Source organism: Contarinia nasturtii, unplaced genomic scaffold (assembly GCF_009176525.2).
Source record: "Contarinia nasturtii isolate CC-2019 unplaced genomic scaffold, AAFC_CNas_1.1 Cnas_scaffold_1037, whole genome shotgun sequence".
NCBI lineage: Eukaryota > Metazoa > Arthropoda > Insecta > Diptera > Cecidomyiidae > Contarinia > Contarinia nasturtii.
The window spans coordinates 6,393,734-6,465,822 of record NW_022198383.1 but is presented as its reverse complement, the minus strand read 5'-3'; the positions used below and the strand labels follow the sequence as shown (position 1 = coordinate 6,465,822).

Here is a 72,089-nt window from a genome sequence, read left to right as displayed (position 1 = left end):
CTCGAAAACATGAAGATTGAGGCATTTTTGATTGAATTTTACGCAATAAAACGGGGTTATCTACCGAATAAACATTCTATATTTATTCTGGATGTAATACTTACACATCATCACGTCTCCAGAGCTTTTGAATAATCGAAAGATCTATGACCTGGTAAACGAATGAATTAGCTATACAAACATGCATATGGACAGGGCTGTAATTTTCACTCTGTCAGTGCACGCACACAGTAGTGTGCACACTCACATTCTATGTGCGTCGCACACAATGCTTGTATTTTGCATGTGCGCGCACACTTAGTCACAAGTTTGACATTTTTGGCGGTTGGCAAATTTGTAACTAAGTGTGCGTGCACATTCAAAATACAAGCACTGTGTGCGACGCACATTGAGTGTGAGTGTGCACACTACTGTGTGCGTGCACTGACAGAGTGAAAATAACAGCCCTGCATATGGATGTAAAATTGAACATGTTTCACTTAATATATTTTATAAATAAAATGTAAAATACCAGCAAGCGCCAATGTAATAAAAGGCGGGATAAGAAGCACAGGGAATCGAAACAAAAAGAAAACCAACCTGATTTATCTCAGAGACCGTATCTGCTCAATATGAATGGTATATATGGGTGGTGAGTGTACGCGTGCCTAACTCATCGCCGATAAAACTGGCAAGCGAAATGAAAACAAGCAGCAATATCATTCGAGCAAGAAAAGGGAAAGAAAATGCTTCGCATTCTTATTTTCATAAAAATCCAAATCAATTGCCTAATCGAGAACCGTTTGCAGCACACTTTTAATCTTTTTATTCTTTGAACCGCCGTCACCGTCACTGCCGCGCCGCTTTTGTATTCAGACAATCGAAAAATCGATGTTATTTCCTATTTTCCAAGCAATGCACACACATTTTACGCAAGAATGAGTGATAAAGACACTGTTCTTGTTTATCTGGTTAAACATTTAATTGCATGTAGATAAATTTTATTTTATATTCAACAGCTATTGACACTTGCGACGATATGTCGTGAACAATAAAACATTATTGCTTAATTTCGTTGGATTGTTCGCCGAGTGTGACAGCAAATAAATTGATAGGGTAGATCGAACGACAGTTCTAGTATGCAGACATAGGAGAATTCCAGAAAAAGCAAGAATGAATAACATATTCACACGAAACTATATAGTCAAGCAAAAATCGATTAACATTTACATAAACAGCAATTCTATGGAAATATTCGAGACATTTTTCCAAAGTTTATTCCAGAAAATGAAACGGAACTATTGTAATTGATGCCCAAAGTGATCATCAAAACCAATTTATCCATTTAATTTATCCGCATCAAATTTATCTAAATTAACACTGAAAAACTTTTAAATTAAGTTTGAATCAGTAGAATGAATACGCACTGGTTAAAGAGTGAAATTGTCGTGTGTCGGTGGATGGCACATGCTCGTGATGAAGAACTGCATAAATATTGTCAATGTCACCGATGCACGCTTGATAGATGTTTATATGTTCAATGTTTGTTTGGTCAAAATGGTTACGTTATTCTAACCGAAATCGGAAGATAAATTCCCTGCACATATCCGGTCAAACACTCAGATTTTTCTCTTTCATTTGTCGTTGGAGCGTGTGTGTGCATGTGTTTGTTTTTGGTTTGGTTTACACAACTTGTTATTTGATTTGTGTCGTTTACTATTTCGCTCCGTATTACTTTGGTGTTGCAGGGCACGATGGCCGCATTCTTTTTGCTACTTTCTCTCTTTTATAGACTTCAGGGAGAGAGAGAGTTTCTGTAAACTACTTTTGTGGTTTTCACATTTTGCCTTTTGTGCATGCCGCTATACTGATCGTATTTAATATTGGTTATATCAGTTTCGGTTTCATATGTTATTCATGCGTTTCGAACATCGGAGCATCGGAAAAACCAAACAAAAGCCAAAATATTACAAAACCACAATGTATAGATTCCAATAATTTATATTATACGTGTTTATTTCGTATGCTCGATAAAGAAGTGAATCAAGTGGTATATAGAGTAGCTTCCATAATGATGTGCACACACACACATATTCGTTGGTGGCATGAGATATTCTTCTTTTTTCGTCTCGACACCACCATCACCACCACATTGTTTGTTGTGCCTCATTTACGAGTTAAGCGACTCTGAGAACTTATATGCGGTAATTTCCGAAACCAAAATAAAAGTGTCATTCATGATTGTCATTTTGTCACAAATAAATTGAATTTTCCAATAAGTATTTTTTTTCTTCCTTTTTTTGTCGATCGCTCTGCGTATCAATTCCAATGCGACAATGCCAGAGAAGATAAAAAGCGAGAAGGAAAGAAAATGAGAAGAAGTGGTGTCGTGTCTGTCTGCTCGTCTATCAAGATTGTTTGCGCAAGCAAAACGACCACTTCAACAACCTCTCCATAAGATGATTGGGTCATTGTTGGAAGTGGAATACAAAGGCACTAACTGGTTTGTGCTTTGAATGCCTTTGCGCGTTGTTCAGCTCATTGTACTTGAAAATTGTCACCAAATCAAACAAAAAAATAACAACACATTCCAAGGGAAAAGTGAACAACTCAACAAGACAGAAAAATATAACACGCAGTCAACTAAACATATAAGGTACTATCACTGCTGCTGGTGCTGGAAATAGATATTTGCCGAAACAAACAATTTTCACATTTTATCGTCATCGAAGGTTGTCTTTCATTTAACGCAACACTAGTTTTCATTTAAAACCATCACTGATCAATGAGAATTCTTTGACGTCAAATGAAGTCAATTTCCGTGCGAATGACAGTCATATTTTGCTTTTCAATTTGCTCGTTGAAAATATCGGTTTGAAAAAGTGCCATGAATAATTGCGGACATTTTTCATTTCGCAAAGGCCCCCTGAAAAATTCCAGAAAATTGAATGGCATGCCGAACGAAACAGGCTGAAAAACTTAAAATTCGCTTTGAATGAACTATTTTGGCAACCACTTTAACCAGTATAGTATGTTAACGATGATGTAAAGTAAAACATAAATTCACAACAGACTCGAGTAATTAAGTTTCTAGTGTTTCAACTTCTTAACCTCGGACGAAGATGTGATGATGTGAAAGAGATTAACTTTTGCCGTTTTCATAAAGAGTCTTAAAGTAAAGTTGCACGCAGCTGTAATGCTTTTCCTTATTTCGTCTTGTTTCTTTTCCGTTTCGAAAGTGCACACTCGCTCTCTATGAATCTTATTGCATTTTCCATTATCGCCGCTTTTCGCGACCAAAAATGGAACAAAGCAGGGAAAAAAGTGAAAAAGCGACCGCCTGCTGCTGCTGCTGCCAGTTTACCCAGCACGTGGTTTTTTTTCGTGTCCTGTTTCATCTTCTTGCCAGAGGCAATTTATTTTGCCCCATAGTTTTCATATATGCTAAAGCCAAAAGAGCGCATTGGAAAAGAACAACGACTAAAGTGCGATGGCATACCAAGAAATACGATGCGCTCATGTGGTTCGCAAATATGCGTATTGTGCGAATATCTGTAATACAAAGAGTGTGGAGAGAGAGAGAGTAATGGTGGGTTGGAACTAATAGAGGGACAAAGAGAAAACGAACATTTAAATGCATGCGATTCCATTATTATTATTTCCTATCGTGCATGTGTGTTTTAAAATACTGGGCCAAGTATGAAATTTATGTAACTGAAAGTTGGTTTTAATTTCTCATTCCCATAAATTCCACGGCGGCAATGTACTATTTGTCGAAAGCACAAGAGAAAATTGTGTACGTTTATATGAATGAATCGACCGAAAAACCGAAGCAAAAATAAAAAAAATTAACCGGCGCATAGCATGGAGCATTTATTCTGTTTTTCAGAACATTAGAGATGATTATGGTAGCAACACAAGATGCAATAGAACTGATATTGAAACAGGCAATGCACTCAGTTTCAGCACCAATACAAGCAAAAAAGATATAATACATTGGAAAGTACACTCGCATCAATGAAATTAATGGTCTTCACTTTGTTTGTACAAAAAACATAGATGAAATAGTTGGAAATCAAACATGTAACATTTATTTCAATGTTTTCAGTTTTCAGATGATTTTTTTTTATTTATAATGAGAATTGAATAGGTTATTCATCGTGTAATCTTCATTTGCATACAAGAAAAACGTCTTAACTAAAGTGTGTAAAACATCGAGAAAAGCTTTCACAAGTTGATTTAAATAATTCAGAAATTATATTGCTGCTTTCCAATCCACAACCAGCACTCTAAGAGTATTTGATGTGTATGAATTTGACCATGCATTAAATAACTTTTAAAAAATAGGAACAAAGACCTATCAAACTTCTCACTCTTTCGAGAGTATACGACCAAAAAAGCCAATTATAGAGAGAGGTTTATAGAGAAATTAGTGTTGATTGATGAAAATCTATTACCAAAAAATTTATTTATTGAAAATAATGAACAATATTCAGAATTCATAATTTTTCATATTTAAACTTAATTCTTAAAAACTAAATATTACAATAAATTATTGTTACTTAATTGCATCGTACTTATTATCGTGTTCCTTGTGATTATGCAGAGATCGATTTTGATTTTTTTTTACGTCCAAATACTGTGTAATGCTGAAACGCTTAACTTTTCCACAGTCGCTGATTTGTCTGCCGTATCAAAAATCAATTCAATGTTTTCGTATGGTTCGGTTGGGAAGAATAATGAAGTGAATACACTCAAACCATCATCGGCAAATACTTCAATCGACGCTGTGTCTAAAAGAATTTGTCCAGAAAGGCATTTGCTTGTACTAATACGTTTGGCTTTCGCAATTTGATCCGCAAATTTCGTGTTAAATGTTACATTTCCAGATTTCCGGCGATCAAATACATAAGTGTCACTGCTCACATTGTAATGGAATAAAACCGATTCGCCGAGATTGTTACCGAATTTTATGCCAATTTCACCATTTCTAATATTTTCAATGTTTATGGCATACTCCAATATTAGCATTGAACCCGTTTTGAATGGCATGAGTGATGATAAGTTGATGTTTTGATTGCCGAGTAAATGGTATGGTGTTGATAGTGACCATTGTCTTGATCCATCAATGAGGCTGTACAAATCATCAACCAAACGCTGCACAAGATAGAGACTGCCATCAACCGTTTTAAGTTTCAGTTCACGTGGAATTGTCATTTGTCCACGCCACGTTGATGTTGGTGTATCAAGTGAATAATTCCAATTGGACATCCAACTCACCATGATAATTCGTCCAAATGGATCATTGACATATGGAACGGCGGCAAAATTGTCATGACCAAAATCAAGTCTTAACGATCTTGACTTATTGTACGTATTGAATTTTACTCCATCGAATTTACCGATGAAGTATTCAATAGCACTGTTTGGTATGTTTTCCGAAACAACTAACACGTCATGTTCATTGTTTTGTTCATCTTTCAATGAAAATAGTGACGGACATTCCCAGACACCATCTTTACTGCCTTCCATCGGATCCACACCAAATTTACTGATTGGTTCCCAATTTATGAGATTTTTGCTTTTAAAAAATTCAATTCGATCAAACTCTGCCAAGACCATATAAAATGTTCCATTGCGTTCGAAAACATTTGGGTCGCGGAAATCTGGTATGCCAAGACTTGGAATGATTGGATTTGCATCGTAATAAGTCCATGTCATACCTTTATCAAGTGAATATGACAATCCTTGAGTTTCTTTGTGTGTTTCACCGTGTTGTTCATGAAGTGTGTATATGGCAATTAGTGGCTGTTCAGATTGTCCCGGCAAATGCGAACCAAAACCAGTAACGTTGTCTTTGTCGAGGACGCAGCATCCACTGAATATCCATTGTTCGTTGTATGGATATATTGCAATCGGTAAGTTCTCCCAGTGCACCAAATCGAGTGATTGTGCATGTCCCCAATGTGGTGGTCCGAATGTTGTGCTAGCGGGATTGTACTGATAAAATAGATGATAGTAACCGTCTTCATATATCAATCCATTTGGATCATTCATCCAACCCGATGGTACGGAATAATGAACTTGAAGACGATACTTTTCGTTGTAGTTCTGCCCGTTGATTGGTAACAGGAAAATAGTGCAACCGATCAACAATGAAATAATAGCCTTTGCCATTTTAATAAGTTTAAATGAAATGCGTTTAGAAAAAATAAAGCACAACGATGCTCGAGTTAGCTCAAATGAAATACTTGTCCAGAGTGTAAATTCGCGCTTTATTTATACACGGTATTATGAAAAAATGCAGGTACTTTTCTTATCAACAAACATTTCTTTAGTCATCGGTAAATTATCAGAAAATCTCAAGAGTACTTATTATTTTAAAAAACAATCAACTTCATAATTTACGTCACTCACAAACAAACCGGTACTCTTCCATTCGTGGTGGTGGTGACTCTTCAAATTCAATCATTTATCATCGAATCAAATACTCGAACTAGTTGAATACCTGTCAATCAAACGAATCAAAGTCGTTGGTTGCCTTATGTAATTTTGGGGGTTCGACAAAAGGCTTAATCTTATCTTTAACTGACCTATTTGATGATTGTTTCGGATGTAGCTTTTTATCAATTGCATTTTCGGTGAAAAACTTGGAATGACATACCTCTGTTTGGTGTTTGATTTTGCAAAAACAAATTAAATCTCTTGAAAAATATTTTTTTTTTACTTTTTGACATTGAACAGCCTTGAAAGAAATGTGTAATTATATAAATGCCTCGATTCGAGGCAATAACGTTATACATTGTTGTTGTTTGCTTGTTATTAAGCACGATTTAAAAAAACGAATAGATGATGACTTCAGAATTCTCGGTAACTTATTTGTTGATCGCATATTTGTTACGCAACATAATTTAAAAGTCAATTCAGAGCGAAATTGGACTTAATGTATGCATTCAGGTTTACAAGCTATTTCTACAAAGTGAGAACTAATATTCATTTTGAACCGTAAAAATAGTTTGAAAAGTTTGCAATATCTGTACATATCCACAGTTCATAAAGCACGTTAGTGAATTAGCGGCTTGATAGGATGAGTTTCAAGCGTTTTTGACAATTGATTCAACATTGTAGAAATACTATCTAACGAACGTGATGTAAATCGTTGATGACTAATAACTATAGTTGATTTACAATTGTTTACAATGTACGATGATTTTCAAATCTGATAATAGTTGAGAGATGGAATTTCTTTGAATTGATTTCAAGTCTGTATATTAATATTGGAAGTTTTACTATTGAAATTGTTTGAAATAATAGTGTTCAATATGATGCAGGCTTCGACTTCAAAAGTTTAGCTGGAGTAAATTGAACTCCCTCGCGATTTACAATCGTGCGTTGTCTTGTTACATTGAAATCAAAATAAGTAATTTTCTGCCAATTTTGTTGTATTCAACTCAAACAATAACAGAATTTTCAATCAAAACCGAAATTAAGGTGGATCTATTTTAAGTTTCTATAAATAGTTAAATTGTGAGTTTTATGCAAACGCTCTTAGTAACATTGAATTGCTTTCGATAAATGTATTTACATCGATTTTATCATTAAAAACTACAGTGCCGTGCAAAATTTTGAGGCCACCTATGTATTTTTCATACAAAATAATACTTTTTATTCTCAGAAATCAATGATTTTCGGCATATTGTTTCAATATCTTATGAAGAACAAAATAGTAAATATTTAGAAAAAAATATTCACTGGTTTTGAAATGGCAAGTCTTTGAATCCAATGATAGCTAAAAACAGCTATTATTTTTAAAACCTCAAAAAATGGTATTTTACGCCATTTTGTATGAAAAATACATAGGTGGTCTCAAACTTTTGCACGGCACTGTATTTAAAAATAGAACAACGAAAGATTATTTGATGTAAGTATCATATCTGGATGTAGTCGTTGCGTGATTTTCGTAAATAATGTTTTATTTTTATCCAATGTGGAAAACTGCCAGATAAACCAAATCAAGTAAAACAGAAGATGCGCTTCATAGCAAATCCATTTAAATTATTTATATTCAACATAGAATCTTCGTCGGTTGCACTTATTCTACATTTGTTTTCCTTTATAAATAACCCAGATATATCAGAAATATAGAAATATCGATAAAAAATCAAATTTCGTCTACAATACAACCGATACAAATATAATTCTGCTACTTTTATTTTTTTGAACAATAAGTTATGTAGTTCAACATAATCCATTCGAAACCAACATTGATATTAATGGAATCAACAATAATCTATTATAAATGTTCACACAACTTGATTTCGCCATTGGGAATAAATGAGTGAAGATTAGATTAATAAAGTTGTTGTCAACATATGCGGTTTATTGGACGTGGTTTTCCTTCGTTTGTGTCATTTTATGTTATCGTCAGTAGTGTGTGGTGTGTGTTGTATGCGATTTTTTTCTCTTTTGATTCTTTGCAGTTTGATGTAACTAACGATTGTGACAAAACGAATAAAACTGAAGAGAAAAAAATGTGATGTGACTTTGGTGGCTTTTTGTGCGTTGCCGAAGTGTGTGTGTGTGTGAAACAGCTTGAAAAACTATGCACCGCAGTTGTGGCTTGGAAAAAATTTGCAGGCGAAATTCTCGGCATGACCATCCGATTTCTTTTTTCAGTATGAAATTCATGCTATTTTTCGGAAGCATGATTTTATACTTTAGACTGATGTATTAAATCTTAAGCCAAACTATTGTTCGAACCATATGTTTCACATGTGCACGCAAACTGTGTAATGTACAAAAAGCGTCCCACAGATACAAAATCATGGTGGCGAAAACGATACAAATATGTGCAAAGTGGTTGGCTAACGACCAATAAAATATAACCTTAAATACATTTTCACAAAAGCCATTTCGTATCATCGTTGATGGTCAAGCACACAAGTGCAAATTGGTGACTTGCCACTTTCTATGTTCATGCACAATCATCATCAGACTGTCGTAATAAAATATACATACGTGTTTATATTTTGAACGTCTTGTATGCCATAAACAGAGCAGTTACGTTGACATTGAATCTTTTTTTTTTGGCAAAATGACGGAACGTCAGTTAAGAAAAGATGGTGGTAACATGTAGTGGACCTTGAGCTGAGTCTTCGATTCGGTCCGTTTTGATAGAATTTAAGGGAACGTTATTGAATTTTAATGAAAAAAAAATTAAACTTTATTCAAAATCAATGAAACTATCGATTTTTTCGATCTCCATTCATAGCTTTGGGCTCATTGAACTGCATTTAACCATCCCCTTTTTTCTTCCAAAATTGCCACTTGATATCTTGTAAACAAATGTAAAGAAAAGAAAATCCAAACACTTCTCTCTGTGTTATGGAAATTTTGCTGATTCGGTTGTCTGAAGATTACTTGTATCGTCTAAAAACCGAAGCCACAACATAGATCGAAACAGTTTTGCATGTAAATTAACTTTGTTTGCCTACTTGTCATTCTGGCCAAATGAGAGTTCTCGTTGATGTTTTTGGTGATGAAATGAAAATTTTCGGTGAAAATCAATGTCCAGAATGGATATATTCGTTAAATTGATGCTTCTTAAACAACAATCTTGCTCATACCCTTGATATGCTAATTATTTTCCATTCCCGATTAAATATTTACTTATCAAAGATAGCTGAAAACAATGCGAATCCCAATTCTATCCACTTGTCCGCAAACTGTCTTCGTCTCACTGTGCTGCAGAAAGAATAAATGGAATAATATGAAAATTGAAAATAAACGCTCCCAAGAAGAGAGTGGTTTATTTGTAAATGGTACATGATCAACGTTCGCAGCATTGACTTAACCAAAATAACACAAACAATTATCTGGCTAACGTATAAGGCACACAGCGTGTGTGTGTCTCTGTGCTTGTGAAGCTGCATCGTGTTTTGAGCGAGAAAAAGGGCGAACCAAGCAGAAAATGGAAATGAGTCAGAATTAAATTCACTGTTTTATCAATTCGTTTGCGACGAGGTCACCAAAATACATTTTGTGCAAAAGAATTCCCGACTCTAGAGCTGGCATTAAATTAACCGATTCAACATGTTTCTAAGCTAGTTGCTATGTTATTCATGCTCATATCACAATCACTCGTTCGATTTCACCAGTTTTCTGGTATTTTTTATTCTTTCGTTACGGTTCTGTTCGTCCATACGTTATACCTCGTATGTCGTCAGTTTCCACTTGTGCTGCTTTTCTCCCTTGATTTGTTTTCTGAAATGGGATAATTCGTTCGACATTTAACAACATTGCAGCGCCAAAACATTGTGAAGCACCAAAACGATATTAAACATCTATGAAGAGTGATCGCTGATGTAATTTCAATAAGTTTTTGTAGAAGGTTTGACTAAAGTAAATGTGAAACTGTTTAGGAGATTTTCACCAAAATTAGAATAGGTTTCATTGGAAAAGCACGATTTTTCTCTAATTTTATTTCAATTCCTCGAATCATAATATAATGAAGTATTAAAACACACATGTGATTATTTTTGTTTAGATAGGTTGTTTTTCTTTTGCAGTCTGTTTATTTATTCGAAGTAATACGACACAAATTTCCCCAATTTTGGACTTTACCGAATCAGAAATAAGATTTCAACAACTGTCCCAAAATCAGTACTGCGCAACTCCAATCCGAGTATGAATTGTGACACATTCGTGTCATTTGGATAGAAGTGCGGAGAAATTCCCCACAAACTGGAGAAGGCGTGCAAATCATATTTGTTATAAACGTTCCGTTTTGTTAAATAAAAATGCTTTACTTGGAATAATTTTAACGACACCAATGAAGCAGACAGGAAACCCGATTACAAGTTTGTTAATATTACAAGTCTTTCATGATAACGATTATTTCTAAAAAAGCCAATTTATTTCATTATTCCAATTTTTTTCTCGAAGAAACTATTATTATTAGACAGAAAAACAAATGAAAACAAATTTTGAAAAAAAAAAAAGAGAAAAAAGTCTTTGATAAAAAATGCAAAAGACAAAGCACGTGTACAAATTTGAATTATCCCCAAATCTCCTGTATCAATTCCGCTATTTAACAAAATTAAAAAGCTTTAAAATTTATTAAATGTTGAAATTAGCATATAAAATGTGAAAAAAAGTGATAATATTAATTGATGACGAAACAAAAACTTCAAAATTTAACGTAATTCTGAATGGGATTTATTAGTCTATGTAGCACGAATTGATGAGTTTGTCCTTATTTAAAAAAATGAATCAAATCAAGTGCGCTTTCGAATGAATAAAACAAATATAAGGTCGAGCCGCTTGCAATGCAATCATGAACAAATTTTTCCATCATTCTAAATTGATAAAATGAAAGAAGAAAAAAACGGATATGTTGTAAATACACAGACTCAATGAATGCTAGTCTCTGTGCTACGCCACTAAGCCCGTATGCTGCACATAGAATGATTGCCAAAAAGTCGAGTTCAAATTGAATGTAACGCGCGCATACAGCATGAAGCAAAACACGCCATCCAACTGAATGCGTATTTTCAATATTTAACTCAACGTTACGCTACTCCAAACTTCAGTACGTTATTTGCAATGGTAGCGTTTGTGTCGCGCATGGGGGTTTTATTGTGTCATGTGATTTAAAAATGGTTTTCTAAATAATACGTTGAACGCTTTTTGATATAATCGAAGTGTTTAGTGCAAGCGTTTTTTCCAAAAATATTTATAGATTTTGTGTTCGCATTAAATTTTCAATTGCATTGATGTAAAATTTACAACCAATAATACAATTTGTTTACAAAATCACAAAAATCGATCGTTCAATTAAGAGATACAGATTTAAATAATAATTCATTTGTACGACTTTTGTAAATTAACATCTGAGCCCAGTGAAATTTTTGGCCAAATTATAAATGTGCTGTTTTGGTGGAATTTTAATTATGAAAAATTAAATACAATTGATTAACAAAACAATATATTCTAACAATTTAAATATTGATACGAATTGATTTATGGAATTAACTGAATTGGATTTTGAATTGTCTTCGTATTCAATAAATACCAAGTGAAATATTATCAGTTATACAATAAAACAAAGTTAAATCTATCAACAACAATCTAGCAGCATTCGACGATATCATCCAGGAATAATTTATCAAGTACTTGCACATTTTTTTTTAAGATAAAAAATTTATTTTGATTCTGTTTTCCATGAAAAAATGGAGAAAACAATATAATTCCTTTGTAATACATGACTCTCACTTCGGGTTGTTGTTTGTTTGAGTATTTATACACAAATTAACAAGCATTAAAGCGTACAAAAACGTATGTCAACATCATTTGTTTTGCAGTAACTGAAAATCGAACCAATTTTTTAATTATTATTGTTGAAAAGAAAAAAAAGAGCTGTAATCGAATAATAAACTGTTAATCCAATGTATGGTGAACAGATAGCCCACATAAATTCGAATTACGCAATTAATACGAGGGGTCAGCATACACATGGGAAAAATGAAAATAAACATCTTCACCAAACAAGTTATTTACAAGTAAATTTCACTTAATTTTAGTTTTTTTTTTCAAAAAGCGCACCAAAGAATTGAAATGAAAGAAAAAATTGAAATGTTTCACCTTTTTTGCTGTGACAATCCGATAAGTGTAACCTTTAACTTTGGACCAATTTGTATTTTTCAATTGAATAAAGTTAAATGGTTGATCATTTATATGCTAACAACTTTTATGTTATTCAAAATGAACGGAGTGGAAGAAGAGCTTACAAAACTTTCATACCAAACAAATTGAAACAAATAACAATTGATCTGTTGAAATGTTTGTTGTAATAGTTTCTAGTTTTAAACAGATTTCAAATTTTCATAAAATGGATTGTAATAAATAACAACTTTTTTCCCCTCTGAATTGTCGACTTCCATTTCACACACCGAATTCAAAGTTTCAACATATTCAGTTCGTTAGTTCTTTAGAACGTTTCGCCCAAGTGCATGACCGCATCGTATAGGATGAGGTAAAATTTGAATCAAGTTGCACTAAAGAATAATTTGCGCTTCATTATCAAACAATCAAGTCATTATCTAGCACTCAATCATTTTAATTAGACACTTTTGTAAATGCTGTCGCAATCAGCTTAATCTAATAACAAATTGTGGAATTCTATTTGTATTAATAATGTACATTGTTTAAAATCAAAAACCAATTTTCTCCGTGTTTGACTCGGTTCTCTATCGGTTTCGGGATGTTTCATGTTCGATTCGGTGTATTTCCCGTATTATATCTCGGTGACATCATTCATATACATACATATGTTGCGTGCGGTTTTAACCATCAAATCGGAAAATGATGTGATCCATTATGTGCAAGAATTTATTCAGCAATCATTTATCGATAATTTTGTATCGAATTACGGTCCACAAATAAAAATCACCGCTCACGTCGATATCGTTCGAAATTCAAACAAAATCAAAATCGAAACGAGTGCCTGAATAAAAAAAAAAACAAAATGCACGTATACAGGGTGGGCCAGAATAACTGCAATTTTTATATGTGCTCAGAAAAAGTATTGTTTTTTACTAAAATTGAATGAAAACTTTATTGGGATTTAGAATAGGGTCCAAAATTTTAGATTCATGTTTTGGTTTTGATTCTTCCTCCGTTTGCACGGATCACCAAACGCAAACGTCGTAAAAACGATTTACACGCGGACCGCACCATTTCGATGGGAATATCGTTCCAAATCTTGACGATTTTCTTTTTAAATGCATCCAATTTTGTGGTTTTCGTAATCTTCAGATCATTTAACTTTGATTGCATGTAGCCCCACACAAAATAATCCAATGGATTCAAGTCTGGAGACGATGGCGGCCATTCGTCTTTGTCAATAAAATCAGGCACATTTTCCTTTAACCACTGTTGCACTCTGTTTGCTCGATGTGACGGTGCCCCATCTTGTTGAAACACCCATGGTTCATTACCAAACACTTTTTTGGCGTGTGGCAACAATTTTTTGCGCAATATTTTAACGCCACTTTCAACGAAAACAAGGGGAAATTTGTGGTCGGCCGAAACGGCGCCCCAAACCATGACACTTGACACATTTTGATATCGTTCAACGACTAAATCATCTTCAGGAATGTCCTCAATTGTCGCTGCGTAAACACGATCATTTTGCGCATTGAGACTTGGCTGCAAAAGGAACAACTTCTCGTCGGAGAAAACGATGTTTGAGGTTGCGGCCCGGCTTAGCAGCTCTTTGCATTTTCGCTTTCTATCTTGCTTATTTTTTTTTGTCAAACCATGTTTTCGGGTTTTTTTGAATGGTTTCATTCCCAAATCTTCTCTCAACACTCGTCGCATTGAAGATCGACTGATATTGTGCTCACGAGCTAATATTCTGGCGCTTCTTTTGTTATTTCGAAGAATTTTCTTTCGTACCTTTTGGACCAGACCTTTTGTTCGTACAGATCTTTTTCTGCCCGTTTTTCGCTTCACATCGACAGTTCCACGCTCCTTGTATCGTTTTATGGTGCGATGAATAAAATTCAAACTGATATTGTCGATCTGAAGCTTCCGAAAAATATCAATTTGTCGCAAACCTTTTTTATGCAAATTCAAAACGAGTTGACGTTTCACATCCATTATTGTAGCAAAGTAAACAAGAACTGCGCAATAATGTGCATCATCACAGTGGATAACCAAAACATGAATAAACATAACGGTAAACAAAAGAGTGACTGGAAAGTTATTATAGTAGTATCTACATAGGTGCGAAAAAAAATTGCAGTTATTCTGGCCCACCCTGTAAATAAATTATCAATTAAAAATCTCATACACTTTAACTGTTCACCATTTGAACATTTGTACGATTTTTGTACGTTGAAGCGAGGCGAGATGAGGTGAGTGACTGAATCAGAAAAAAACACAACTATCTGTCGTGATACCATTCAATGTGAACATCGATTCTATTCACAATTGTTTTTCCCTGCTGATCCAAAATGTTGTTGATTAACTATTGTTGTGAAGGTGCATTAAATGCTTGTGCGTTTTGTTCGAGTTATTATTATGATTGCGCTGTCGGCGAATAGAAAGCAATTTATGTTCTGAACGAGACAGACGTATGAACCAGCGGGACGAAAATAAATTAGAGCAAGGGAACGAGCGAATGAAAAAAAAAGAATAGTTTGCATCATAAAACGAAACTCATTGCAAAAATAATGGATAGAGACGCGTGTTATGCATTTTGAGAGTTACCGTCAAAATTCAATTTTGACCGTATCGAGAGATTCACAGCGCAGATTTTATATTCACAAGTACGAAACAATTCACATATGAAATCAACATACTCAAACCATGTTAAAAACAATTTTGTGCCATTTTCACGTAGCTTGCGCGCCCTCCGACTCGCATCGACTATTTGTATGTTCACTGGAAAATTAAATTTCATTTTATTAAAATATCTATCTACACATCCGAACCGCCGGAACTGAAATGCATAGAACGCATCCAGTTAAATGTATAAAGTTTTTCACTGTTGGTTGCTTTTTATTTCTTGCAATTGCTTTTAACTTTGGGCTATACAAGAGGGTGTTAATTTTTATTTCAATTTTCATTACAAATGGTAAGATGTGTTATTTTCACACTTTTGAATCAATTGTACATTTCAAAAATGCCAACAGACTGGCGAGTCATTGCTTCAATCAACTTTTTCATTGAAAAAGTGTGGAAAATTTGATTAAAATTCGAAAGAAGACCATTTTGATTGAAAATTAGGCAAAGTAAATTTTAGAACGAAATATTTTGTTTGCGCCAAATGTTTTTTATCTGAATTCTATAATGGAATTGATTGCAAAAACAAAGTTTTATTAATAGTTTTTTATTATATTGCAATTAAAGTTTACTGTTTAAATTGCAAAAGTCATCATCATATTACTGTTTGAATTTTTTTCCGCCATTCACTGAAGAAATCGCCAACCGTGAAATTGATACTCGCACACAATTTCTTATTTATTTGGTCGCTCCTGCGCTCACTTTATAATACCACTTTTCAATTCTGCCACTGCTGCGTTTCCGTCAGTTCACCTAGCTCACACAGTCGGTTGCTTTCATTACCTACGTCTCACACTCTTTTTTTGGCATATTTACACTGAATTAGTAATTCTGGTTGATCATTTTTTTATTCCAACGCCGAAAGCGTTTTTCACGTTTAAAGTTATTTTAATGAAATCGTCCTGAGTCACGGTCCCTGCAAACTTTCCATTCGTATTCTCATTTGCCTATGACTTTGCACCATGTTTTACCGCGGAGAATGCTTCGGGAGAAAAAAAAAAAAACAAATAAAATACCTACTATTATTTCTTGGGGTTGATATCATAAACCGTACTTTGTAGAAAAAATATATCAAATTATCGAAAAATGAATGTTTTATTTATGCACTGAACAAAAATGAGAAAAAAAGAGAAGAGAATAGAAAATGTTGATTTTAAACAAAGATTGTTCTTTTGGTGTGCATTTTCCAGGCTGGTTGAGTTGACCGCATCAAAAACAATAATAAACGTATGACTTGTGTTAGATATAACCAAGATCAACGTTGCTCTCTGCATGCAAATACAATGGAGATGCTGTCGCTTTCAGAGAAATATTTGTACCGTAAAAAGCAAAAACCACGCAAACATATTGACGTTGGTAAATTGTGCACCGGCATTACTCGGTATTCGCAAACAAAACGAAATTTTGAATACCACCACAATCTGCCAATGACGAAACCACACACAGCAAAACACATTTACCAACTTATTCCTCTATCTGTAAACGATAAAATGCTATTTACTTTGTCGTTTGAAATGTTTATACGAGTACTGTGTTCAAATGAATGTGCGTTGCCATTCTCTCTCTAACCAACACACAAATTCATTCCGATGAAAAACATGGGAAAACAGACGAATCATTCATTTATTTTATTTGAGAGTGTCTGTATTCGTAGTCGCGCTGAGGTTACATGAATTAATGAATTTGTGTGTGAACACCTAATGCATGTCTGTGCGTCGATATGGGAAATGTCTAACCGAGAATGGCAAACAAATACACAGCATTGTAAATTTCCTAATGTATTTCGGCATACCTGCCACGTATTCTGACCGAGGAAAATTGTGCCGCATCATTAACAGTAAATATTTAATTGACTTCTATGTGTGTAAGTGTATACACTGGCCTTTTTTCCACTTTACATTCATTCAATTTCGATCAACTGGCCAAATGATGCGATTCGCCTTTCGAGCTCAATCGTTATTGTTTCGAAATGAATATATATGTATCACAATGTGAGGAGAAGAACACTTGACTCTCTCTTCAGTTTACTGTTTTTTTTTCTTCACCATATTAAAGACGAAGGAATGTTTTTGCGCCAAGAAAAAGACAGAAAGCCTAACAAGGAATTTGGAGTGAATGGAATTTTTAATTAGTTTCAAATATAATATTCAGCTCGATGCTTTAAAATGAATTGCGCGTTTGTGATGAAAATTTAAATGATCTTTGGAAATGAAGTAAAATATTGCCTTTTGCTAATATGAAAAATAACTCGCAATATGGCAATTTCTAACAAAACGACCATATTTCGATTCGTTCAACGTTCACATCTTAAGTATCATGGCCAATTTTGTGATTGGTATCAAAATAATTATTTGCATTTTCCCCGAGAAATTCATGTCAAAATTTAAATCGTACACATAAGCCACAATGGATTACCATTGAGAACTTTTGAGATTATATAATTTTAATACATTTGCACTAAACCATTGTAAATATTCTGCTATGATTTATGTTGTAAATTGTGGCCTTATTTTGATGATAAACACATGAGTTATGATCAATGTGCAAATGAATGCCGTTTATGTCTAATGGTGTAATGTTTATTGTAGTTTCTCATTCAACAGTTTCCAATCGAATGCTCTTTATCTAGCTCGAAGTCATAGCTCTTCAATTAAAGCTCTGTAGCCAATTTGTGTTAATCCATTCGTCCATGCAATTCGTACCGTATTGTGTGGAAATGAGGATGAAAAATATTGATTTAAAATCATCAACCAACATTAATGTTGACAACGTTTTGCTTTTCCACATTTTTTTTATTCGCTACCGAATCAACAAAAATAGAACGAATGGTGTTTACATTTTGTCCGACGTGGGTATGGTATCAATTTAATAAAGTGGATTGCGATATTTATTCCGCATGTGACTTGTCAGTGGAAAATTTAAATAAATAGAAAAATTTATTCGAATTTGTCGACATTGAGCCAAGGAGCCTTGCCACATTTCCAATTCTCATTAGTCTCTTGACAATTTTTTTTACCATTGTCTCTCGAATGCTTTCAACAGCGTTTATTCCGCTTTCTCCGCCACCACCTTCGTCTTTTTTCCGCTTTTTTTGGAAGTATTTTGAGACGGTGAGCAATGAGAAAAATTGTCGATTTTTTTTTTCATTTTGTCGAATTGTTTTTGTCTGGATTAATGTGTCTGGATTTGTGTTGCGACGCAAACGTTTGCCGACGGAAATGTGAAGAACGGTGGTTTGCTTGGTTCATATTTAATGAGCTCGAAGCTAAATCAGGTCAAGTGAATTAGCAAATAATTAAACTTTGCCTTTCTTCGATTGATCTCCAGCTGTGTTGGTTTTATTTTGAGCCGAAATCCGAGTTTTTCATTGGCTTTACCGTTTATTGTTATCATCATGGCATAGAATCATATGCAACTAAAAGCATACACCATTTGCATTGGAAATAAGCTTTTAGCATTTATAAGACAATCAAAATATGTTAATATATATGACCAAAAAAAATTATTGCACTTCAGGACTTAATTCGAGTAGTCAGATTTGATTAGATTAGAAATTGCAAATATAGAAGATGTCATTGTAGTTGTTGTGAATGCAATGTTTTATCAAATGACAATCCAAATTTGTTTGAAATATTTCCATATACCTCTTTATAAATTGAAAATATCTGTTGAAAATGAATGACAAATATGCAGAGGAATGTGAATGCGAATAAGAATTTAAATTAAAATTGGATTAGCATTTGATTTATTTTGTTAGATGTCGGATACATATACCAAAATAGAGACGTAAAAAAAAACAAAAGAGTGTGAGATAAACAACACCTTCGAAAGGAAATGTGACACCGATTAGAAGTGTTGAAACAACCCGAAACAAACAGTAGCTACAACAAAAGTTGATAATAAAATTTTCATCCTAACTTTTAAATACATCAAAGTGTAACAAACCAGCAAAGTTTCCGCAATCCGTCATTCAATTGCAAAATAACAAAGTGAGACGCGTGTGTAACATTCATTGAAGCCATATAAAATCAAATAAGTACAACGGATCACCGGGGTTTTCCGCCACGTCACGCCACGTTCTTTATTTCGCTCAATAAGTCAAAGGTGCTCGAAGCTTGTACTTCGTCTCTTGTTCTCGGTCTCACTTTAATTCCAAGTTTTGTGATCCGGGTATACTTGTGGAACAAAACTGACTATTAAAACTTTCGCTTAATTGAAAATGCACACGCACCAAACAAATTTATTGATATTGTTTCCATGGGAAATTTATTCGAATGTAATCCTCTGTCGTGTTTCCAATTGTGCGACATTGAATTGCGGTGCTTGAGTTGAATTGTTGTTGTTGTCCTGTTTCCCGCTTGTTTTATCTCTCTACCTCTCCCACTCTCTCTCTCTCTCTCTCTCTCTCTCTCTCTCTCTCTCACACACACTCTCTCTCTCTCACTGTGGGTTTCTCTCTGTGCAAGTCAATTCGTGTCATGTAGCGTTTCATCGTTTCCGAGTTTCGGTGCGTATTTGCTATTTCGTTAAACTGAAAACATCGGCAAAAAAAAAGAATTCTATGGACAAAAGTTTTTCTTGAATCGTATGTGTTTGTGTAAGCACCGAGAACTGATTAAAGTGCTCTGATATCGTTTGAATTATGTCGATAGACAAAAGTAGTTTACTTTTCGTTGTTTTTCTCTCTCTATTCGTATCGCCTTTTTTTCTGTATGTTTCTCATTTCATTTGATATTCTTCTTTTTTGAACGTCGCACCAGCAACAATACAAACTTGTGTATGTGTGTATATATTTATAAGTTGTGTACACTTCGACACTCTTCTCACACATACACTCGCTTGCAATACAGAGTTGCGATTGGTGAGTGTGTGTGGTTTTGATTGGATTGCACTACGTGACTGAGAAAAATGATCGAGGATATGATAGTTGTGCTCGGCGTGTACGGGCATTTGAAGATAGAGGAGTATAAGCATGGGTAGGAATGAGAGTTCGATTTGAACAGTTGGTGCATATGGAATGGGTAAATATTATTTTACGGTTCGATGTCAGTGAGCGTTTACCTTTTATGAAATGAGCAAGTACAATCATCGCTTTCAGCAGGTCATTGAATTTCTATCGTCCTCAAACACCAATCTGTTTATTATACACGTTATGTATTCAATGGGCGACGAATTTCACAAGTTTTATATGCAATCACCAAGTGGAAACACTATATACGGCAAGTCTAGGCGCAGAATTACTTGCTGTTACATGAAACAACTGATAATTTGGCCATCCAAACTTTCGTAACAAATGACAATAAGACTTGACTCTCTAACCACCTTTCTATATGTGCGTTGGATCTAACCGGACAAAGAAACAGCCGACTTAGCACTATTTCTTAACCGAATTTCGAGAAATAAAAAAAATCCAGCACAAAGAATTATTTAAACACCAGTATCGTAACACGCTTTCATGTCTATTCGTTCTGCTGTGTTTTTATCTCTTGTTTTGGTGAAAATAGCTAACACGCTTGAACTTTATGAACTGTGACATACTCGAGCAAAAACCACTCAAACACTTGGCAAAAGAATGCAATGAATCCGACAAAGGTATGCGAAAACGAATGAGAATGAAATGTGACGATAATGCACACGATACTCACTGCCATCACTTGCTTAGTGGATGCCAAACATTTTTGGGATTTTGCAGTGACTGTCGCATCACATACATAATTTTACATGAGCTTGCTTCCTTCATTTTTTTTACCCGTTGTCTCCAAAATAGTTTTTTCCACATTGCAATACTGTGAAACCGCAAGCTTTATTTTATTATATATGTTTTTTGTTGTATTTTATTTCCATTATTCGGTGACCGTTGGCGGCTTCTGTCCACTCTGGCTGCATTTTTTGCTCTATGGGTATTTATGTGTGTGTCTCCGTGTACTGTGTATGGTAAATATTTTTATGTTTCGGCTAAATTTTGCGCATTGACCAAAAGAGTTGCATACTCACCACCACAAAGCATATTTCGCACATGAAACTGTTGAAGCAGCAGCTTCCCGAAAAATGGAACACCGAAAAGTTTGTGATATGTGTTTAATTATGAACACAAACAAATGTTCCGACTCCCTTTTCCTGATGTTACACACAAATTCATATAGCAGCTCTAGAAAAACTATATATAATGAGTGCAAATTTTCTATCCACGCTCAAATGAGCGACGCCGAAAGGAAAAAAATACAAACATACGTAAAAAAAACGAGCATGAAATTGCAAAAGAAGTGTCGAAATAAAAACGCGCATTTCACGTTGACCCAAGTGGAAATTGTATAAATGTCTGTTATGCCAACTCACACATGTGCTACAACATTCATTCGCACAACAACAACAAAAAAATTCACCAAATGCAATAATTATCAACATTTTCCTTTGTTGCTTTTGTGATTTACGTCAACGCTTATAGCAGAAACTCATTAACTTCACATTCGAACTCGCACAACAATAATTCGGAATTCAGGGGTCATACAGAACCATGGATGAAAAACTGCAACACAACAAAAACACAAGTCAACTTATGACTCACGCTCACAACGCATGAAATCTGGACCATTAATGTATATGCTACACGTTCATGCTGAACCAATGGCTTTTGTCTAAAGTTTTTTGAATTTTATCAGAACGTCATTACTGGCTTCACATACTTCTTCTGCTCAGGCGAATATGCATTCAACAAATTTCGATTAAATTTTTTCGAATAACAATTAAAATGCGGTTTATTTCGAATTAAAGATTGATTGTGAATGTATTTTCATAAGCAATTCAATAAATTTTATCTTACAAAGGCATCGAGAAAGTTTACATAAGAGTACTGGAAATTTATAATCAATCTCTCTGACTTTTGAATTCAATTTTTGATGTAAATAAAAATATCAATTCGTCACACCGTTTCTCAAAAGCATTGTGTAAACAATGATATAGAATGTTCTTTTCTACAATACGCCATCATCTTTTTTTGGACTGATTCTCTTCTTTCATTACTGCAACACGTTCCGTGTGTACGCACATTAAACGGAATGAATGACAGAGAAAAAAAAAGAAACGTATAATACGCAGCTCGAAAAATGCAAAGCTAGAATGATTGTATTGGCAAAAAGTGTCGATTTGGGCTGCTTCTTTGACGCACAATGCGATATAATGGTCCTCTATTTTCGACAAAGATATACAAATAATAAAAATAATAATAACAAGAAGCTTGAATGCCGTTTCTGTCTGGATGTGCTTGTTTTTATAAAGGCACTTAAATTCATATCTCGCAACGTTACCATTCTTCTTTCTTTTTTACTCTGTCGCTGGTTATTCTTCTTTTTTGCTCCATTTCGCAGCTCATCTTCAGCACTGCATACTGAATAGAGTAATACACTTGGCATTTTATTTATACGATTGAGTGTTTTTTGTTCAGTACAGTGTTTGTAAGGTTTCAAATTTAGAACTAGAGAGAAATGTAAAGCATTTCACGTAAAGCACTTCCAATGTGGATGATAAAAATACAACGAAAAAAAGAAGAAGAGAGAAATGGAAATGCATTGAGAGAGTGGTAAGCAAGAAGCCGAATTTTTATTAAAGAAAATTAAACTGTGAAAATATGAAGAATTATCTGTACCTATAGAGATTTCTTTACATCATATATAGACTAACAAGCGTGTTCAACTTCAGCAACTTTGCTCTTGATATATCCATAAAAATGCAAATAAAAATGAATTGCGACTGAAACAAAATACTTCTACAGTCTATGGATTGATATATTTTTATCAATTGCAAAATGTGTCTGCTGTAAAGGGAATGCATATTTTTTTGACAGTACCAACGTATTCCGAATCATGGCAATAATTAAAATATTCCATTTCACATTTCGTCATCAAGTTTTTTTTTTCAGCAGAAATAAATCATAAATATACAAACCGTCTGATTCGACCTAATGGAACAGCCATCAACGTATCAATATGGTATATTATGCATGTAAAGAAAAAATGTCTGAACAAAGTGAGGCTTTTGAAATGTAACGTTTTAATGGGATTCGGCAAACGATAGAGATCGTTTATCTGCTATTTGATACGCATTAGTAAATTGAAGGTAAAAAGTATTATCCTCTTACTGATGAAAAGCCAACCCAAACACATTGAATTGAAAGGACTCTTTGATGTGTGAAAAATTACTTTCCGTTTGTTTGGGCATTAGACCTCATTTGCTTAAATGATTTTCAGTGAATCTTGAATCGTGTTTTAATCCATTTAGACAAGAACAAAAATACGTCCTTTTCACATTCTACGTTTCGAATTCAACAGATTTTTCTTTTTTTTAGCCGCAGCCAATGAGAAATAAAAGCTAATTTACAAATTAATAAGCCTGTCTGGTAATTCAAAGTGGATTGGGGAAATTATTTGAAAAATTATTCATATTAGGCTGGGTATCGATTTATGTAAGAGAATAAGAAAAGAATGTTTAATTTGTTTTATTGCAGGATGCATTAATCGTTGTTCATATGAGAACATTTGACTCAATATTCTCTATCTATGTACACTAGGGTGTCATGAAGTCAGCAATAATATATTGCAAAAGGGGAGATATGACGGGAAAATCACGGGCACTAATTGAGCACTAATTTTCTGAATATGTTTCAAAAAATTCTGTTGTAGATGTCCCCCTGGTATAATTCATTTTCGTGACCAAAAAACATTTTTTGCGATTTTTAATACATTTGCGGTAAGCCAAATCATGTTTCAAAAGATCATAGTTTCATTTGGCATAATCTATTTTTTGAACAATTTTATTAATAGGAAGAATCATAAATTCGAATAAAAACAAAAAAACAGTCCTTATTTTCAACCGAAATTTTCCAATGTAATACTTCTCCATCAGCATTTACCCAAAGTGCAGCAATACCACTGTATTCTCGGTTCCCATCCAGCATTATTTCATCTATTTTTCCTCTGTTTATTTTATTTTCATTAATTTTTTTTTCTGGCATTGGTTGGTGTACGATTTATTTGGTTTTTGTCTTTTTGGCTGCGCGTGTCCACGTTTTTCTGTTTGCGTATTTCAATGGAGCAACGAGCAACCGTTTTGGGTTTGTGTTGAAGTTGGTCGAGAAAAAAAATTATGTACTACAACATTTTTCATTTCGTCGCTGAGAATGCCAGACAGTGTCAACATCAGCGTTTCTCAACACGGGTACTACTGCTCAACTTTGAATACAACTCGAAGCTTTCCAATTCTACAGCATAAACCTTCTTTTATAACAACGCTTAGTATATCTAAAAAAAACAAATACAGTGCATAAAGTGAATTTCAAGTACGCCAAAATTCCGAGCACTGAAAAATCCAACAATAGCTTCACTGTGGTACATTGATTGCAGCCCTTTTTCATTCTCAAACTTCTGCTTCATCCTTCTCCCTCTTTCTCTCTCTCTCTCTCTCTCTCTTTCTCTCTCTCTCCTTGTGTTTGTGTTTTTATCTCATCGCCGCAATTGAAGATTGTTTGAAGTGACGACAAAAAAAGCAGAAAAAGTGGCGTTAGAAAAGCGAAAAAGCCAAAAGAACATGAAAATACATCAGCTTACATACGTATCGTCGTCGTCGACATGCGATTCCTCTGTCGTATTTATTTGTGCTCTGCGTCTGCTGCTTTGTTTTACATGTTCACGCTTTTCACCGACACAACATAGCTTTATACTCTGCAGCGATTTCTAGCACTTTCAAGAGCAATGCTTGTTGTTGAAATTGATACCAAATGAAGTACGACAAGACGGTGTAAATTTTATTCGGTGTTAAGGTGTGAGTATAAATAACGATTCGAACGGAAACGTTTCGGCATGTGAGCGAAATATTTTCTACTTTCATTCGTGTTTTTCATCCGTCGGCTTTTTGATACAAAGAAATGCAACAATGAATATACATGACTTTTGATCTTCAATCCGTACATAAGATTCCGTACAATGCCAGTTTTGTTTTTACAGCGCCCAAACAAATCTGAGCGCCACCATTAAAATTCCAATCGAAAATGGCAACTGATTCTGAATTTGAAATTGATGATCACAAGTAATAAATAAAGCAATTTATATCGTCGGAAAATAAATGGAAGGAGTCGTTCTTTTCTTTGATCCAAATAAATGCCCTGAACTTCGAATGCTGCCAAAAAATCAAACAGATTTGCTTGAAAATTCTTAGATCCATCGGTGCAAACTTTAACAAGCAGTATGTTCTTGCGTGTCGAACCACAAAAAAAACCGAGCGAACGAACGAAGAAGTTTGTTATTTATTGGATTGCAAAAGTATTGGTCAAACTTTTTTATTCAACAATTCAACTTGAAACATAACAAGATTTACTTTACACCGTGTCAGTCAATAAAACCACAATATCCACACAGCTCAACAAAGTAGTATTTTTCACGATTCGCGCGTGAAACATCCGTCTGTTACCTAATCACTAGCACATTTCATCCACACGTAAACACAAAAGCGTTTAACTGGTATTATCGACAAACAAAACTGTATACCGAATATTTGCCACAGGCATTTTCCCCATACAAAAGGTTAAACATACCGCACAACACACAGAGCAAACGAAACATGCTGGCAAATACTTCCATTTGTTTTCCGTTTCCCATTTGAATTGTGCGAATTGTGAATTGTGAACTTTGAATTGTTGGGTGTTCGCGTGACTGCTTTTTCCTTGCCACATTTGTGTCGGCTGAAGACGGAACAAGTTATTCACTTTTGATTATCTGATGGTTGATAAACTTTCATTTAAGCGACTGATTTCAATAATAATCGGCTGTGTGAATGCATGCTGTACACAGCCAAAAACTGGCACCAAAACCAAACAATTAATAAATTTAAAATTGATAAATCGTTTTTCGTTGTCATTCGACTCGCTCCCTATGCTGTAACGTTGAAATATTCGAATCGATTAATTTGCGTGTGAAATCTAATTTTGTTTGCTCAAACATTTACTTTGTGGCCAAAATGTTACACAAATTGAATTTATGTCCAAACACAATGTTTTTCGCTGTGCATTTTGTCTACGACATTTCGGAGTTGGCGAAAAATCGACACAGAGAGATAGGCCGCGTTTTGAATCGAATGCATAATATCCTTTGTTGAATGAAATAGAATTTAATTAAAAAACGAAACACATTTTTAAGTGTGTGTGTATAGATATATATGAATGCGAACAAACGCTGAGCATGAGCCAATTTCGTTGAATACGGAAGAATGTCGTAAAGAAAAGTGACAAATACGGAAAAGTAATCATTAGCTAAAATTCCATGGCACGTTGTATCGACAGGATGGGCATTTAAATGACATCCTTTGCGACAATGAGAGAACAACAGTGGTGAAACTTTATTAAGGTCCAATAAAAATGATAATGACAAAACTTAATGAAAATTTCATTTAAAAATAAATTTCGAGCGTTTCACCTATTCAATTTGGGGGGTCAAAATGTGAAGGGACGAACAATTTTGTTATTTTGTAAAGGTATAGATTTTCATTTCACTGCGTGGAAACACGAATCTGTTATGACACATCCAAATAATGCGTGCAAACACAAAAATTGTCAATGATTTTATGCTTTCCATTTGGGCCACTGAATGCCAATTTAAAAAATTGGTCAATGTTATTCATGGCCAATTTTCAAAGCTAATTTTTTTTTATCTGCAACTACGTAACACAAAGCGACGAATACACTTTATTCATTTTATTTCAAAGTCAAAGGTTCATTGGTTTCAGCATTCAATTTTTTTTTTTTTTCTTGTGTTCATTCTCTTCACTGACTATGAATGGCAAAGAAAATAAATAAGCACGCCAAGCGAACAAAGTACCATCGACAAAAAGCGTTTTCAATGTGCTGAGAGAAGGCAACATTCAAAATCCAAACACATTATTACACGGTGAAAGAAATAACTAATTCACGCATTTCCACTGTGCACACACACACAGACACTGAAAAATGAATCATTTGCGGAAAAGGTTCGAGCAAACGAAATACAAAAATATGAAGAGTTTCTCTTTATTTATTAGTAACAGTGTTGCAAAAGGTGAACTCGTTCAGAATTTAAAAAAAAAATCGTTCACCCACTTCACTCCACTATACACCACCATTACTATTCGCTTATCATTCAGAGCAAGTTCGGTGCAAGTATGAGTTGAAGTGAATAATGTTTGTCTTTGCATCGTATATATTTTGTCGATGAATGCAGTCAGAGGCAACAAACAGATCGCATTGCTTGCATTAGAAATTCGTTGGCCATTATGAAATATTAATAAATTGAAACTCTTTGTCAGTATTTTCACAAACAACATCTACCGAGGTAGCAACGGCAATCGGAAATGCCACTGACATAACAACGCGCTATAGCTCATATACTACACACACAGTGCGAGCATATTAACAATTTTTGTGTTTGCTTCAACTCTTTTTTTCCGTGGCTTTTTGAATCGTTCGTTTTCTTGTTGCTTTCACATGGCATAACGATAACTGGTATCAGCGCATCATCACCCGTCATTCCGAATTTCCAAAATGAAAAAAAAAGAACACACCAAAACGGAACGAAATACACTGCAAATAAAAAGTGGAATGGCAACAGAAAAAAATGTGGCAAGGCACAAAGATATATATAAAATATTTGTTTTGGTTTTCTGTATACAATTTTTTTTTGCTCTTCTATTTCAACCGATTCAATTCGTGTTGTCGCTGTGTAGGTGAGTGGCGGCTCCCATTTCATATTCATATCGCACGAATATCTGCCACTTACGAGTCTGCCTCTTTCACAGTTTATGGTGAAAAAATGCAAATTTAATTTTCTTCAGTGTGTTGTTATTCTTATTTCATTATCTGAATTACACCATTGCCATTGTAAATAATTTTCCGCATGTTTCTTCGCTTTTTTCTTCCTTTCTCTCTCTCTCTTTCTCCCGCTTACTCATTTTTTTACAAGCCCGTCATTCTTCGGTTTTGTTACTTGTCGGGGGCTCACTTCCTTTCAAAATTCTTTCCAATTTTTTTCATTCGTCCTCGAATAGGCTTGATAACCATTTCATTAAATGCTGAATTTTAAACAGGTATAAATTATGGAAACTATGCTCGTATATGAATGAATTCACATGAGTTCAGAGGCCATGCACTCTGAATGCGAAATCGAGAAAGTAAAAAAAAGAGAGAGAAAAGAAAAATGTCGACTTTCGACTGACTTGAATGTCTGTCGGTTCAAGATAAAAAGCAATAAAATATTAGGGACAAGGTGAGTTCAGTGTAAGCTTGTCGGTTTCTTTTTATTGCTAATAAATAATGACATGCTCATAACATTCGTTTAATATATCAATAAAATTTGAACCATTAAAAATATAATCCACAAATTAATTGCATCATGAGCGCGCGTTACTTAACTATTTTTCAAATGATTTATGAATTCATTTTTTTGTACTCATCATGGGTGGATGATTCATTGTGCCCATTACAGTAGTCTATCCCATCCATCTGTGCCATTCAGGAAAGAAGGAAGTGCATGGCAATAATTTTCATTTTGCGTATAATTTCATTCTTATCTGCCCAAAAAATGACATTAATAAACGTAATCGTTCCGACGAAAAAAAAGTCACAAAGATAAATTTCGTTCAGTTTATTTTTTTGTGAGCAACTAAAAAGCGGAAAAGTGAATGAAATTGCTGCAAATAAATATAATAAAACACTTTTTAGTCATAATAATCGTTGTTTAAAAAAAATTTCCCTTGTGTGCACAAGTATTTCTTACTTCGGCACACCGTCAATGTTTTTGGCTTATGTTCGTTCACTTCATTTTATTTTTTTCGATAAAATAATCATTTAATTCAATCTGTTTCCGTATTCATGCCATTCATTGCGATAAAGGTCTCGTTATGTACTGAGTTCAGCCGCTTTTCTCACTCAATAAATTTTTATATGCATGCGTATTGAGTGTTTGAAAAAAATCGAGCACTCTCCCCACTTTATACGTACGTGTGAATGATGAGCACTCAGGCGTATGCATAATACTCTCAAGTACATGAATTGTAAAGCATCGGCCTTATTTATACTATTCTTTACAAGAAAAAAAAAACAGGTGTTTGAGTTTGAACACAAGACTGCCTACCCGGAATATGTTAATATTGCGTTAATTCGATTTTGCGAACGAATTTTTCCAGGAAACTCAAAAGTTTTCAAAGAAAAATGCTCAAGAGCTCAAGTGTGTTAAATTTGTGCTGTTGTTGGAATCGATGATCCCCGTAATTTTTCATTGTTTGACACACCTATTTGCCTGAAACGAGGTGAATTTATGAACATCATCGGAGTTTAAAAATTAGATAGAAGCATCTAAGCTGTTTAGTACTTGAAATTGAGCATAGTCATGATATGCAAAAAATATGTAAACGTCAAAAATGGATGCTTATGCGAAATATACAGAAAATTAATACAAAAGCTATCAAACTGGCTATAGCCAGTATTTCGCGAGACACACGCTCGACACACCAAACAAAGAGAACACAGTGTCTTCACAAAAACCTATTCACACGGAGGATGAATATCGATTATGGAGAAATTTTTCTGATTTTCTGAGCTTTTTTTTTTTTTGTTTGAATGAATAAATATTTCATCCCCGAGAACATGACACGATAGAATTTTGAAATGAATTTTGTGAAGATTCTGGCGAATGCACGTTCAACGTGTGCTCGTTTGAATATTGATAGCGTATCAATATATACATGATTTTGTATGTATCGGAAGAGCAAGAGGTTAAATGTATCGAACATTTATTCCAGATCAAACAACAATGGATTCAATACCAATTTTAAAGATTCCTGAATAAACTAACGAAAAAATTGATCTTCTCGGTGAAGTTTTTTTTTGCATTAGTGTTTGTTGTTGTTGTTATTTCATTATATTGAAGGCGAGCGTGTTTACGTGTACAAAGTCATTTTGTAAAATTTATTGATTCGAACTCTCGCACCGAGTACATCAAATGCACGAAATATGTGTTTCACATTACGCCCGATTCTGTTCTGTAAATGATCCACTTATGTTGAAATCTTTGGCACATTTTCATCGATTATGTTGGGCGCTTTATTTCAACATCTTAGAAAAGTTTGACACATGAGACAGTCTCTTGTTCTCATGCGACGATAATCAACCCCGAAAATAAGCAACACAATCCGGTAAACAGCAACCCATCGTCGCAGTCATTTCAAACGAGGGGTAAAAAAAATATAAGAGCATCGGCAAATAAAACTAAATAAAAATTCGATGTCACATAAAATGCTCTGACACTTTGCAAGTGATTTGTGCGTATGTGTCGAACATATAGATTATGGTAATAAAAATCGGTGAATAAAATGCCGAAAGCAACTCGTACTCAGTCACATTACTGTGCTGTTGGGCAAAATGAGCAACAAGAATGACTTTTCGCCCTGACTGGTACGGTCGCAATGGTTGCAATGCTGACGAAATGAAAAATCAAAATGTCAACAATAACAAAGCACTGGATAAAAATCTATGACACGTTTCACTGCTATCAATACGAAACCAACAGATAGAGAATGGCAAAAAATATCATATCGGTTCAAGTGCTTGGGATTTCCGTTTGCATTCAATGATAGATAGATCTTATTTTCGGTTTTGTTATTCTTGATGTGGTCTTGTTTTTCCTCACCACCATGATGCCATTTTCATTCTCTCTTCACTTCCTTTGCTTTCCCTGCGTCTTTGCGGGCGCGACTTTTGCCACTGGCAAAATCCAATAACGATATACATCGTTATTGTTTTTACTCAAGTAACTCAATGCAAACGAAAAAAGGGAATAAAAAAAACAAACCCAGCAATAGAGCATTAAATCGGGTGTTAGTATGTGCAAAGAACATTCACAAGAAAATAAAAATGACACCAAGAGAAAAACAAAATCCAAATAGCTTTACTCATCTAAGTAAAAAGCAAAACAATAGCAAGTGGGAAAAGATAACATTTTTCTTTCTTACGTCCTTTATGGTAAAATATATATATGATGCTCGTTGCGGATTCAGAAAAATGTAATAATTTGAGCAACTGTGCACAAAGTCATTGCAATCGTATGGCTGGTTTCTTGGTTTGTTTGAATTGGCAAATGCTTGCAAAATGATTAAAAACACATCAACCACTAATAGCACTTACTATTCTTCAAACAAAGAAAACTATAGTTTCAAGCATGAGACAAATTACCACATTTTTGCTGGCAAAAAAACGAGATTTTTTTTAATTTGTCACTTTGTAATACATATGTGCACATCATACTTTTCAGACTGAATAATTCCAAGACCATGTGTCTAGTATTAACTCCCTTTAAAAAGTGATTCTGTCTCGTTGAATACAAGAGAAGCTAGCAACAATTCTTTTTTAATCGAGAAATTCAACATAGAACCTTTGCTATCATTATTCTGTTTGGTTGTTTGTCACATAAGTTGTCGATATGCTTTAAAATGTGATTTTATCTGACACAATAAACTCTTAACATTATATGTGAGACTGAATGAAAAGTGGCACCAAAATTCTCTAAATTCTTCTTGTGCCGAGTGCAAGAGAGTGTTATCAGGCCAATACGATAGTTGTCCAACTGATTTACCGAGAAATTTGGCTTATTTGTGTCGAAATTTTTTGTACAAAAACTTTTGAATATGAAGTGAATGACGGCATTCACGCCGAATGATGAGAATAATGTGGCCGAATGTGCTCTTTCTAACATTTTCACAAGTGTAGTGTAAATCAATTTTTAAACGTGTTTTTACGCAGTGTAATGTGCTCTCTGCAAGACTGATGTCGGATATTTGTCGACGTTGGCTGTTTTTGCCGTTCTGTTACAACCCATAATGCGATTCTAATATATGTATGCGACTCTCCGATTCGAATTTGCCAAAGTTTTTCTGGCTTTGGTGCTTCTCTCTCTCTCTCTCTCGCTCTCGCTCTCCTCAATGGCAAAGCGAATGGACTCCAAAATGCTTGCAAACAATAGATAAAAGTGAACACTTAATATCATTGAAAAAGTTGACGGTTTTTTTTCTTCATTTCTAAAGCGTTATGGAACAACATGAATGCAAACACTCGATATGACTTCGTATAACATATTTTCTGTGCGAAACCATTGCAGTTGACTTACTAGCTTTGTGTGTGAGCAAGTGTGTTGGGTTTTGTCTATGCCACCACCATCATCGCTTGTACGCTCTTTTCGAGCATGCTGCACTTGTAAAAATTTTCAACTTTTCTGCTAAAGCAGAAGGAAGTGATAAAATATGAATTTCAATATTACCACATAATAAATTACTTATCAGCTTTTTTTATTGTTGTTGTTGTTTTTGGACGGGATGAGGGTGTTTGCAGTCGTTCGCTTTTCTCAACGTCAACATTTTACGGAGTTGGCGTGTGAAAACAAACGATCTTCTTTATTTTTCGTTTCTTCGTGCACTTTTATTTCGCTTTTTCGAAGTATGTACAACAATAAATTACATATTGCGAATAACGAATGGCGTTCCCAAATGAAAAATGCCCCGTCTGATGATATTCTGCTCGCACTTGCTTTGACTCTTCTTACAATCAAGTACAAGCTGCCGACATTTTTTTTTTTATTTAAATGATGAGAATCGATGAAAGCGATTCTTCTATTTCGATTTTTATACCCAATTTTAAATATTTGCCTCGATTCAAATATGCATTTATCTTAAGTCAAAAAATTTGTATTTTAAAAGCTTCTAAAAAAACAACTTTTTGATCCTAATAAAAGTGAGAAAACAGCCAGTTTAGTCTGTAAAATATATGTAATCTCTCTCACTCTAAAGACATTAAGAAAAAAAAATGCAATTTAAATTTCCAGCATCATGTATGATAATGACGACAACAGTGTTGATTTCTATTGTTCCGATTCAAGATTGTCAACATTTCTGCATAAGCTGGATAGAGCAGAAACATTGAAAACTAATTGCAAGTGATGACAAAAACCCCGAGCGAAGCCAAAACATGATGAATTCAAAGCCAATGATATGTACCATATGCAATTGAAACCGCAAAACACATATTTAGTGTAATGAAGCCATATCGTAACAATTACAGCATAAGAAAGCATTAATGGTGTTGTGTATCTGCCAACAAAACTTAAAATGAGCCGTACATATTAATCAGTTTCACATTGTTGAGTGTAACCCGAAATGGGATGCTCCTAGGGGATGATTTCACCGCATTTGAATTTTCCAAAATGATGGGCTTTCGCATCGCCAACAACAATAATAAATCAAATTGTATCATGTGATATGACGGACCGAATAGATTTTGATCTGAAGGAGAGAATGAGTAAATGTGATTTTCCATGACATCCAATTGTTATTCATATGTTCTAATTAGATGGACATTTTAGTTATGCATGAATGATTGTTCTCAATTTTGGACCTTGTTCATTTTGCACAAAGCAGAACAACAATTCCCCAACGCACCTGCGATAACACACATACGCACGTACACGTAGTGAGAACAAAATATCTATTGTCGGACAACGTGTAATTTTGATTTTGATCCTGTCATTTTGGGTCCAAACAATTTTCCGATGCCAAAAAATAAAATCGTTTTTCTTTCTTCATTAAAGTTTGTTGAACATTTCAAATTCAAATGATGTGTGTCGAATAAATGTCGAATGGTAAATTGGTTATATGACGAAGTGGGTGTGAAAAGCGCCACTCTAATATAAATTTAGAAATTGAAACAGCACCGAGAAAAAAAAACACTTGTATATTTATTAAGTTGAGATTAATTCTGAGTTAGCATTAAAATTCTTGTTTTATTTATATAGAGATTTTCGAATCGAGACAAGCTTTACACATACGCACAACATCGGCGTCACACTATTAATTAAAGCTGTGCTGCGTTAGTGCGCATTTGGAAAATCCTTCGTCAAATTGATTCCGTTCATTTATTTTGGTGTGTATGTTGTGAAAATGCGTTGTGCTACACTAAATTTTCTTTTCGCTACACAGAGTTTTATGCTTTTTTACACCAATAAAAACAACAGCGCTCTCTCTCTCTCACTTGCTCATTTCACAAGAACAATACGTATCAGATGATGTTATGGGTTATTCGTTATGGCTGCATGGTTTTTCATTTACAGGCACACACACACACACAATCGCATTCGCTCCCACATCTCACTCTCACACGTATTTGGAAAAGGCACTGGGACCGTTCCACATCTCTCTCTTATTCTGACTGCTCTGACTGTTGTTTTGCCACAATTTATCTTATTTCGAGAATGTGCTGAGGAATTTCGCCAAACACGAAAAGTAATTTAAATTGTTTTGTGCCAGTGGAACGAAAGCGCATACGAGACGAGAGACAGATACACATACATATTCCTGGCTGTGAGTGATGTCTTTAAATCACACGGTACGAACGAACAATTGTGTGAAATTTAACATAAAATCTTCCGGACCGACGTCTCTGTCGCCTCTGTCCCATATTTCAGTAAAACGTAAACGATATTTATTTTAACCATTCTCAATGCTCACAAGCTCAAAGGATAACGAATTTTCTTGTTTCTATTTTTGTTATTCTTGCTCGATTGCTCCGCAAGTCAATGCGAGAGGCGAATCTTCTTTTTTTCCCTCTTCTCGTGTGTGTGTGTGTGTGTCTCCCGCACTCTGAGATGGAGTGTGGAAAAAGTCCATGTTTTTGTTTTCGATTTGCATGTTGATATGAGTTAGTCGTATTCGTACCAACTGTACATTATACATTTCGGTTTGTAATGTTGTCAAACTCATAAATAAATTTATGCATCCAACAAAATCCAACAAAAGAATAACGTGCACAAGAGAAAGAGATGAATAGAAACAGAAAATGTGAGCAGTAGAGCCGGACTGAAACAGAAACGATTCATAAGTTTCGAATAAATTTTGCGAATATCGAAAGCGATGTGTGTCATGCTTCATCTATGTGCACATTTTGGTTTATCATCATATTTCATCGCATGAATAATAGGTATTTCAAGCTTCATTGATTTAAATCGAATTGAATGAATTTTTCTCGTCCGTTTGGTATCTACAAAGCCAGCAAACAACTTCGAAATGAAATTTTATGTTTTAATGCACTGCGCACCGAATAAAATGTATATATCAATCTCATAATGCACACGACCACTTCGTCACATCTGAAATATGTTTTCAAGCGATAAAGGCATCAAAAAGTTGATGCACAACACATGCACAATACGAAGGGTTCATATAGAAGAAATGTATACTCATGTATGCTCATGCATTTGATTGCAATGAAAATTTGAAAATTAGTCAACATGTTCCTGTAAATCAGCTCATCAATATTGAAGTTAACATTGATTACCTGTTCAAATTTACAATGTTACTTTTGTCATTACCAATTTAATAGACACTTTACCAATTGAGTTCTTTCAATTCGAAATTAACTATGTGGGACATAATACAACTGAATGGATCGTACAATCGAACGCATCAAATATTCTGCTCACTTTTAAAAAAACGGGAGAAAAAAACCGGCGAACGAAAAAAGAAGTCAAGAAAAAAACATCAAAGCAAAATTATCGCTGTTGCAAGCGAAAATCAATGAGCGACGCATTCCTTTAAAATATTGCTTGAGCATAGCAAAAAAAAAATCATCAGCATAAAAAGAGCAAATTTAACCAATTCTTTGCGCCAATGCACAAGCAAGACTGCACATAGCGTACATGCAAATAATTCTCTTGATGCGAAGCACATCTTGCGTTCAAGCCATCAAGCACTTTATTATGTGTTTGAACAGTAGTTGATTCACTACACACGTACATTCATTTCACTTCATTTTATCGCAAAATGTTGAATATTCGCCAGATTTTGTAATTGTTTTTTTTTTTTTCTCTGTCGCTTGGGATTTAATTTCTTTCTATTGTTATTGTTCTAGATGCAGACACCGTTTTGAAAACGAACACAACCGGACTTTGTTTAATGGACGTTCATACGCTTGTTTATGATGTGCAAATTGCATAGAAATCATTTTGTTACACAACTACCACAATGGATATGACAAGAATGCCGTCAATATTCCGTGAAAAATATCCCATGAAATTATACGTTCGGTATTTAAGCCGGCGAAGGAGTCAACACTACAGCATATCGATGCTATTTCAACATATTATTGGACTAGTTTTTATAGTGATAATTGTAATGTCATCTGATGTTTACGGTAAGTTGGTACTAATAATGAAGCTTTTACACTTCCATGGAAAAATAAATTCAATCGAAAAATATGCGAAATTTCATTGTTCGGTCCATTCACAGCAATAACAACAAAACGATTCAAGTTAGGAAACGACAATCTGGTGCTGTTCCATTTTTACAGTGTTACATGGTAAAAAATTAATGGGGCATTTAATTGAGAGAGGGCATTACTCTAGCATTTGTCATGGTTTATGAACTGATGTGACATTAGTCAGACATGGTCCCGCATTTTCACATTGTTAACGCTGAATTTAGCATTCGTATGAATTTTTATTGTTGTTGCGTGCTTTTCGTCTCAAAAGTTTGAATCGTGTAGCCGGAGATTATGATTGCTTCCGTTGCATGAATTCAACAAAAATGGTGAAACACGTGTTGCGGCATGCTCACGAGCCAGATTTTTCAACACACGTTGACACGTGGATAAAGCGATTAGAGTGACATCGCCTCCACAAGGAGTGATGTTTCAAATGCCATTTTTTCTATCTCTTCCTCTTTCTCTCTCTTTTCCTCTTTCACTCTCTCTCTCTCTCTTTCTCTCTTTCTTTCTCGAATGACTGAGCTCCACGCTCTTTTCCTGAACGAAGGCTATTTTGCCTTTGAGTGATTTCGAGGGCTTTGCACACCTTTTGTGTCTTATTTTAGCACAAGCTTATAATCTTTGTTTTCGGCTTTCGAACAATTTCACTCAGAATTTGAATCACCACAAATGAATACCTAACCAATTTTTGAATATTTGTATATTTAAGATTTAATAGTGACTGAAAAACCACAAAAACATTAAATTCGCTGTGATGGACATTTCACTTTACTCTGATTTTTGCACGGTCTTTCTCGGCTCCCGCTCTGTATGTATGTAATCACATACATTATTAAATTACCATGGGATTTAAATGCATAAAGAGTATTTCAACTAAAAGTGAACACGTGTACCGCGAGTTAAAAAAAACCAGACGGGCAACGATGACCATAAGAATTGTTAATTGTTGTTCGGCTTATGCTGAAAGATACACGGTACAGAAACATTGGAATTCAATTTACTTTGAAATTTGGCAAATTCAGTTAACATACAGTCCAGACATATATTGGATAAAACCGTTCGACTTTAAAAAACAATATTTGTTGTATGTTTTTCTCATTGGACATGTTGTTCTGTGTGTTTTTTCCTTTTTTTTCTCTTTACATTTCATATGCGTATATGCTGCATCGAATTTCAACGATTTCGGGGGATATGAATTACGAAATGGGTAACGGTGGAAAAAAACGCATGTAATACGATTAAATAAAAACAGCAGCAGCAGCCGCTTCATCGTTTGAACCAGACTTTGTATTCCCACTGGAAAATGTAACAGTTGCACAAGGACGTGACGGTTTGTATTTAAATAAATCAAATAAAACACAATATTTTGCACTCCAGTACAGTGAATAAAAAAAACACATACACAAAACAAAAAGATAGAGCACGGTGCAACACAGAAAATCGCAAAGCCATGTGAACGTTCATCGTCAAACGCAAAAAAAAGCGACAACAATAAAACCTGACCAAAATAACATTGACGTGAACTCAATGGTTGGGTGTATAGTATACATCGTACAGGCGGCTCATAGAATGGAGCGGCAAAAATGTAAGCTCATTCACGGTGAAGCAAACAAAAGACTGGCGCGGTAATCGGAATCCACAAAAAAAGAACTTTTTTTTGTACATAGGAAAATTAGCACTCGCAGTTCCGTCAACCACAAAAAGTGAAAATATTTCAAGCACATGCAAAATATGCGATGCATTTTTCTCGGTGTGTGTGTGTCGGGTTTGCTCTCTTACTCGTCCCTCGTTGGCGAATTCGCTCGTTGGTTCGAATTGAATTTGATTCGCTTTTAAAAATTAGACCTTTATTCTTCGTCACATTTATTTGTTTTGTTTTCTATTGAATCTTGCATCTCTTTTGTACTTGATGACGATACCGTTTTTTTTCCTAATAAAAAAATTCTTTCCTTTCGTTCGTTTGTGTGTTTTTTCTTTGTCTTTTTTTTAGCCACATTTACATGTGTTGTCAACAATTTAGGCGGTTACCGGGTGAGTGGAAGCTTGAGTGGTGATGGTGCGCAAGCAGCTAGGGTACGTAATGTGTGTCCGAGTTTTGTAGTTTATTGATTAAAACTTTGCACTGCATTGATTTCTCTTAATCGAAACACTCTTATCCTCACCAAAGCAAGCAACAACAAATGCACACAAAATTTTACTCACACAGTTTTTGCACTCACACGCACTCGCTCACGATGCACCTATTAATTTTTACAACCAAATAATAATAATGATTAACGAAAGTATTTAAATAAAATACACACCCGGAGAATTTCTCATTTGAATGCAAACTCAAAGCGCACTTGAGCATCACAAGCACTCTGCAATTTTTTATTACACATTTCTGTTTCTTTCTGTAAAAAAACGTATATACTCGAATCGGAATTCATTTTTTTTTTTTTTGAAAAACCTAAATGATGCACCGACACCTGCACATGCACCTGTAATCACATACGCACATCTTATGTACTCTGCACTTTCACCAAATTAAAAAGAAAAACACTGAAACAGGAAAAATGTGTGTAATTTGTTCGATTTTTATACATAAAAACACATACACAAAGCGAACAAATGAAGCACTTGTTAACTTGTGAAAATTCTTCCTTTCTGTCTGGTACTTTTTTACACCTGCGGTAGTATCGCACCTTGTTATAGCGTTGCACTTAAGATCTTTTCTTCTAGCTCTCTTTTATTTTCCATTATTATTGCTCACCACACATACACAAAAAAAAGAAATGGTTTGGTGGGCGCGCGCTTGCAAGAGAAAGAAAAACTCAGAGCATTTCGTTTTCATTCATAAAGTAAAAACGGCACTGAATTTTATAGCCATAATTAAATGGATGTAAGTTAAGCTTAATTCACAAAATGACAATGGTTTGAAAAAGTGGGAAGCTTGAACAACAAAAACCATTCTTAGTTTGCCATTCTTGACTACAAATTATAATGAAAATGGAGAATGCATGGGGAAATGAGTAAGGAAAAAGCACTATATTGAGGTTTTTTTCCTCTTTATATTTATGTAATTCTAGCAATTAACGTAAAATTGACTTTTTCATTCGACACTCCTGCGGAAGATACTGTTTCCGATTTTCTTTGAAGTGTCATTGGGTTAATTTTTTAAATTAACATCTATAATTGGCTATGTATAGCAATATCTCTTCGAGCGAAAATCAGATATATTTTTTTTACATGTACAGCGGTTATTTTTTTGGGCTTATCACTGAATCAATGCAGTGGATTTTTACTGACATTTTATATGTGGACATTTTTTGCCAATGATGTTTTAATTCAATATTACTATGGAGAGTTTCGATTGTAATTGGCACTTGTTTAAACAATCAATTCATTTTATAAAATAAATATGGTAATTTGGTGAAGCCAAGCTCTTATTGTTTCCGCTTTTCAGTATTTTTCGTAATGAGCACAAATGAGGATATTTTGGGTTTTGTACAGATTCTATGAATTTTGTCTAATTCAATTGTATGTAAATGTTAATCTGAATACGTTGTTCATTCGAAACAAAATTCACATACATATAGGTATGAATTAAAGAAAAAATCAATATCACTATTGTTTACTTCTCTTCCAGGAATGCCAGTTAATTAATATAAAATATAAAGCGGTTTTTCATTTACAACGGTTTTATTTGGTGGTTTTATGATTTTAGTTTATATATCCAATAACGTCGTTCAATTGATAAAACCTAAAAACTATTTGGCTTCCCCGACCATTTTGCTCTAAATAATTGAATTTAATATGTTTTATAAACGAGAGAAAACCACTTAAAAGCAATCGAAATTCAATTTCTACGTAAAAGCCTTTCGCCGCCAGATCAAATGAACTGTGATTCTGTGCACTAATTAGGCAATCTCACCGCACATACTGTACAGTGCGCTGCACACTTCAACAATTGTGCTGCCGGATGGTAAATGTCTCTATCGTTAAATGTAATTAATAATATATGCATTTAAATTCCACATATATTCAATATACATATATATATTGTTGGCATTTAACGCTGATTGTCATCAACCTCAATTTATCTGAATAAAAGATTTCGTTTTTCGGGTAAATACTTCCGGCGGAAAGTCTATTTTCGATATTATACACTGCATTCAATGCTTGATGACGCTACCAAATTAATTATTTAGAATGTCACACCATCAATGATCGAAGTAAATTTACTATTTTGTGCCATTTTGCCACTTCCATTTTTAAGCGAGAAACGCAAAAATTGGCATTGTATTATAAATGAGGAAGGTCATCTAGGTTTTATAACAGACCACCTTTTAGATTTTATTGGCATCGGTTTTTCAATCGGTTTGGTAATCCGAACCATTTTTCATCTCTCTTTGAACTTAAAATGTACTACGTGTGGTTAATTAACGATGGTTTCTGTAAGAGTTGAATAAATATTTTTTCAGCATGATTTGAATTGCATAAATAATAGTCAGGTTTTAGTTGCTTTTGTAATGCATGTTATCTATGAGAGCATTCAGTATTGGTTATGGAAAATGAAAACATAAATATATAAACACTTCGAAGTGTGGCAAAAGTAACACTCATGGTAACACTGATTTTTATATTTGGGATGCTTTCTTCGCAATTTGGCTGTAATTTTCCAAAATTTGAAATTTTAATTTGGTAAAAGTTGAAAAATTGTATAATTTTGTTGGTCGCCATGTCAAAAAAAAGCTTCCCAAATACATTGTTCCTCTTTTTGTATTTCAATTCCATCACAATTCTGCAATGCTCAATAATGTATATCCTTTGGAATAGATTGCACTGGCCAATTATTTTGAAATGATGTTATGTGATGACTGTGTGATTCCGAAATCAATTTTTCTACTTTATAATATCTGCGGTTATTTTGATCTATCAACATGATTGCCTAGGTTGCGTTCATAAAAGCTGACACAAAAGCAGTCCTGGCCATACACGAACATGTCATCACGAATAGCGATCGTCTGTCTGTCACCCATAACGATTTCAACACATGGACTTTGGTCATTCGAAATGTCCGAATGGAAGATCGCGGACAGGTAATTCAGTATTTTCATTAGAAATTTAGCCCAATTATACAATATACACAAAATAAATAAATCATTTCATCTATTTACAGTATATGTGCCAGGTAATTCAGTATTTTCAGTAGAAATCTAGCCCAAAATATACAAATAATAAATGAATCATTTCATCTATTTACTAACTGAACTAAAGGTGAACACTGATCCGATGAAAATGCAAACGGCATACCTGGAGGTGGTAATTCCGCCAGATATAGTTTATGAAGAGACCAGCGGGGACATGATGGTGCCTGAGGGAAGTTCAGCAAAATTGGTGTGTAAAGCACGAGGTTTTCCAAAACCAAAAATTACATGGAGACGCGAGGATGGTAGAGAAATTATCGCACGAAACGGTCCGCATGGTAAATCAAAAGGTATACAGGTTCAGGACACGTCAACATGATTTAGTGTGCAAATCGGTAAAATCGGTATGTCTTTTGCAGCGTTAGCGGTCGAAGGTGAAATGCTTTGGTTAACCAAAATCACACGGTCCGAGATGGGAATTTATCTTTGTATCGCATCGAATTCGGTGCCGCCATCGGTGAGCAAACGAATAAAATTGCAAATACATTGTAAGTAATTGATATTTATAAAATGTAAACAAAAATACAATCAATAGAAAATTGATAGGAAAATATCGACAAAAATCGTTTACGTTGGAAAACAAAACCATCGCCGAACAAAACGATTATTGTGAAAACAACGTCGATATTTTCTTCAATTGAATAATATTTATTTTAAATTATTGGCTCATTTTGACAATTGTTTGAACGTCGTCGGATGTGAATGCAAATTGTTTGTGTTTGAATCAATTTTGTCAGTGAGATGAAAATCGAAATCCGTTCTCTCATATTTCCATATATAATATTCAAATGTGATGTACCGATAAACGTTCAGTTTATGGCATCTCTGTGGCATTCAATCTTCTTCTGTTCATTCTCATTCCTCGTTCACCACCACATCATCTTCTCGGTACGAACATGTTTATCGAGATAACTGAAAGAAAATAAAATCTTGCTATGATATTTGCATACGCAACGCGAGCGCAACAGAGTTTGAGGATATGTAGTAAATGTCATTGCATTTCAATTTTCTCGCAAACATACAACTGTTTTGCGAACACATAAAAAGCGATCAATCGAGTTTCAATGCGAAAAAAAGCGCGCTCACACACAGAGACTAAAAAACAGTTCCATAAAAACAGCAGCCAAACCATTTGGTGGAAATAAGCGGCGAAAAGCCGACAACAAAATCTATTTACATATCCGTTTGCATCTGCAATTTCAGCTGGAATTCATGCCGCTTTATCTTGTAATAACGCCACAAGGCATAAATCGGCAAATATTATGATACAAAAATGACGGAGCATGTAAACGGGCCACCGACAAAAAAAATACATTCCATTAAAGTCTAAAAAGTGATGAAATGAGTGAAAAATCAATCGATTTTTCCATTCGATTTCGATTTTATTCGGTTTTATATCGACAATTTATCGATGATATTTTTCGATGTGGAGTAGTTTATAGTTAAATGCCAATATCAAAATGCAATTGTGAAAATATTTCAATACTTACTGTTTTGACCGAATCATGTGTTACTTATGTTTTTACAGCGAAATAAAAATCACGAGCTGGTTTCCTTTTTGCATTCAGTTAACCATAACTGCAAAGGATCCGCTTCGCATTCGGATATCTGATTCAAATAAATTCACACATTTGTTTATCACGAATCGAAAACTTAAACCGAATGACACATCAGCAAGAATATTGCAAGCATGCCGGCAAAAAGTTATCAAAAGCCAATCAAATGAAATGGTTTTTCTTGAACACAATTTCGGTTTGAACGCGCACGCAAAGAAGAAAAACAAATAATCCACTAGACAACGAAATAAATTTTGTTTCTCAAATTATTTGAACGGTCTCTCCTCTCATTTTGACTTTGGAGTTGATCTTGTTCATAATTTTTGTTGAAATCGTTTTTGGATATGGATATCGAGCCAATTTTGAACAAACGAACAGCACCATTTCAAAACCGAATCTACGAAAACAAGAATGGGAAAAAACTTTTCCACACGAGCATACGAATGTTGATGCAATCGAAAGGAAGAGAGCGAAGAGAGAGAGAGAGAGCTGGCGAATGAGGGACGCGTGCAAAAATTCCACGAAAAGTAAACTTGAAGCGCAAGTAATGCATGCAAGAAGATATAGATTTGTGTTATAATGCGACGATGTGTACAAAAAAGAGAGTGTGACGAGAGCGAGAATGAAAGAGGCAAAAGGCGAAAAGTTTATATTGTATAGACAAATTTCATTGTTGTTATTATAATTCTTTCGTCGTCGTTTGCTTCTCGGTTAACGCTTTTTCAACTTATTTTGCCATTTTGTGAGCATACAAACATTTTTTTCTCTTGCTCGTCGTCTGTTTCTTGCTTGTTCGTCTTCGCGCTCACTTTTGCTCACTTCTTAAATGCAAACAATGAAAAGAACAAATCCGAAACAAGCGGAAAAAAAAATTAAAATAATAACAACACAACACGAAAATAACTTCCTTGTCGTTTCTACCTACCTTCAAACAACTATTTCATGAGTAGAAAACAAAACGTCTGAACCCATTTCGGAGAGAGACGAACCAGTGTCGTGCGACGATAATATGAGAAAACTTTATGCTGTGTTGTTTTTGTTGGTGGAATTGTGTTGTGTGTTTGTGTAAGAGTTTGCGTTTCACAAATTCTTCCCAAACATTCAAGATCTTCGGTGAACTGTCTGTCGATTACAGTTCCTTTTCCCATTTCGTGCTGTATATTTTTATTTTGTTTTTCTTCTTGTGCTCATGGTTGTGTGCTATTTGTTTCTATGTTTCATTCAAGCCACCCCCGTTATTCATCTTATTATTTAATATTTGTTCGAAAAAATATTAAAAAAGTTTTTCGATCTTCACTTGCGGTACATTACAATCAACACTTACAACACACCGAACAATACAATAGAACTTGGTGCACGGAGTTATGTTGCAAGAATGAGAAAAATATTCTTACATAAACTTATTTTCTATTGGGTCATGCATTGGCTAATTGTCTTAGTCCTTTTGTTTACAACAACTTCCGCTACATTCATATCGATTTTATGTATGAAAACGAACCATTCATTCTTCTTTTGTTTTTTTTTTTTTTTTTTTTTTTTCATTGTCTCGTCACACAGTTCATCCATTGATACAAGTACCAAATATGCTGGTCGGCGCACCGCTTAGTGTGGATATAACGTTGGTTTGCAATGTAGAAGCATCTCCAAAAGCCATCAACTATTGGCAACGTGAAAATGGTAAGCGCATTGTTGAAATATTCATATGTTATTAGAAGTAAATCACAATATCATGCACCCATATCAATTATTCCCGATTATGCTATTCACTTTATGACAATATATTTAGGCTTCGATAAAAAATTTACATGCAAAATTGTTTTAATGTCTATCGTCAATCCAGTGTAAATTATATGTTAAAATGTCATTATATTTTTTTTTGGTATCATCCAAAAAGTTGATGGACTCGCTATTTTGCTGGAAGCAATTTTTTTTCTCTCGTTTAATGTATGAAAGCGAAAAAACCATTGGGAGTAACAAAAAATAAAAAAAGAGCACCATGGTCGAGAGATTATTATTTAAAAGCATTTTATTTTGGTCAGAGTATTTCATTTCAAAATTAATTTATTATTATTTAATGCGCTTCGGGCTTTTTTTGATACTTTTTATGGCAACGACTGACTTTGTGAATTTTATATATTGGATTATTATTAAATTCTCTCCCATTTGGATCTCATGTGTCTCCTTCTTTTGCATTATTTTATCGTTGTCGCCACTGATACTGCCGCTATTACATCCATCCTTGTGCACTCTGCATGCAAACGTCGATTTTGGGCAAATGCATGCCGACACCGTGACATGACCCGAAAATCAACAATAGGCGAGATGATAATACCAAATGACCGTTATGTGATGCATGAAATTGAGAACAGCATGTATGCCGTACAGATGACACTTACAATTAAACTCTTGCAGAAACCCGATTGTAAGTTTTCTTTTTATTGCAAATGTCCATCGTATTCAATATTTTTTTCGAATTTGATTTTACGCGACTGTTAAGTCGGTGGATACCGCTGCATATCAAAGAACAGTATAGGTGGCATTGAGGCTACAATCAGGTTATATGGTAAGTTAAATTTTAAAAAAGGTTTCTTTGACAAAAATATCCAAATTTGTGAAATGAACCAGTGAAATTGCCGCTAGAACCAAAAAAAGAACCCCATTTATTTCAAATTGAAAAGTTATCTATTTTGTCGTCAATTTCGTTGTAATAACTTTTTGACGAATGGTCAAACAAAAAAGTGAAACATCGCAAAAAACTGAAAGTTATATGACACAAATATGAGAAATTGAGACTTCATTACTGCTTCAATTTAACAAATAAACTGTGGAAAATGTAAAGTTGATCCATTTCGTAAAACCCCTCTCCGAATGTTGTTCATCATCAAACATCAAATGTCATCACAACGTATCCAAACGTATCACAAGGGAATTGTAAATTAAAATGATGACTCAAAAGTATGACGTTGAAAATAGATTTGGCAATTTATTCTTTTTGATATCATTTTATTCCACATTTTTGGTGTATTGGTCTTCACGGCTTTACGCGAAAAGTTTTCAAATTAATCTCTCGGAATTATTCCACGCTTTACATTGATAACAGAAGAGAGGCACTGATAAAGAGACACAGAGAGAGAGAGACCAAAAACTGGTAAAAACTTCCACAATTTTCCTTTTTTCAACAAGAACAAAAAACTCTGTCAGAAATGCGCCATACCTTCTCCACAATAAAAACTTGAATGGCTCAAAACAAAGTGAATGAAAATTCGAAGTGTTGTTTTCTCCCCCAATCCTTATCTTTTGAGATCACCGTGATAAAAACATTGTTTATAAAGCAATGGCCCAAATAATCTCCATTTTTTTGCGTTATGTTCTTATTATTATCAACTGAATGTAACTTTTACGGGCGAAATGTTTAATTGTGTTGTCAGCATTGTAACTTGTAATGTAAAATTATCTCCCATGTTTTCTTGTTATTAGTTCTGTAAATTGAATTTAATGTGTTTTGTTTTTATTTATGCGTCAAATTGTGCCATATTGCAAAATCCACACAACAGAAATGGAATTGACAAAGAAAAACAAGCATCAACGGCTCAATTTGGACGATGACGTAAGTAATACACTTCAAACTTTTTATTCAATACCTACTCTTTTAGTCAATACTCATTCAGATAGTTCTTGCTCGACAAATAAAATGCTTTAAATCTTGATTTGATTGCCCTACGTTTTTATGATCTTCTTTTATTTATTTATTTTTTTGCACTCTCTCTCTCTCTCGCATTTTTATTTTCCGTAATTAGGGAAATAATTTGCCGAATGACGATTCGAGTGAGGATGGAATTATTAATAAAAATGGTCGGCTGTATAAAGTACAGCTCGGCGAAGACGGTGACGAGATCGACGATGTGAACAGCAGTGCATCCACTTTAAATATTCATCAACGAGAAGAGCATCGGACAACGATTGCAAAAAGCACACCAAACTCAATATTACTTTCAAGTATCATTTTGTTATTTGCACTCGACTTTTTATTGTTACCTGTTTTAAGTATCTACAAACAGCGAATGATACGTCGACTATTCCGTTTACTATAGTCACTCCATTCTATCCAAAGTATTTGAATATTTTTCCGCCTCTGTTTATCCAAGTTTTCATGTTCTCATTCAATGGGAATTTTTCGATATATTTTTTTTTCATCACGGAAATCGCATTGTTTGTGTTTTACTGTTTTGTAAAAAAAAGAAGTATAGAATATGTATAGCAAATTCAGATATCGACAAAGTGTGTATCATAAAATAGAAATTTATCCTGCATATTGAATTTTCGTTGGATTGCATTGAAAATCGAAATGGCTATAAAAATTAAATCATTTTACAACAGAGAGAAACTAAAACGAGGTCAAATGGAATGTATATTTTTGTTTTGTTAGTTTTCATTCGTCTCAAATAGGCCAAGTGAAATGATTCGATTAGGTTTATTTCTATTCAGGACATATCAATGTTATAACGATTTGAAAAACTAAAATTACTCGAACTTATGTTATTCTTTTTTTTGACGAAATTGCTCAAATTTTGTTCGATACAAAAAATTTATTACAAACTCATTCTACAAAAAAAAAATAAAAAAAAGTGCCAAATCGTAAACAACCCGTTGTACGACATTTTCCATCGTTTTAAACAAAAAAAAGAAGAAAAAACTAAATCAAATAAACCAATCCAACAAATTTTGGACTGATACTCTGCTCAATATAACGGTAATATTCGATAATCAATTGAACAATTATATTATCATGGATTCGATCCTTTTGCCAACATCAATGTGAGACCAACACTAAAACATAGACATACGCATAATTATACTGTAATGCTTGGGCTCATGTATGCCGATCAGGCGGCGTTTAGATTATGCGATGTTTTCCGGTGAGATTATCAATAAATTGAGCATGTAGTTAATTGGAAGCTCAATATTTCAGAGAATAATCGTAATTACGTTATTTCTATAAATGAGGAACAAAGTAAATGGAAAAAGAATAAATCAAGTTATGCAATATGAAATATTGTACTAATTTAAAGAAGTGGCTGCACGATTAGTTCGTGTCCATCGTTTATAATATATGAACAATTGTATGGCATTTATTATATAGAAAATTAAATAAAAGTATAAGAACTGAGACGGCCATGTCTATAAATATGCATATGGATATGCAAGATAAATAAGATAATAACGAAAATCAATATTGATTAGATTGGTTGGATTTTATAAACAGTTCTATAATTCTCGGTTACATACACGATGGTCCTTTGAGATTTATCCGTACATTACAATTGCAAAATCAAAATCGACATTTAGATTTGAACGGAATTCCATTTAAAGCGCTTGTAATTTACTGCCAATTTCAATTGAACCACCGCCAGCATTAGCCAGACCTATTAATCTGTAAATGAAACAATCAAACCATTCTAGTGTTGATTTAAACAACGTATTATGTAATAATTCGATAAAATTACACGGCATAACACATACTTCATAAAAAAACATATGAAAATTCAAAAACAAGCCAGCTTATTTGTTCCTGAATTGGATAATGTCAATGGCATCTTCGTATGAATATGCCAATAAATCTGTACCAAGAAGAAATAAAGTACCAATCTTAACCAACAAATATTTTTTCATTGAAAAGCAAGATCCGAAACGTCTTATTTACAGATTTGTTACCCCAGGAACATTCATTTGATTCTTCTATAAAAACTAACTGTTCAAAAAAATCTCAAAGGTGAGTTTAAAAGGTTTTATATATCACTGGTGAAAGTGATAATGCGTGAAAAATCTTTTCAAACTACATTCAATTTCTTGGAATTTTTTTTCCGAGTTTTGGTTAGAAACTAAAACCAGGTAATCTACTTTGTCCTGGGGGAAAGACACGGGCTCTAATATTGCTCTTTTTTCCTATTTTTTTTTTTAGGAAACCCCATATAACGTGTACATTTGACAGGACCTAATAAGGCCTCATTTTTCTTAGTTTTTTTTAGTTTTCCAGTTTGTGTGTACCCCCTGAACTTTGTCCTATGATGGATATAATTTTAAGTTGTATTCTTCTTGGAACCTCGAATCTAAAATTTCATACATTTTCAATCAGAAGCACAGCTATGTTTTTTGGCCCAAATTTTTTGGGTAAAACTGCTTTTACGAGATAGAGACCATGATTCAAAATTCAAATTCAAGCATTTCCGATTATTTCCAATCCATTCGAATCTCTGTGAATGTGCTCAAATCCAGATGGCAAATTTGTCAAAAGTTCAAACTTTTCGAATTTTTGTACATCAATTCCAATCTTCATGAATTAATGTGTTAAAATCATCTCGATATTTTAAAGTCTGCTTACAAAAGAAGCACTGAAAAACACGTTGTTCAGCATGCAGCATACGAAATTACGACAGACCTAAGGCGGCAAGCATTTATAGTCATAAAATCCAAAAAATGTATATCTGATCAAAATAAACAATTTCAAATTGTAGCAATTTTCGAAAGTGGTAGGATGATATTTTCATATTTTATAAGTTTAAAATAGTTATAGTGACTATTATTAAAAACCTTTTCATAAACTGTTTGCGAATGCTGTGCTCGTTTCTGTTATAAATTTGTAGGCGTTACATAATTCGTAATTCATGATTTTACTTGTGCGTATGATAGTGTTGTGCAGCTCATGTAAAGTACAAATATTCCAAATATATCGCGTGTAAATGTTATACAAATATTCAATCTATATGTAATATGAATGATGTGTACAGTACAAGAACAAATCGTAACGGATGTGAAAATGTTTGGAAATTAACAGACAATTTAAATTAGATGATATTGTTTTTGTGAATCGTTTAGAGATATCCTTCAACAAAAGCTTTTCTCTCATTTTGTCTATCAGATGTTGATTCGGGCCTTTCTATTGTGCAAGCAACACACATGAATGTGTGTAACGAAAAAGGTAAATGTTGGCAAGTAATTGTCGAACCGAATATTCAAAATGCTTCGAGAATCGAAGAATCGGTACCGAAACGTAATTTTCGATTTAAATGAACGAGTATTAACTGCAACAATTTGCGTATACCCAACCCATAACCGTCTGGAGCATGCCTATAATGAACAGATTACGATATCAGGCACTGTGAAAACCCTTTAAAAGCGTATAACAATCCGGCATAGATGCTGTTTATGTGTGTAAGTGTGTGAGCAAAACAAAAACATAAACCGTTACCGACGACAACGATAACTCAAGCACCATGCTAAGTCAGTCAACCAGGCAGTTTATATTGTTAGGTATACACACACAAAGTGGTTTGTTGTTTTTGTTTCTGTTTCTGTTGTCGATGCGAGGCAAAAATAAACTGGTTACAATCCGACGTCGAATTGCAATACGACGAGCAAACGGTAAAGACAGCAAACAAAGTGAAGAGAGGAGCCGAGAAAGATTGACGATAAGCGATAACTACGAGTATAATATTAAAATAACACAATACTACAAAGGAGCATTAAAAAGCACACCGAGGCGAAAAATCATAAAGCGAATAGCGGAAATTGTTCGTTGAGCATTCGCTACTCCGGCTACGTTTTCACTGGTTTCACCACACCGTTATACCCATATATCTGCTTGAGCATCTATAAACTATGTTGAATGCAAACGATGCGAATGATATGAAAAAAGGAACAAAATACAAAATAGCAACGCATTTTCAACAATACAAAACAATGAACGCATTCACAGGAGAAAAGGAGAAAGAGAACGAAAGCAGATAGGCATCACGACAACGGGAGAGACAGAGAGAGAGAGCGAGTAAGCTCTCTTCATTTAATGTAATCTTAAGTGTAATTATGTGTACGACAATGACGGTATATTTTGGGTTGCTACAAGATCTAAATACGGATAATGGATAAATTTTACAAGTACGTAAATGGTGAGTGTGAAAACAGCTCTCACTCGCTTTCTCTCTCTTGCTTCGATTTTTCGCCGCTACTGATTTCGTTCGGTTCCTTCATTCGCTCGCATTTTCGACAAGTGCGAAGACCTTGCACGCGGAATTTTATTTACTTGTTGTTGTCTTGACAAAGGCAACTGTTTGTCTTCAATATCCTTACTTTTCTTGCTCATTTCGTAGCATCTTTATGAAAATACTACAAAATTGGCACTTAAAAATCGAAAATTTGCTCACATTACTGAATGCTATCGAGAGCATGAACATTGAGAACATGAAAGAACTCAAAATATCAAACATTAAGCGACTCTTCAACAAAACTCACAAAAAATGTTTCCACTTCATTTTATAACCGTTATGAATTTAATAATTCTTTATTTAGTGAATGTTATTATTCTACTTAAAAAGTCGTTTATTTACTTTTTTTTAATTTGGACGACAGTCAGACTTTTATTGTTGTGTTGCAGAAACATCCGTTGCTTATACCTATTCCAATGCGTCAATTCTAAGTAATAAATAAGTTTTTGTGTTCATGGCGTTTCTTTGCGGCACAAAATATACTTGACATTTTAGCACATAATACAAGTGCCTAGTCTCACTTGTCTTTTCATGAGTCAAGAGTAAACATCTTCACAATAATGTGAGTCGTTCCATGTACTTGTGCAAGTCGGCAAAATTATTCGCGTCAAATGGTGAACGAAAAGCGATCAAAAGAAATGAGAGTCTCGAAACCAGCTGATTCAAGGCAGCAGCGCACAAACAGACTCATAAATTTTATCGACTTCGAAAAATGCCAATAGATATTTGTATTTACCGAATCACATTACGCGAACAAAAAAGCGAATAACCGAATGCTGTGCGTTCTTTATTGTTTTAAAGTACCATTTTAAAATTTTATTTATTAATTGTGCGCGTCTAAAATTCATTCATTTATACACGTGGTTGTGTCCTTATGCAAAATTTTCGGCGACGCGACAAGCTCATGCTTGCCACTATGCGTTCGCTTATTTAAAAATTCAATGTCAATTTTTTTCGTATACCTCGTTTCGTTGAATGATCGCCAAATTTTACGGAGCATAATACCTCTCATTGTTGCAGACGACCAACAGGAATTCTTTAAGAAGGTAAATCAGCGACGCGTCTCGCAATAAAACTTTCTCAATAAATAACTATTAAATAATTTATGGTAGCATGAATGTCGTTTGTCTTTCGAAATAATAAACCATAAATAAGAAATGAAAGGGAAAAAAATGTTCGGTGGTTTATTCGGTTGGACGAATAGAGCGTGACACAGAAGGAATAACTGCGTTCAACTATGAAAATGAGAACAATGAGTGAACATCGGTCTGGGTAAGTTTTTAATGAGCTTTCATGCGGTGAAACAACACATTTTGTTGTTACATTGACTAAAAAACTTTTTGCGTTTGTTGTTTTCGTGAAGTTTTTAAGCATTTTCAAATATCGCTGGAATATAGAATGTTTACGGCTTTTCACCCTCGCATTTCGTCTGTATGCATACATTTTGTTGAACATTCCGAAAAATGAAGTGGAACGGACTGAGTTTTTGATGCATCAAACAACTGATTCTCTTCAACGGTGTTGATCATATTTAATTTTCTATAAAGTCAAAATTATGCGCCACTTATTCACATGTCATTTTCAGTGTAAGAACAGCAACTGACATAGATTACCGACTTTTGTGTCCGCTCTATACATTCATAGAGCACCAATTCAACGGCAACTAGCTTTTCAAGTTTCTAATGGCTGAAATAAAAGAATGTAAACATTTTAATTGTGCTTAATGGAAAATCATTTTCACCGAATAATTTCTTTTTCATTTAGCATCAATTATGTTTTACCATGATAAGATAATGGCAAGTATCTGGTACATACTTATCACTTATCTATTTTTTTTCTTCACTTACGAGGCTTTCTCTTTCGCTGTCTGTTTCCTTCTTCACTTGAGTGCATTTGTTTCGTATGACATTAATTATAGTTGTCGATTAAAGTGAATTGCGCCTGACACTTGTGCATATTTCCATCGAAGTACATCACACTCCACTATGCACACTAGTTCAGTACATTTTTCGCGATGGCTGCCTTAAGTGCTGCTGCTTTTTTTCCAATTCAGCACTAATTTTGTTTAACGCCGCCACGATTTATTGACTACCACAAAATTTATTACCTACTTGTCTCATCTGCATGTTGAACGCATTTGCTACAAGAAAAATTCATTGGTGTTCGTTCTCTTCCTCCATACCACTCTTTGTGTCGTGTAACGGTGTGCAGCGTTGAAATTAAATTATTAATCTGCCGTGTGTCTGTGCTATTGTCATTGTCCTTGTCATACCGTAAATGCGAATGGGATCTACTATTTTTTGCGCTAGCTTCGTTGTCACGGCACTCAAGTAATAAATTCAACTAATGTGTGTGCGAGCTTTGCACAATTTTCTAACCAAAAATTTTCGCTTTCATTCGTAATTAATTCTACATCGTCGCCGAAAAATTCATTAAATAGAATCTATTCGAACTTTTTCGGTTCACCGCCACACCAAATACATTACATTTCTGGCATGGTGGTCTGTCGGTTGCCGCTCAAAGCCGCATGACATAATGAAAATTAACAATAAAAATAAATGCAAACTCTCCATTAATTTTGTTTGAGCCTCTGGAGGGATAACCACTACCATTTTACATAATAAACATCGTGTTTCTTCATCTTGTGTGCTTTGAGTGCTTTTTACTTCACATCAATTTCATTTCGGCGTTCTTCCGCTCAAAACTATATTAAATACTAGTTGTCAAATAAGAAATAGATGAAAGATTGGTGGCAAAGCATCCAAATTTGAAATTAATGAAAGTAAAAGCAAAGTTAAAAGTCAATTGTTAACCTTTTTAAATGAAATCACGTTCTCAATTTGCAGCAAAAGGTGAGAAAATTATCAATTTCAAAATGTGAGAATTTCAAAATTTTCAATCCTTTTGTGATAGTGATCACAATCTTTCCGATGTAGTTCAAACGAAGATGGTTCTATACGTGTAGTTTTAGATGATATTTGTTGAAATCTTAATATTGAAAGCCGCAGAAATGGGGGAGGGATGCAAGAATGAAGACATGAAACACTAAAACATTTTAATATTCTCTAAATTGTTCCATATTCTATTTATTTGTGATAAAATGAACAGTGACACAATCTAACCGTGTGTGCGTCATTCGTATTTTTCGCGGGTTTCAAACCGAATAATGAAAGTGCGAGTTGTTCGTTGTGAATACAAATCAGAATTGTGTGCCCTCTCACACAGTGGCACACAGTGTAAGCGTTTGAGTAAGAGCAATGAACAGTACGCGAAAGTAGTTTAGCGCCAAATTTATGACATTGTGAATATTAGATTTCTCAATGTTTTCACTTTTGCAGCATTTTGCATCCAAAAATGTTCGGATTTCCAAGCAATTTTGCTATTCTTAAAGAACGATTTAATTTTGACAAAACGCAATTTCGTTCCTTCATTCGCAAATGCGAAAAAATATACAAGATATTTTAATGACGGTATTAATTGTTGTCACAGCGTGCATGATACACTTGGTTGAACTTTGGAATTACATCCGCCGCTCAACCAAAAATGTGGCCAAAATATATTAAAGTGTATCTCATCTTCTTCACCTTGGTGTTAATATTAAACACCTTTCCCCATTCAATTTCATCATAACACTTCAATACAATACCCGAACTGAATTAGTTGACGCAGCTGTGCTGCAAATGATTTAGCCCTGGATAGCATACACACTGAAAAAGCAATTTAAAGCCATTTAAGCACACGTCACTGTAGTGTCAATTATATGAAGCAATACACTGAATAAAATGCTAGGGGCTTAATTCAAAATTTTCAACGACTGAATTCTATAATAATATCTAAATTAACTGAATTTTTCTGCAAACGAATGAATTCCGGTAAATTCTATGGCGATTTCATTCAAATATGTGAGATAGTGGTGAATAGTTTCTGCCGGTAATTACTGCAATATTTATATTTTGTGTAACAAAATTGTAAATGTTTTTTATATTTTTTTAATAAAAATTAATTTTATTTTCAATTTTGAGCGATTTTCTATCGAAAACAATCGGAAATATTGAAAAAATAATAAATTAAAAAATATTGCGGTTATCATAACCTCACTTTATTAATTTGACACATTTCATTCTATTCACACGAATTCACCGAACTCATCAATAACCACTCGATTCAAAATTGTGAATTTACGTGAATTCCTGTGAATTTTTTTGCCGTATTAAGCCCCTAGATAAAATGATTATTTGGAAGAACAATTATGTCACGATGCTCCGAAATTGCGGGGATCATTTTTTTTGCACTCTCCTCGCGTGAAAGCAAATTAAATAGAAAATGGTTTCATGCAATTTTAAAATAACCGACAATCACTCCTGGAGACTAAACTAAAAAATTGAAAAGGTTCAGTAAAATTAGTTTTACCCTTGTGAAATCGCAAAAATAACGGAAAAAGAATTGTATTTGCAATACACGGTGCATTACATGATTTACAATGAATCGATGCAAATGGCTTTTTTACTGTTTTCGCAGCTCAAAAAATTGAAATATATTCAAATTTATGCGTTATCGAGATTTTTGGCCCAGTCAGCCGACACCATTGTTTCCATTTCGTGCACCGATTGGTTATCATTTGAATAAAATTATCGTAATTTTCTGATTTCCTTGCTATGCACAATTGGACACCAAATATGTAATCCGCCCCGAAACCATCCATAAACTACTGCTTTGACCGAATTATTAATTTCAGTGTTTGTTTGTTTGGTGGTTTTTTTTTTCGTCGATCTTAATATTCAATGGAAATTTATGAATGGCTGTATTTATTTGCATTTTCGGTTCACCATTTCACTCCAAACAAAGACAATAAATACCTTTTTGCATACACTCGTGCTCGTGCGGTTGGACTAGCATTTGGTTTTTGTCAAGCTGAAAATGTGATTAGAAAAACAACGAAAAGACATAAATGACGGTCGTTGATAAATTATAAGGACATTTTTAGTACGACTACCAAAATGTATACGCAAAAACCAACGTATTTAAACCGTTATGTTTGTTTGCTACAATTCGGTGACAATTCTAATTCAATGTGTACGCTTTCAGTTATATGATAGTAAAAATGTGCTGTTGATACGAAACGAACGAAAAAGGGAAATCGCGCAAGGATGCAAGAACACAGAAATTCGCCGAATTCAACAAAAACTCAAAACTATTACAAACTAGAAACAATTAGAATGCAGTGAATTAGAATTACGTATGGTACTTGAAATTGGCTTTTTCATGCAAATCCACCACTTTAAAATATGTATAATAGCCGAGAGAGAGAGAGAACGGGAAGCGAGCACGGAAGAGAGGGAGATAGAAAGTGAGTTCGATATGTACACGAAGCGATAAATGAATGGCCATTTGGCATTTACTGTACTCCAGTCTAAATTTTCATCCCGATCCACAGTCAACATGACACACACGCTCGATGTGTACACACTCCCCAACAGACGTATGCAAATTCCTTTGTGTTCAGCATTCAATGCCCGCTCTTTGGCCATGTTGACTGATTGCGATAATCCAAAAATGTAGTGTAAAATTCAAATTGTTTTGTAGTGGGCCGGGAACATCCGTTACAGTTCCGAAATGTTTTTATCGCCATATAAAATATTCCGTTTTACATGGTGAATGTCTCCAATATGAACTAGAGCTTTAAAACTCCAGGGGAATCAATTGCATTTTAATCATGCCAAATAAATCGCGAAAACGTCCATGTCCTTAACCACTGACACTTCTTGGATGTCTCTTACAGCATGGCATTTGCTTTGCGGAAATACAAATGACTATTTCCCCTGGCTTCAACTATGTGAGTTGAATTTGTTTTACTTGTGTATATACTCTCTTTTTTATATTATTTCTGACTTTCGAGCTGGTGTGTCTTTGGTTTTGGTGTTTGTTTATGCGTGCCTACGTCTGTTCTTTGTGACATGCAAAATTTGTGTAATTTTGTTTCTGCCACAAACAGAATGATTTATTTAGTTGAATAATAATGAACAGTGATAGAGGAACTTATTTAATAACAACAAAACAACCATTAGAAATGAAATCCGTCCATTTGAATTGCTAACGAAATTAAAACGCAATAAAATGGCGTTCAGATGTTGATATTATGTTTAAATGAAGTTTTGACAAAAAAAAGCACACAACTTTTTAGGGAACATAAAAGTGATGCCATTTAACTATCGTTGAACGAATTGGGATCAATTTCATAACATCAAAAGTACTCTTGTGAACCGATTTTGCTATTCAAACGTGTATGCAATGTCCCTTGTGAACTAAACTGTTTATTTCGAACCGGAATATATGTGTAAATCGTTAAAATTGACTTTTGGATATTCGATTTATTATTTGTTGGGCGATTTATTTAACACAAAAATCAACATGTTTTTCCCAGACGGGTTCACAAACTCGTTTGAACCGATGCAAATTGATGAACGTTTGAATTTGTTTGATGTTTAAACGCGCAATTTCTGGCTTGTTTTTTTTGCTACTTAAAACCTTTATAAAATAGAGCTTATTGAGTTTGATTCAAGCTGAAGCAGAGACTGAAACAATAGTATAGATATGTTTTGTGAAAATTTCTGCAAAAGAATGTCAGAGAGAATGAAAAGCTTCCATTCATAAAAAATTGTAATCGACGACAAATTGAACCGTATACGATGAACCATATCACTTGATTCTTTGCTCTGTTTGTCATCAACCAGATAATATTAATGTCTGAGTCAAGTTATCGCGGTTGAATTCTCTGATGATGTTGAAAATATAGATTACACTATGACAAATTCACTTTGATCTTTTTTTTCTCGGTCGACAATTCGGTGCTGCATTTTTACTGGATAATTTACAAACTGGAACTGACAGCGCATAAACAAACAAACAAAAAATAGTCGACAAAATGGAAGGCTTTTCGGCAGCAAAAGAGCAAAAACGAGAGTAAGAGCGATAACAAAATGGCAAATAAAAATCAAATATGATGATATATGAAACACAAAGCAATGCCAATATCTTTTATGTATGAGAACCCTTTTATCGACATTTTTTTCCTCTTTCACCGTTGATGCGTGCAATATTTTGGGATATGCTCCGCTTTTATGAATGTTAACATTAGATAGGCTTTTGCTCTCATTCACAACCCACAATCAGGTGATGATTTTATAATGGGGTATCACCACACTCTCACCACTCTCATTTTGGTATTGTCGTTTTAAAACCGATGCTCGACATTCAACGTCCACATTCCAGAGAATCATGGAAAGCAAATCGATATCCTTTTTCGACAAAAAAAAAATCAATTTTATGGAGTAATAATAACTCTTTTAAAAAACTGCCGAAAAGATGAAAATAATTAGTGGTTTATCGATGCAAATCTGTATGGCATTGCTTTTATCGTGATTCAATATTATACTGTGTTCTTATTACTGAAATAAAAATGGACAAAAATGAGTGAGTTTTTTTTAATTTGATATAATGGCGTTAATAATGAGGAAATTGTTAAACATGCGTCTTAGTGTCTGGAGTTTCGTTGAAGTTTTGAACTTTGTAGCAGAGAATGTTTTAAAAGTTTTTCCTTTTATGCCATCGCTATGTTTACAAGTCGATGCATTTTGACTTAAGACTTACTAATTTAATCGGCTTCCACAACTATTTATATTGCAGAAGTTTTTAAGATGTATGTTGCTGGTTCTAAAACAATTTCAATACACGCAGTTTCTGCCAATTCTCTATTTGTTTATGATGCGAATTTTTCGATGAAAATTAACGAAAGTCAATTCGTAGATGAATATTGCATAACTGTCTTCTTCTTCACGGGCTGCAAAACAAACCAAGCGAACAATATTTTTTGGACCTACATATTTATGGATTTGAACTTTGCGCTCCAACATCAAAAGCATTCATGTTAACTGCACATGTGTGTCGTTTCCCTTTCATTTTTTTTATATGGCGAAAAATGTTTCTAAAAAAAAAAAATTGAAAGCAGTTTGTTGTTGTTGTTCACATCGTTGTCTTACGTCAAGAAAAGGGCGATAGTAATATGGCCTTTTGTTCTGTTCAAAACTCGGATTTGTTACTACAACTATATACAACTTGGAACTATTTGCGAAAGTTGAAATGAAAGTTTTGAAATGGATAAAAAGAAACTTTGACACTGCATTAAATATACGAACAACGAAACCCCTGCCGAAACAGTAAGAATGGGTATTGTTTCGAAAAAAAAAACAAAATTACAACTGGGCATCAATGGAAAATTTTAATGAAAGAAAAAAAGAATATGTCAATAAAAGAAACAGCAATCTGAACGCGTATGGAATGTTCAATTAAATATGTGGGAAACAGACAATATATTTAGCTGCCGTCATCTGGATGCCGTCAGCAGATGATGCGAAGTGAAAACAATAGAAGTGATTGTTATAGTAATACCAGTATATAACAAGCTTATATACCTATAACAATCACTTCTATTGTTTTCACTTCGTATCATCTGCTGACGATATCCAGATGTGCTGTAATATCCAGATGACGACAGCTAAATATATTGTCTGGTGGGAAATGAAAACTTTTTGAAGTAAACAAAAAACACTGTTTTCGTATCGCACAATCTTTCGTACATTGTTGTGTTCTTGAAATTGAAATGTTTAAAAAAAAAATTGAAAACTTAACTCAATCTCAGTTCGGCTTTCCATTTTTTTTTCTTTAATGATACCTTTTCCGAAATGTCTCATAACAAAATCAACTTCATGTTGCATTTTTTTTCAAAACACTGTCGTTCAAAAGTTTGGGTGACCCTTAAGATTTTTATTTTTCAAAGTTTTTGAAATCTAGGTTCAAATACACAGGCTTTGCAGAGATCGTGCATCTTGTGGTACATATTTTCATTAACCGTTTTTAAACCACTGCATATTTTTATTCAAAATCTTACTAATTTCATGAATAAAGAGCAATATGCTAAAATTCAATAGACCAAACACTTTGAAAATATTAATTCGAAAACAATAATTTATGTAAAAATCGTGTGTTCAACCACACTTTTAATCGATAGTGTATGCAATACCATAAGAACATCGCTATTTACTTCCATGCTTTTCAATTCCACGTGTGTGCCGATAAAGTTTTTCCACGTTCAAAACTCGTACAAAAGTGTGCATAGAACATTCTTCACCGCAGCAAGTTTTTCTACATTGAATTGAATTAATTTTTTGAATTTCCTTGTTAATTTTTAAAATCATATTTATAAATTTAAAGTGCCAGTTAATTATTTTTGAATTATCATGCATTGATTAGCTTTTGTAAAAGTTTTTATGTCAACGAAAAGCGTAGACAATTAATTGGTAAAATGGTTAAAGTTGGCTTTAAAACAATTGTTGGTATTAAAAATAAATCTCTGGATTAAGCAATGATGTAAACAGTTGAAAATGAATATTATTTTCCATCATATAGCTTCTTTCCCCGTTCATTTTATCTGTGGCTGGTTTAGCGTTATTTGATTTTGTGGTTGAAAATTATTATCTAAAATAACATTTCGAGGAGCAATTTGAACATTTCCTTTTTCTAGCAGTCACGAAACCAGAGTTAGCGTCATTGTTTGTGCTGCTCAAAGAGTTAATGGTCTGTGAACATCGCGTGTAGTATAAGTTTAATGAATTTGCACGCAGGATACCAAACGCTTAGTTCTAGTGTTTTAGCCTCACTGTTTCCGGCTTAAATTGAAAATGAAACGAAACGAAAAAAAGAATACGAAATAATTTGTAAATAATGTGGTTGAATCACAAATCACTTTTTACCGGGATTCTGATACTTTGACCTACTGACTTTATAAAGTTGCAGATAGGAGTTTTTGTTCGGATTCCCATGGATTTTGGTAGCCTGCAATTTACAAATCGATTGTACAGCGGAGAATGCATATTACGTTCATTTTATGGTTTTCATTGTCGTTTATGCATTGCGGTTTCGTGTATCAAACTGTTTGTGTAACCAAATTGCTATATTTTTTTCAACTTCACCATATTTTCCCATTTAAATCGCATTCATTTGCAAATAGAATGCTGAAATCAGTTGGATTTCTTAAATTGGTTACCACCTGCATTGAGACTGAGTGCTCTTTGAGGCACAAAAAAAATGTGTAACATTTCTCGTTCATCTTTTATTTTTGTTTTTATCAAATAACATATTTGTCGTAGGTAAGTTACCTTGTAAGTTTCGCATAATCGTTTTGAATCCAAAGTATAAGGAATTGTTTTCCCGTTTGTATAAAATTAGCATAAATGGATGTTCGATAGTCGAAGTTTTATGGCTGCAGTAGCAAACTTGGGCATCAGCACAGCATACAATTGTCGTCTATTAAATCAAACGTTACATTTAAAATCGGTCGTTTTACATTTTTTGCCCATTTTATTTCATGACTCTTTTTCGGCGCGATGCGGTTCACAGACTTTAACGTGAAGAGAGAGAAAAAATGGTTATACTCGAATATTTCTATTTGTTCGGAGTAGTAGTAGCAAAAACACGAACCGACAATTCCATTTGTCAGTGAAGATTGCTATAAATCCGGCATTTATGTGCTTGTTTTTGCCAATTTCCTTTCGTGAGGACGAGGGATTATTTTTCGGGGGCACTGTGATAATAACACTTAACAATACATTGAAATAAGTTTAGAGTCATGCCATTGCTGGTATTTCGACCGCGTTCACAGCTCAATGTTTTTGAGTTCGATTTTAAAGTGAACATAATAATGCGTACATCCGTTTCGAATGTGTGCAGATTGTATCATCACAAAAGTGCGACTTCATAACAAAAAGATAACACTCGATGAAATGTGTTCAACAGAATGCAAATAATACAACCCGGTCCTATTTGTTTGAATTGTTTATTGAAAGTGAAAGAGCATAGCACAACAGACCTCATTCCGACTCAAACTCGAACCTGGATAGGAAATGTTGTTGAATCATATGAATATGCAGCACGCCAATAAAAGCAATCAACCACCAAAACACCTCGTCGAAACTTTCGTTAATGGCATTTGAGTGTGAAGTGTTTTATGTTTTTCGGTCGAAGTTTTATGCAAACATCGTCCCCTTCCACTTGCTTCAAATTATGAAACGTTCCATTGTACTGCGAATCCCGTCTCCTTTGTGCATTAGAACACGGAGCATGTGTTAGACGGATTCGGTGTGAGAATGACGCCGCTATCAAAAACGTTGAGATGGGAGCGAAACAATGAGCGTTTACCTTTCAATGCTCACAAGAGAAATTGTATACACTTACAAATATTGCCGCCGCCGGCAATCGTGTATATATTTACAGGTACTTTAACTATGTTCCGGAGATGCCAAACGACACCAAATGCATAGTATATTAAAAGTTTATTAATTTTATCATATCATAAATCTTAAGTTCATTCAAAATTTCACCCAATTTCCGGTAGCTGTGTGGGGCACAGCGCCAACGCTAAAGCCAATGAAGTACTTGAACATCGAGTTCAAAAAGTATCGCTGCACGAACACACACAACATGCAAACACTTTGGAACATTTTTCTTTCGCACCCTTTAAACATCAACTAATCTAAACTGATAATTTACACCAGAAATACGGAATAATGAATAGTGTGAATGGATTTAGGTTCATGTGGTAAAGTATCATCGGTAATTTGGATTCAAACTTCTGACGCAATACGAAATGTAAAACAAACCATAACATTTATTCCACTTTTCGAAATCTATTGACTTTAATCGCAGTTGCTTTAATTGATTTACGGAATTACGCACCTTGGAATTTGATACTGTTTGATCATTTCGATTTCTTGAAATTGTTTTAAAATATACACGAGATTTAATAAGAATAATTATTGCCATTGCTAAAATAAATATTAATTTATACACATATGCATGTAAAGCAAAATTATGTTTTAGGCAAACCATTTTTTTTTTGGTAAAAATAACAACTGAAATATACTCAGAACATTATGTGCTGAACATTCACATTCGATAATATTCCCTGCTATCCATAAAATTAAAGCCCATCTCGGTATCGTTTATCATAAATGGGATTATTATTTAACATGTGTTTCAATCGAAGCTTAAAAATTCATTATCACCTCATTTAATCGCGATGAGTCTCGACGGTTATAAAACAAACGATTGGACAGAATTATTATTATTTTTATCTCTCATGTTCATTTTTACCAAAAAAAAAGCAGCTCACAAAATATATCCAATTATCACTGTTGCATCGTGTTGTCGCTCGTTCACTTTATTTACATTTACATTTTAAACGACAAGTCTGGAATTATCTGAATTATTGCCTTTGTTTCGAATATATTTCGGTTTGCGAAGGTTTCGATTGAAATTTTTCGTGTTCATAAAATTGGTCATGGTTATCAACAGACATTTCATTGTACTAAAAACCAACGATTCCGTTGTTATTTCCGATATGAAAACAATACACAGCCAATCGGTTGAACGGATGCTGAAATTCACCTTTCAAGATCAAATCAATAGGTTTTTGCTTTGAGATTTCCTAGGCAAAAGAAAATACCGAACAAAAAACGGTTCTTTGTTCAAAATTGGCTATCATGGCATCTCTTTGTTTGGACGTTTATCAAATAGTGGTAATCTTTATAACTAGGTAATAACAATATGTGCTCCATTCACATTCCATCGCTCAAAGGCGTTTGTATTCATCAATCCTAACATAATCCGAAAAGTGCTTTTAAGCCATCTGGATTGGTGGGTCTTTGTTGTGCTCTGCTACTCTTTTTATCGACACACGAAACAGAGCAAATCATGACCGCAAACGTAGATTTGATAGATTAGATTTATGCTCAGCTGCCCCAACTTTGCCGACAGACCATATCCCAGATAAAACAATAAAATTTGATTTCGGTTCGGAAAAAATTCAATGGCGGGCAATGTTAGAGTAGACGTAAATTTTTACTAACGAACCTCCGCACAAAAGAGTGAATCATAATACATTTATTATTATTATTTCCGTATTTTGGTCAGTAGCAGCAAATAAAACTGCTTGATTTCAATCTGTATCAAAACTAGACAAGTACATAGTTTGCACATTTTAAATTCAAAAGGGTTTTTATCATAGTTCTCATTATTATCCTGCAACATGATTGAATGAGCATATTCTTCACACCGTCTATTTAAAAAAAAGAGAGAGGTGAAGAGGTGAATTCAAGAATGTTGTGTGCATGATTAGGCGATTTCAATTTTTTTCCCACTAAAAGTTATGGAGAATTTCTTTTGCTTCATTCTCTGTTGCACAGTAGCACAGCTTCGTTAATATAAAATATATTTGCTTTTCTATGCTTTGTTGTCTGTCTTTTTATCTATTCACTCAACGAACTTGAGGCCTCGGCCTGATCGGTTGCACTGCAAGTCAAAAGTTGAACAAAGAAAAAAGTAGAAGCATTCACAGAAAATCATTTGAATGCATTTTATCCATGTCGATGTATCTATTATTTCGTCTGTATGTATCTTTCAAAGTTTTTATTTCCGGTTCATTTTTGTGAAATTAAAAATTCTCCGTTTTCACCAGCAAACGATTCCGATTTGAATTTGTTGGATAAAATTCTTCCACTATTTGTGTCTGAAATGGAAAAAATTTCCCATTCTCAATTCTCTTTGGTTTGACTTTTAACTGATGCCAATGCGATTCAACATGGTCGTGCCTGAAACGATTGAAAAAGTGAATTTTGTACATTGAACACTTTGAACAATCTATCCTGACTGAAACAACGAATGAAGCTCCCTTTGAATAATAAATGCATGCCATAAATGCTTTGGAACGTAGTAAAACAGCATTCGATTTGGTTTCGTACGACTGGCATAATTGTGACCAGGTCAAAAAAAATGTTATTTGGTCGTTTTGTTTTTTTCCATAGTATATATTCTTTTTTCTTCTTTCGATAGTTGATTTGCCGCATCAATTTTACAAAATCCATACATAATTTTTGCTGTGATCTGTGGAAAATGGATTGGATTCGAATTCAAACTGACACATCGACCGGACCAGAAGTTGCACGTGCTCTTTTGCAAATGTTCATCATGTGTCAGTTTTCATTACCTTTATGTGCAAACTATTGAAATTGATACTGTTTTATGGTCTTGTGCTGCATCGAGTTTGCTGTTCGCATTGTTTTGTCAGAGAAATTGGTATGACGGTAATTTTTTTTTTTTTACTTCTGTTTTCTTCAATTGGTTATCCCATATGCTTATCCTAAAACTGGACATGGAAAATATTACGATTGTATCTGTTTCCGGAATATCTTTGTGTACTCCCTTTCTTTTCGTGTGCAACGGTATGAAAATCATGTTATAAATATTTCGAGTGAATGAAACTCCTGCCGAACACTGTAAGCATTTCAAGTATGCCATGCAGTCAATTTATTTGTTATTTTCCCCTGTAAATGTTTTTGGTGAAACTCTTCAGATTCTAATTTATGTGAGCAAATAGACATGGATATCCTTGTGTGAGTCGTTTTAGTGTCTCACGAGAGAATAGATATATAAGAAAATGGAAAGTGTGAATTGCTCGAAGTGAATGAGCCAAATATGAAAATTCGAAAATCATTTTGGGTTTGTTGTGAATTAAATGTTATGACCACGGCTTATAAGCAATACACAAGATTCAAAGCAATTTATCTCATTCAATTCCACAGCATGAGCGTATGTTTATGTCCATTGTCCATTCCTATTTGGGGCGAGTGTGACTGCACAATGTGCATTGAATATATGCTTTTCTTTGCGTGTGATTGTAAAATGTTGTACAATGCAATATGGAAACCGACTATTTGACCGACTAATGTGCATCCGAATTTCGGGTGGAGGCGAACATGTATGCATATGACTATAGCTACAGTTATTGTCGATTGGGCATCCTTTATAATATGCGGGCCGATTCATTAAACCAGTTCAAAGAGTTAATTTGAAAAGTACCACGCAACATAGTGTGCGTGTCTTTTTTCTAGCAAAACTCTGTGTTGAATAGAGTACGAATATTATTGCAATGCAATGAAGAAAGACAGGATTACATTTTCAGCGCGTCAGACAACACTCACTATAACATCTGAACGGTAGAGATTTTTTTTTAAAAACATTGCATTTGAACTTGTCTCTCTTTTGTGTGGCAATGTAACAGAATGAGATTTCCAAAACCGAAACGATGAAACGAAAATTATTATTCAACTTCATACAAATAACCAGGGTCAACAATGTCGTCATTACATGAACTCAGTTTGTATCAGGTTTTATTTGTGTTGTTGTTTCATTTGGTCACATGATGCCATCCACAATATTTTGAATCACAAGAACGGCATTCATGCTGTTGAATGCTCTTTACAAAACCACGATAGGTAGTATCTTGCACCGTTGAGAGCGGATAAATCATGCAATCGACATAAGTGACTAATGCACATTTGTAAACACGTGCACGATGCGATAACATCAAAGCGCCATTATGTAAAATGCACAAATTTTAAGCTGGATTGATTTGTGGGAGCAATACCGCATTCATAGTACGCAACACAAAATCCATTGCAATATTTATTCACAAATTGCAAAAGTGGACAGAGTTTACCTATACACCAAAAATCCCTGTTATGCATCGATGCAAAGACACATACACACATGTGTCATGATTTGGAGAGCATTGTTGAATGTTATTGGTGATCATTTTATGGAATTTTGGTCAATTGAACGGCAATTAGTGCAACGTTATGCAAATAATAATAATTATCATATTGGAAAATATGCGTGAAGCACTCACCGTGAGTTATTTTTGAATATTTTATCCATTTTGATTTGCAAATGAACAACACGTCAAATGGTCGCAAATGCGGATTTATTCAAATTAAATTCTATATTCTGGTTTTGGTGTGCTACGGACTTTGAATTATACGGATATTTCATTGTGTTGACATGAATTTTGACTAGAATTTGGTGATGAAAAGCGGATTTATTTTTTTTATCTCTTTGCTTTATTTGAATTATTAATATAATTGGTAAAAAATGAACCGAAATTCAAATTAATAATTAAAATCGAAATATACGCTGTTATGAAAAAAAAAAATATTTTGAAAATCACCGTTAAAAATGAAATCGTAATCAAAATTCATTTAAATAAAGAAGCTCGATAAAGTAAATGGTGCGCCATCTAGTGAAAAGCAGAAATGAATGAATAGAAAAAAAGCGCGTCGCTCATGTGAACTGTCAACAAAGAAAATGGCTGCGTTTAGTGCTTCTTTGTGTTTGTTCCATCGTTAGTTGCGTTGTGAGTGACTTTTACTAATACATATGAACTAAAACTGAATGTCTAATGCATGGTACGAAAAAAAAATCGGCAAAAACACCAACAACACCGATATTTTGGTGCACACAAACACATGAACGCCGACTAATGAGCGAAAAATCACTAACCATCAGAATTGACGCGGTGTGTTTTCTACAGAAACAGAAATATTATAAAACACACAACAGACGATATTCGTATGGAAAATTGTGAAGAAAAATAGATTTTTACAAATATATAGCTGGGGCACCCAAAAAAATTGAGAAACAGAGCATTTCGCGGACGTTTTTTCTATCGTATTGTAGTGATAATTGTGTAGTGCCGCCGAAGTAGTCAATATATCATCATGGACAACACAATGGTTTGTATTTTCATTCTGTATTTTAAGTTTTCAAATTAACGTTAATGCGAACGTTTAACCGATTTAAAAATGCCATCAAATTTGCAAGTAAATTTATTTAAAAAAAAAAGTACAGCCATTTCCATTGCATTTCTACGCATTAGTACTGATATATGTTAAATTACTCTAAATGTTAATAATACAAAAAGAAAATTGAATATTTTTCTATTTAATACACATAAATTGCAATCAATCTTATTTATTGTCAAATTTTCTTCCTCAAGTATCGTTTACACTCCATTTATACTATGACATTAGTTTCATTTTAAAATTTAAAAAAAATGTGCTCTTCTTGTAATACACACGATATCAGTCTGTAAACGTGACAGAATGTGTCAGATGTGCATGTAGTCAATCAATCAGTCCATTCATTTTAAATCCACACTCCGTTCAATGACACGAAAATTTAAATCAGTTTGATTGTTTAACGTTTTTTTATTGTTTTTGAATGTTTGTTTTGTTTCCACGCTTCTATACACACAACAGCAGGAGGTGATTCAGTTGGAATTGATGTGCAAGCAAATGTACGAGGGTGAAAATTCAACGCGAAACGAAGCCGAAAAGGTGTTAGTTGCATTCCAAAATAGTCTAGATGCATTGCCAAAATGTCAATTACTATTGGATCGCGGACAATCAAGCTATTCACAATTGCTGGCGGCAACAACGCTCACAAAATTGATTGCAAAAAATGCACAGGGATTGTCACTGCAAGAGATCGTCGACATTCGGAATTACATTCTTAATTATTTAGCAACACGACCGAATCTAGAGAGTTTTGTCATTCAAGCCTTAGTCACTGTATTGGCCAAAATAACAAAGTACGGCTGGTTTTATTGCCATAAAGACGAGATGGTCTTTCGAAATATTATCGAAGATGTGCGAAAATTTCTTCAGGTAAAATGTTTTCAATTTTTAATGAACCATACCATCAACAATAAATAAACGCTTTGCTGTCTGTTTTGTGTTTCGCATAGGGTTCAGTTGAGCACTGCATGATTGGTGTTCAGATTTTGTCACAATTGACTTGTGAGATGAATCATCCTGAGGTCGATGTCAACATTTCATATATTAAACATAGAAAAACCGTTTATTCATTTCGAGACACACAATTGTATGACATTTATATTTTGTCTTGCACGCTTTTAATGACTGCTCGCGATAACTGTAAGACATTGAATTTTATGGACGAAAAACAGCATGGGTAATTAAAAAGATTACATTGAAATATACTGATAGTTAATGCGTTCTTGTATGGTTTTTCATTTTCAGTCTCATCAACCAAATACTTCGTTTGACGAAAAATTGCTTAAGCTACGATTTTATCGGTACATCGAACGATGAAACAACCGATGACTCTTCAACAATACAGATTCCGACCAATTGGAGACCAGCATTTCTTGACTTGAATTATTTGAATTTATTCTTTGATTTGTATCACTTGTTGCCATCGCGTCTATCCAGTTTGGCACTGTCCACACTGGTACAAGTAAGTAACAACATCACCCAGTTGGTTTGGTTGGCTGTAAAACTAAATTAAATTTCTAATTCTTCTCCAGATAACATCTGTACGACGATCCTTGTTCAGCAACACGGAGAGAGCGAAGTTTCTCAGTAATTTGGTCGTTAATATTAAGAACATTCTCGAAAATTCTCAAGGACTTAGTGATCCAGATAATTACCATGAATTTTGTCGTTTGTTAGCCCGTCTCAAAACCAATTACCAACTAAGTGAACTTGTTGTTGTTGAATGTTACCCTGAAGTTATTCAACTTATTGCAAAATTTACCATTCAATCGTTGCAGGTGAGAGGCATTGCATTTCGTGACTGAAAAAAAAAAACTTAAACTAATTTGAATTTCTTTAGATGTGGCAATTTGCACCAAATAGCATCCATTATCTTTTGTCTCTTTGGCAAAGAATGGTCGCATCAATTCCTTATGTACGTGCCGTCGAGCCACATCATTTGGATGCATATACTCCTGAAGTGACAAAAGCATACATTACGTCACGCTTAGACTCGGCACGTGTCATTATTCGTGATGGACTTGAAGATCCACTTGATGATTTAGCCATGGTGCAGCAGCAACTCGATCAATTGTCTGTCATCATTCGGTGTGAATATGACCAAACGTGTAACTTTGTGATACACACCTTTGATCAAACGGCCAGTGAATACCAAGAGCTGCTCAACAATCCGGTTAACAATTCCGAAATTGCGGTTCGTGAAGCACAATTGACATGGTTAGTTTATATTATTGGAGCGGCCATAGGTGGAAGATTGACATTTACCGCCAATGATGAGCATGATATTCTCGATGGCGATTTAGTTGTTAGGGTGAGACAGAAGTTTTTTTTATTCTTTTTTTTATCATCAATATTAAATATATGAATATTTGGCTCAAAATGTAGGTCTTACAATTAATGCGTTTGACCGACTCACGTTTACCACAATGTGGCTGTGAAAAACTCGAGTTATCAATGATATCATTTTTGGATCATATTCGAAAAATTTATATTATTGAACAAATGCAGAAGATGAAAATCTACAAACGTCTATCCGAACTACTGGGCATCAATGATGAACCAATGTTGTTAAGTGTTATCAATCGTAAAATGTAAGCATCTTGTTTTCTTCTTCACACATTTGAATTGAACCATTGATCAATATTGTACTTTTCAAAATTGCAGTATAACAAATCTTAAATTCTGGGGACATTCGGAAGTTATCATACGAAAAACGCTGAATCTTCTGAACGAACTTTCCGTCAGCTATAGCTGGGTTCGCAAACTGGTTAAATTGGAAGAAATTCAGTTTTTGCTCAACAATCACACGGTATTTTTATTTGGAATTGAAGTGGTGTTAAAACGAACATCTCATATTAACTCAATTGTTGACACATTTTGCAGAGTGAACACTTTTCATTTTTGGGTAGTAATGTGGCCATCGCCGAAATGAGATGTCGCAGTATGTTTTATACATCACTCGGTAGATTGCTTATGGTTGATTTGGGAGAGGACGAAGAACGATTCTACAATTTCATGTCACCATTGACGAGTAAGTATTTTGTAGATGAAACACATCTTCAGCAGTAACAGTAACAATTTGGTTATTTTTAATTTTCAGATCAATTTGAGTCGATTGGCAGTGCCATCATGGATACGAGTACCTACCCAAGCGAAGAGGCAAAGAAGGCTCTCATTGGTTTATCGCGTGATTTGCGTGGCCTGACTTTTTCGTCGAGCAAGAAAAACGCTTACATGATGTTTTTTGATTGGATGTAAGTGTTTCTTTTTATTTTATTGAAGTTCAAATTTCACTTATGAATTTATTCTTGAATTTTCAACAGTTATCCCGATTATACGCCGATTTTAATTCGAGCAATTGAACTGTGGCCAACCGATCCACAAGTTACGACACCAATTTTAAAGTTGTTTGCCGAATTGGTACAAAATCGTTCGCAGCGCTTACAATTTGATATTTCTAGTCCAAATGGCATCCTGCTGTTCCGTGAAGCATCAAAGGTCATCTGCACATATGGTAAGTGTGTACATATGAAATAATCTTGCATATCGTTTTTTTTATTGCTGTTGGTTTTGTTGTTGTTAGGTAATCGAATCATGAACTATGATGTACCAAAAAATCAACTGTACGCACTGCGTTTGAAGGGTATTTCGATTTGTTTTACAATGCTCAAAGCGGCGTTATCAGGAAATTATGTCAATTTTGGTGTTTGCAAATTGTACGGCGATGAAACGTTGGACAATGTATTAGACGTGACGACCAAGCTTATACTTACAATCCCACAAACGGATTTATTGGTGAGAATCAAGATTTCAAGAGATAAACACATGCAATTATAATAATGTAATTGTTTAATTGGTCGCATTTCACAGGTGTATCCTAAATTGTCACAATCATATTTCTTGCTTCTGGAATGTTTGGC

General features: G+C 34.2%; 3 protein-coding genes across 5 annotated transcripts in view; 2 read left to right on the top strand and 1 right to left on the bottom strand.

Moving 5' to 3' along the window:
• Window positions 1–4,428: 4,428 nt before the first annotated feature.
• Window positions 4,429–6,225, bottom strand: LOC116344402 (levanase-like). The gene has a single exon (XM_031772919.1). It carries the CDS (start codon window positions 6,154–6,156, stop codon window positions 4,606–4,608), a length of 1,551 nt encoding a protein of 516 aa, XP_031628779.1. The 5' UTR covers window positions 6,157–6,225; the 3' UTR covers window positions 4,429–4,605.
• A 5,372-nt stretch (window positions 6,226–11,597) lies between these two features.
• Window positions 11,598–49,036, top strand: LOC116343890 (protein amalgam). Of its 2 annotated transcripts, none has more exons than XM_031772195.1 (13): window positions 11,598–12,149; window positions 36,290–36,571; window positions 37,896–37,973; window positions 38,634–38,674; window positions 41,578–41,724; window positions 41,805–41,816; window positions 41,903–42,122; window positions 42,192–42,320; window positions 44,946–45,065; window positions 45,706–45,810; window positions 45,886–45,951; window positions 46,943–46,995; window positions 47,186–49,036. In XM_031772195.1, the coding sequence occupies exons 2-13, from the start codon at window positions 36,403–36,405 to the stop codon at window positions 47,477–47,479; spliced, it is 1,434 nt and encodes a 477-aa protein (XP_031628055.1). In that variant the 5' UTR covers window positions 11,598–12,149; window positions 36,290–36,402; the 3' UTR covers window positions 47,480–49,036. The 2 variants fall into 2 exon arrangements, with proteins under 2 accessions (XP_031628055.1, XP_031628053.1); XM_031772193.1 differs by having other exon boundaries at window positions 38,634–38,716.
• An 18,767-nt stretch (window positions 49,037–67,803) lies between these two features.
• Window positions 67,804–72,089, top strand: part of LOC116343645 (ran-binding protein 16) — a 5,579-nt gene continuing 1,293 nt past the window's right edge. For both annotated transcript variants that reach the window (XM_031771845.1, XM_031771844.1), the window contains exons 1-13: window positions 67,804–68,106; window positions 68,632–69,039; window positions 69,120–69,346; window positions 69,415–69,631; window positions 69,702–69,947; window positions 70,010–70,480; window positions 70,555–70,760; window positions 70,834–70,978; window positions 71,053–71,200; window positions 71,270–71,423; window positions 71,493–71,683; window positions 71,753–71,964; window positions 72,040–72,089. The exon at window positions 72,040–72,089 is cut by the window's right edge. In XM_031771845.1, the coding sequence (XP_031627705.1) occupies window positions 68,092–68,106; window positions 68,632–69,039; window positions 69,120–69,346; window positions 69,415–69,631; window positions 69,702–69,947; window positions 70,010–70,480; window positions 70,555–70,760; window positions 70,834–70,978; window positions 71,053–71,200; window positions 71,270–71,423; window positions 71,493–71,683; window positions 71,753–71,964; window positions 72,040–72,089 (2,690 nt within the window). In that variant the 5' untranslated portion in view covers window positions 67,804–68,091. The remainder of the gene's footprint in view (window positions 68,107–68,631; window positions 69,040–69,119; window positions 69,347–69,414; window positions 69,632–69,701; window positions 69,948–70,009; window positions 70,481–70,554; window positions 70,761–70,833; window positions 70,979–71,052; window positions 71,201–71,269; window positions 71,424–71,492; window positions 71,684–71,752; window positions 71,965–72,039) is intronic.

Excerpts from the sequence above, each read along its gene's own strand:
- LOC116344402 (XM_031772919.1), bottom strand. The coding sequence starts at position 6,156 with ATGGCAAAGGCTATTATTTCATTGTTGATCGGTTGCACTATTTTCCTG.
- LOC116343890 (XM_031772193.1), top strand. The coding sequence starts at position 36,403 with ATGGATATGACAAGAATGCCGTCAATATTCCGTGAAAAATATCCCATG. Across the intron at positions 38,717-41,577 it reads ATGGTGCGCAAGCAGCTAGG|GTTGCGTTCATAAAAGCTGA; the intron begins GTACGTAATGTG and ends ATGATTGCCTAG. Across the intron at positions 46,996-47,185 it reads GGCTCAATTTGGACGATGAC|GGAAATAATTTGCCGAATGA; the intron begins GTAAGTAATACA and ends TTCCGTAATTAG.